We start from the raw sequence: 72089 nt of genomic DNA on the forward strand, positions 1-72089 counted from the left end.
AAGTCAACGCCCGAACCATAAAATGCAAAAAAAATACAACAGTGTTACCATCATATAACAGGAATAATTGCAACCAGATTGAAAGTGATGGCCCATTCTACGTTCCGGGCAACCTAGGCTTCACTCTATTGCGTTGCTCCACCAGATCGAATAGTTAGGGCCTTAGAAGTCAACGCCAGAAGCATAAAATACAATATAAATACAACAGTTTTTCCATCGTATAAAACGAATAATTGCAACCAGTATGAGACTTATGGTCATTTCTACATTCCGAGCAACCTAGGCTTCACCCTAGGGCGTTGATCCAACAGATTGAATATTTAGGGCCTTAGAAGTCAACGCCCGAAGCATAAAATACAATATAAATTCAACAGTTTTTCCATCGTATAAAACGAATAATTGCAACCAGTATGAAAGTTATGGTCATTTCTACTTTCCGGGCAACCTAGGCTTCACCCTAGGGCGTTGCTCCAACAGATCGAATAGTTATGGCTTTAGAAGTCAACGGCCGAAGCATAAAATACAAAATAAATAGAACTGTTTTTCCATCGTATAAAACGAATAATTGCTACCGGTGTGAAAGTTATGGTCATTTCTACGTTCCGGGCAACCTAGGCTTCACCATAGTGCGTTGTTCCCCCAGATGGAATAGCTAGGGCATAAGAAGTCAACGCCAGAAGCATAAAATACGATTTAAGTAATACAGTTTTTCCATCGTATAAAACGAGTAATTGCAAACATTGCGAATGTAATGGTCATTTCTACGTTCCGGGCTACCTAGACGTCACTCTAGTGCGTTGCTGCACCACATCTAATAGCTACGGCCTTAGACATCAACGACAGAAGCATTAAATACAATAAAGATACAATAGCTTTTCCATCGTATAAAACGAATAATTGCAACCAGTGTGAAAGTTATTGTCATTTCTACTTTCCGGGAAACCTAGGCTTCACTCTAGGGCGTTGCTCCACAAGATCGAATATTTAGTGCCTAAGAAGTCAACGCCAGAAGCATAAAATACAAGATAACTACAACAGTTTTTACATCGTATAAAACGAATAATTGCTACCAGTATGGAAGTGATGGTCATTTCTACGTTCCGGGCAACCTAGGCCTCACCCTATGACGTTGTTCCACCAGATTGAATAGTTAGGCCCTAAGAAATCAACGCCAGAAGCATAAAATACAATATAAATATAACAGTGTTTCCATCGTGTAAAACGAATAATTTCAACCAGTGTGAACGTTATGGTCATTTCTACATTCCGAGCAACCTAGGCTTCACCCCAGGGCGTTGTTCCACCCGGTCGAATAGTTAGGGCCTAAGAAGTGAACGCCAGGAGCATAAAATACAATATAAATACAACAGTTCTTCCATCATATAAAACGATTAATTGCAACCAGTATGAAAGTTATGGTCAGTTCTACGTTCCGGGCAGCCTACGCTTCACTCTGTGGCGTTCTTCCACCACATCGAATAGCTACGGCCTCAGAAGTCAACGCCTGAAGCATAAAACACAATAAAAATACAACAGTCTTTCCATCCTATAACAGGAATAATTGCAACCCGTGTGAAAGTGATGGTCATTTATACGTTCCAGGCAACCTAGGCTCCATTCTAGGGCGTTGTTAAACCAGATCGAATTGTTAGGGCCTAAGAAGTCAACGCCAGAAGCGTAGGATACATAATAAATATAACAGTTTTTCCATCGTATAGAACGGATAATAGCATCCAGTGTGAAAGTTATGGTCATTTCTACGTTCCGGGCATCCTAGGTTTCACTCTAGGGCGTTGCTCCACCAGATCAAACAGTTATGGCCTTAGAAGTCAACGCCCGAAGCATAAAATACAAAATAAACAGAACAGTTTTTCCATTGTATAAAACGAATAATTGCTACCAGTTTAAAAGTTATGGTCATTTCTACGTTCCGGGCAACCTAGGCTTCACCCTAGGGCGTTGCTCCACCAAATCGATGAGTTAGGGTCTAAGAAGTCAACACCGGAAGCTTAAAATACAATATAAAAACAACAGCTTTTCATTCGTAGAAAACGAATAATTGCAACCTGTGTGAAGCTTATGGTCATATCTACGTTCCGGGCAACCTAGGCTTCACCCTAGGCCGTTGCTCCAACAGACGGAATAGTTAGGGCCTTAGAAGTCAACGCCCGAAGCATAAAATGCAATGAAAATACAACAGTGTGTCCATCATATAACAGGAATAATTGCAACCAGTTTGAAAGTGATGGCCAATTCTACGTTCCGCGCAACCTAGGCTTCACTCCAGGCCGTTGCTCCACCAGATAGAATAGTTACGGCCTAAGAAGTCAACGCCAGAAGCATAAAATACGATATAAATGCAACAGCTTTTTCATCGTATTAAACGAATAATTGCAACCAGTGTGAAAGTAATGGTCATTTCTACGTTCCGAGCACCATAGGCGTCACTCTAGGGCGTTGATCCACCACATCTAATAGCTACGGCCTTAGAAGCCAACGCTAGAGGCATAAAATACAATATAAATGCAACAACCGTTACACCGTATAAAACGAATGATTGCAACCTGTGTGAAGGTTATGGTCATATCTACGTTCCGGGCAACCTAGGCTTCACTGTAGGGCGTTGCTCCACCAGATCGAAGTGTTAGGGCCTAAGAAGTCAACGCCCGAAGCATAAAATACGATATAAATACAACAGTTTTTCCATCGTATAAAACGAATAATTGCAACCAGTATTTGACTTATGGTCATTTCTACATTCCGAGCAACCTAGGCTTCACCCTAGGGCGTTGATCCAACAGATTGAATATTTAGGGCCTTAGAAGTCAACGCCCGAAGCATAAAATACAATATAAATTCAACAGTTTTTCCATCGTATAAAACGAATAATTGCAACCAGTATGAAAGTTATGGTCATTTCTACTTTCCGGGCAACCTAGGCTTCACCCTAGGGCGTTGCTCCAACAGATCGAATAGTTATGGCTTTAGAAGTCAACGGCCGAAGCATAAAATACAAAATAAATAGAACTGTTTTTCCATCGTATAAAACGAATAATTGCTACCGGTGTGAAAGTTATGGTCATTTCTACGTTCCGGGCAACCTAGGCTTCACCATAGTGCGTTGTTCCACCAGATGGAATAGCTAGGGCATAAGAAGTCAACGCCAGAAGCATAAAATACGATTTAAGTAATACAGTTTTTCCATCGTATAAAACGAGTAATTGCAAACATTGCGAATGTAATGGTCATTTCTACGTTCCGGGCTACCTAGACGTCACTCTAGTGCGTTGCTCCACCACATCTAATAGCTACGGCCTTAGACATCAACGACAGAAGCATTAAATACAATAAAGATACAATAGCTTTTCCATCGTATAAAACGAATAATTGCAACCAGTGTGAAAGTTATTGTCATTTCTACTTTCCGGGAAACCTAGGCTTCACTCTAGGGCGTTGCTCCACAAGATCGAATATTTAGTGCCTAAGAAGTCAACGCCAGAAGCATAAAATACAAGATAACTACAACAGTTTTTACATCGTATAAAACGAATAATTGCTACCAGTATGGAAGTGATGGTCATTTCTACGTTCCGGGCAACCTAGGCCTCACCCTATGACGTTGTTCCACCAGATTGAATAGTTAGGCCCTAAGAAATCAACGCCAGAAGCATAAAATACAATATAAATATAACAGTGTTTCCATCGTGTAAAACGAATAATTTCAACCAGTGTGAACGTTATGGTCATTTCTACATTCCGAGCAACCTAGGCTTCACCCCAGGGCGTTGTTCCACCCGGTCGAATAGTTAGGGCCTAAGAAGTGAACGCCAGGAGCATAAAATACAATATAAATACAACAGTTCTTCCATCATATAAAACGAATAATTGCAACCAGTATGAAAGTTATGGTCAGTTCTACGTTCCGGGCAGCCTACGCTTCACTCTGTGGCGTTCTTCCACCACATCGAATAGCTACGGCCTCAGAAGTCAATGCCTGAAGCATAAAACACAATAAAAATACAACAGTCTTTCCATCCTATAACAGGAATAATTGCAACCCGTGTGAAAGTGATGGTCATTTATACGTTCCAGGCAACCTAGGCTCCATTCTAGGGCGTTGTTAAACCAGATCGAATTGTTAGGGCCTAAGAAGTCAACGCCAGAAGCGTAAGATACATAATAAATATAACAGTTTTTCCATCGTATAGAACGGATAATAGCATCCAGTGTGAAAGTTATGGTCATTTCTACGTTCCGGGCATCCTAGGTTTCACTCTAGGGCGTTGCTCCACCAGATCAAACAGTTATGGCCTTAGAAGTCAACGCCCGAAGCATAAAATACAAAATAAACAGAACAGTTTTTCCATTGTATAAAACGAATAATTGCTACCAGTTTAAAAGTTATGGTCATTTCTACGTTCCGGGCAACCTAGGCTTCACCCTAGGGCGTTGCTCCACCAAATCGATGAGTTAGGGTCTAAGAAGTCAACACCGGAAGCTTAAAATACAATATAAAAACAACAGCTTTTCATTCGTAGAAAACGAATAATTGCAACCTGTGTGAAGCTTATGGTCATATCTACGTTCCGGGCAACCTAGGCTTCACCCAAGGCCGTTGCTCCAACAGACGGAATAGTTAGGGCCTTAGAAGTCAACGCCCGAAGCATAAAATGCAATGAAAATACAACAGTGTGTCCATCATATAACAGGAATAATTGCAACCAGTTTGAAAGTGATGGCCAATTCTACGTTCCGCGCAACCTAGGCTTCACTCCAGGCCGTTGCTCCACCAGATAGAATAGTTACGGCCTAAGAAGTCAACGCCAGAAGCATAAAATACGATATAAATGCAACAGCTTTTTCATCGTATTAAACGAATAATTGCAACCAGTGTGAAAGTAATGGTCATTTCTACGTTCCGAGCACCCTAGGCGTCACTCTAGGGCGTTGATCCACCACATCTAATAGCTACGGCCTTAGAAGCCAACGCTAGAGGCATAAAATACAATATAAATGCAACAACCGTTACACCGTATAAAACGAATGATTGCAACCTGTGTGAAGGTTATGGTCATATCTACGTTCCGGGCAACCTAGGCTTCACTGTAGGGCGTTGCTCCACCAGATCGAAGTGTTAGGGCCTAAGAAGTCAACGCCCGAAGCATAAAATACGATATAAATACAACAGCTTTTCCATCGTATTAAATGAATAATTGCAAACAGTGTGAAAGTAGTGGTCATTTCTACGTTCCGAGCATCCTAGGCTTCACTCTAGGGCGGTGTTCCACCATATCGAATAGCTACGGCCTTAGAAGCCTACGCGTGAAGAATAAAATACAATACAGATACAACAGCCTTTTCATCGTATAACAGGAATAATTTCAACAAGCGTGAAAGTAATGATCATTTCGGCGTTTCGGGCATCCTAGACTTAACTCTGAGGCATTGCTCCACCAGATCGAATAGTTAGTTCCTTAGAAGTCAACGCCCGAAGCATTAAATACAAAATAAATAGAACAGTTTTTCCATTGTATAAAACGAATAATTGCTACCAGTGTAAAGTTATGGTTTTTTCTACGTTCCGGGCAACCTGGGTTTCACCCTAGGCCGTTGCTCCAACAGGTTCAATAGTTAGGGCCGTAGAAGTCAACGCCCGAACCATAAAATGCAAAAAAAATACAACAGTGTTACCATCATATAACAGGAATAATTGCAACCAGATTGAAAGTGATGGCCCATTCTACGTTCCGGGCAACCTAGGCTTCACTCTATTGCGTTGCTCCACCAGATCGAATAGTTAGGGCCTTAGAAGTCAACGCCAGAAGCATAAAATACAATATAAATACAACAGTTTTTCCATCGTATAAAACGAATAATTGCAACCAGTATGAGACTTATGGTCATTTCTACATTCCGAGCAACCTAGGCTTCACCCTAGGGCGTTGATCCAACAGATTGAATATTTAGGGCCTTAGAAGTCAACGCCCGGAGCATAAAATACAATATAAATTCAACAGTTTTTCCATTGTATAAAACGAATAATTGCAACAAGTATGAAAGTTGTGGTTATTTCTACTTTCCGGGCAACCTAGGCTTCACCCTAGGGCGTTGCTCCAGCAGATTGAATAGTTAGGGCCTTAGAAGTCAACGCCCGAAGCATAAAATACAAAATAAATAGAACAGTTTTTCCATCGTATAAAACGAATAATTGCTACCGCTGTGAAAGTTATGGTCATTTCTACGTTCCGGGCAACCTAGGTTTCACTCCAGGGCGTTGCTCCAGCTGTTCGAATAGTTAGGTCATAAGAAGTCAACGCCAGAAGCATAAAATACGATATAAATACAACAGCTTTTGCATCGTATAAAACGAATAATTGCAACCAGTGTGAAAGTAATGGTCATTTCTACGTTCCGAGCAAGCTAGGCGTCACTCTAGGGCGTTGCTCCACCAGATCGAATAGCTACGGACTTAGAATTCATCGCTAAAAGCATAAAATACAATTAAAATACAACAGTTTTTCCATCGTATAACAGGAATAATTGCAACCAGTGTGAAGGTAATGGTATGTTCTACGTTCCGGGCAGCCTATGCTCCACTCTAGGGCGGTGCTCTACCAGATTAAATAGTTAGGGCGTAAGAAGTCAACGCCAGAAGCATAAAAGACAATATAAATACAACAGCTTTTCCATCGTATATAATGTATATTTGCAAACAGTGTGAAAGTAATGGTCATTTCTACGTTCCGGCTAACCTAGGCTTCACTCTAGGGCGTTGCTGCACCAGACGGAATAGTTACGGCCTTAGAAGTCAGCGCCAGAAGCATAAAATACAATAAAGATGCAACAGTTTTTCCATCGTTTAACAGGAATAACTGCAACCAGTGTGAATGTACTGGTCATTTCTACGTTCCGGATAACCTAGGTTTCACTCTAGGGCGTTGCTCTACCAGATCGAATAGCTAGGGACTTAGAATTCAAAGCCAGAAGGATAAAATACAATATAAGTACAACAGTTATTCCATCGTATAAAATGAATAATCGCAAGCAGTATGAAAGTTATGGTCATTTCTACTTTCCGAGCAACCTAGGCTTCACCCTAGGGAGTTGCACCACCAGATTGAATAGTTAGGGCCTTAAAAGTCAATGCCCAAAGCATAAAATGCAATATTAATACAACAGTTTTTCCATCGTATAACAGGAATAATTGCAACCAGGGTGAAAGTTAAGGTCATTGCTACGTTCAGCGCAACCTACCCTCCACCCTAGGGCGTTGCTCCACCAGATCGAATAGTTACGGCCTTAGAAGTCAGCGCCAGGAGCATAAAATACAATAAAGATGCAACAGTTTTTCCATCGTTCAACAGGAATAACTACAACCAGTGTGAATGTACTGGTCATTTCTACGTTCCGGATAACCTAGGTTTCACTCCAGGGCGTTGCTCCACCAGATCAAATAGCTAGCGACTTCGAATTAAACGCCAGAAGCATAGAATACAATAAAAATTCAACAGTTTTTCCATCGTATAACAGGAATAATTGCAACCAGTGTGAATGTAATGGTCATTTCTACGTTCCGGGCAACCTAGGATCCACCCTAGGGCGTTGCTCCACCACATCGAATAGCTACTGCCTTAGAAGTCAACGCTAGAAGCATAAAATACAATAAAAATGCAACAGTTTTTCCAACGTATAGCATGAATAATTGCAACCGGTGTGAATGTCATGGTCATTTCTACGTTCCGGGCAACCTACGCTTGACTGAAGGGTGCTGCTCCACCAGATCGAATAGGTAGGGCTATAGAAGTCAACGCCCGAAGCATAAAATACGATACAAAATACAACAGCTTTTCCATCGTATAAAACGAATAATTGGGACCAGTGTGAAAGTTAAAGTCATCTCTACATTCCGAGCAACCTAGGTTTCACTCTAGGGCGTTGCTCCACCAGATCGAATAGCTAGGGACTTGGAATTCAACGCCAGAAGAATAAAACACAATACAAGTACAACCGCTTTTCCATTGTATAAAATGAATAATTGCAAACATTGTGAAATTAATGGTCATTTCTACGTTCCGGGCAACCTAGGCGTCACTGTAGCGTGTTGCTCCACCACAGCTAATATCTACGGCCTTAGAAGTCAACGCCCGAAGCATAAAATACAATAAAAATACAACAGTCTTTCCATCCTATAACAGGAATAATTGCAACGCGTGTGAAAGTGATGGTCATTTGTACGTTCCGGACAACCTAGGCTTCACTCTAGGGCGTCGATCCACCAGGTCGAATAGTTAGGGCCTAAGAAGTCAACGCCAGAAGCATAAAACATAATATAAATATAACAGTTTTTCCATCGTATAAAACGAATAATTGCAACAAGTATGAAAGTTGTGGTTATTTCTACTTTCCGGGCAACCTAGGGTTCACCCTAGGGCGTTGCTCCACCAGATCGAATAGTTAGTGCCTTAGAAGTCAACGCCAGAAGCATAAAATACAATATAAATACAACAGCTTTCCATCGTATAAAACGAATAATTGCAATCAGTATGAAACTTATGGACAATTCTACTTTCCGAGCAACCTAGGCTACACCCTAGGGCGTTGCTCCAACAGATTGAATAGTTAGGGCCTTAGAAGTCAACGCCAGAACCATAGAACGCAAAAAACATACAACAGTGTATCCATCATATAACAGGAATAACTGCAACCAGATTTAAAGTGATGGCCAATTCTACGTTCCGGGCAACCTAGGTTTCACTCCAGGGCGTTGCTCCAACAGACCGAATAGTTGCGGCCCAAGAAGTCAACGCCAGAAGCATAAAATGCGATATAAATACAACAGCTTTTCCATCGTATAAAACGAATAATTGCAACCAGTATGAAACTTATGGTCATTTCTACTTTCCGAGCAAAATAGGCTTCACCCTAGGGCGTTCCTCCAACGGATTGAATAGTTAGGGCCTTAGAAGTCAACGCCCGAAGCATAAAATGCAATAAAAATACAACAGTGTTTCCATAATATAACAGGAATAATTGCATCCAGTTTGAAAGTGATGGCCAATTCTACGTCCCGGGCAACCTAGGCTTCACTCTAGGGCGTTGCTCCACCAGATCGAATAGTTAGTGCCTCAGAAGTCAACGCCAGAAGCATAAAATACTTTATAAATACAACAGTTTTTCCATCGTATAAAACGAATAATTGCAACCAGTATGAAACTGATGGTCATTTCTACCTTCCGAGCAACCTAGGCTTCACCCTAGGGCGTTGCTCCAACAGATTGAATAGTTAGGGCCTTAGAAGTCAACGCCCGAAGCATAAAATGGAATAAAAATACAACAGTTTTTCCATCGTATAGAACGAATAATTGCAACCAGTATGAAACTGATGGTCATTTCTACTTTCCGAGCAACCTAGGCTCCAACCTAGGGCGTTGCTACAACAGATTGAATAGTTAGGGCCTTAGAAGTCTACGCCCGAACCATAAAATGCAAAAAAAATACAACAGTGTTTCCATCATATAACAGGAATAATTGCGACCAGTTTGAAAGTGATGGCCAATTCTACGTTCCTGGCAACCTAGGCTTCACTCTAGGGCGTTGCTCCACCAGATCGAATAGTTAGTGCCTTAGAAGTCAACGCCAGAAGCATAAAATACAATATAAATACAACAGTTTTTCATCGTATGAAACAAATAATTGCAACCAGTATGAAACTTATGGTCACTTCTACTTTCCGAGCAACCTAGGCTTCACCCTAGGGCGTTGCTCCAACAGATTGAATAGTTAGGGCCTTAGAAGTCTACGCCCGAACCATAAAATGCAAAAAAAATACAACAGTGTTTCCATCATATAACAGGAATAATTTCGACCAGTTTGAAAGTGGTGGCCAATTCTACGTTCCGGGCAACCTAGGCTTCACTCTAGGGCGTTGCTCCACCAGATCGAATAGTTAGTGCCTTAGAAGTCAACGCCAGAAGCATAAAATACAATATAAATACAACAGTTTTTCCATCGTATGAAACAAATGATTGCAACCAGTATGAAGCATATGGTTATTTCTACTTTCCGAGCAACCTAGGCTTCACCCTAGGGCGTTGCTCCAACGGATTGAATAGTTAGGGCCTTAGAAGTCAACGCCCGAACCATAAAATGCAAGGAAAATACAGCAGAGATTCCATCATATAACAGGAATAATTGCAACCAGTTTCAAAGTGATGGCCAATTCTACGATCCGGGCAACCTAGGCTTCACTGTAGGGCGTTGCTCCACCAGGTCGAATAGTTAGCGCCTTAGAAGTCAGCGCCGGAAGCATAAAATATAATATAAATACAACAGTTTTTCCATCGTATAAAACGAATAATTGCAACCAGTATGAAAGTGATGGCCAATTCTACCTTCCGGGCAACCTAGGCTTCACTCTAGGGCGTTGCTCCACCAGATCGAATAGTTAGTGCCTTAGAAGTCAACGCCAGAAGCATAAAATACAATATAGATACAACAGTTTTTCCATCGTATAAATCGAATAATTGCAACCAGTATGAAACTTATGGTCATTTCTATTTTCCGAGCAACATAGGCTTCACCCTAGGGCGTTCCTCCAACGGATTGAATAGTTAGGGCCTTAGAAGTCAACGCCCGAAGCATAAAATGCAATAAAAATACAACAGTGTTTCCATAATATAACAGGAATAATTGCATCCAGTTTGAAAGTGATGGCCAATTCTACGTCCCGGGCAACCTAGGCTTCACTCTAGGGCGTTGCTCCACCAGATCGAATAGTTAGTGTCTCAGAAGTCAACGCCAGAAGCATAAAACACTATATAAATACAACAGCTTTTCATCGTATAAAACGAATAATTGCAACCAGTATGAAACTTATGGTCATTTCTACTTTCCGAGCAACCTAGGCTTCACCCTAGGGCGTTGCTCCAACAGATTGAATAGTTAGGGCCTTAGAAGTCTACGCTCGAACCATAAAATGCAAAAAAAATACAACAGTGTTTCAATCTTATAACAGGAATAATTGCGACCAGTTTGAAAGTGATGGCCAATTCTACGTTCCTGGCAACCTAGGCTTCACTCTAGGGCGTTGCTCCACCAGATCGAATAGTTAGTGCCTTAGAAGTCAACGCCAGAAGCATAAAATACAATATAAATACAACAGTTTTTCAACGTATGAAACAAATAATTGCAACCAGTATGAAACTTATGGTCACTTCTACTTTCCGAGCAACCTAGGCTTCACCCTAGGGCGTTGCTCCAACGGATTGAATAGTTAGGGCCTTAAGATGTCAACGCCCGAACCATAAAATGCAAAAAAAATACAACAGCGTTTCCATCGTATAAAACGAATAATTGCAACCAGTGTGAAAGTTATGGTCATTTCTACATTCCGAGCAACCTAGGACTCACTCTAGGGCGCTCCTCCACCAGATCGAATAGTTAGGTCCTTAGAAGCGAACGCCCGAAACATAAAATGCAAAAAAAATACAACTGTGTTACCATCATATATCAGGAATAATTGCAACCAGTTTGAAAGTGATGGCCAATTCTACGTTCCGGGCAACCTAGGTTTCACTCCAGGGCGTTGCTCCACCAGACCGAATAGTTACGGCCTAAGAAGTCAACGCCAGAAGCATAAAATACGATATAAATACAACAACTTTTCCATCGTATAAAAGGAATAATTGCAAACAGTGTGAAAGTAATTGTCATTTCTACGTTCCGGGCAAGCTAGGCTTCACCCTAGGCCGTTGTTCCACCAGATCGAATAGCTGGGGCCTTAGAAGTCAACGCCAGAAGCATAAAATACAATATAAATACAACAGTTTTTCCATCGTATAAAACGAATAATTGCAACCAGTATGAAACTGATGGTCATTTCTACTTTCCGAGCAACCTAGGCTTCACCCTAGGGCGTTGCTCCAACAGATTGAATAGTTAGGGCCTTAGAAGTCAACGCCCGAAGCATAAAATGCAATAAAAATACAACAGCTTTTCCATCGTATAAAACGAATAATTGCAACCAGTTTGAAAGTGATGGCCAATTCTACGTTCCGGGCAACCTAGGTTTCACTCCAGGGCGTTGCTCCACCAGAACGAATAGTTACGGCCTAAGAAGTCAACGCCAGAAGCATAAAATACGATATAAATACAACAGCTTTCCCATCGTATAAAACGAATAATTGCAACCAGTGTGAAAGTAATGGTCATTTCTACGTTCCGAGCAACCTAGGACTCACTCTAGGGCGCTCCTCCTCCAGATCGAATAGTTAGGTCCTTAGAAGTGAACGCCCGAAACATAAAATGCAAAAAAAATACAACTGTGTTACCATCATATATCAGGAATAATAGCAACCAGTTTGAAAGTGATGGCCAATTCTACGTTCCGGGCAACCTATGTTTCACTCCAGGGCGTTGCTCCACCAGACCGAATAGTTAGGGCCTAAGAAGTCAACGCCAGAAGCATAAAATACGATATAAATACAACAGCTTTTCCATCGTATAAAAGGAATAATTGCAAACATTGCGAAAGTAATGGTCATTCCACGTTCCGGGCAACCTAGGCGTCACTCTAGTGCGTTGCTCCACCACATCTAATAGCTATGGCCTTAGACGTCGAAGACAGAAGCATAAAATACAATAAAGATGCAACATCTTTTCCATCGTATAAAACGAATAATTGCACCCAGTGTGATAGTTATTGTCAGTTCTACGCTCCGGGCAACCTAGGCCTCACTCTAGGTCGTTTTTCCACCAGATCCAATTGTTAGGGCCTAAGAAGTCAACGCCAGAAGCATAAGATACAATATACATATAACAGTTTTTCCATCGTATAGAACGAATAATAGCAACCAGTGTGAAAGTTAACGTCATTTCTACTTTCCGGGCAACCTAGGCTTCACGCTAGGGCGTTGCACCAACAGATTGAATAGTTAGGACCTTAGAAGTCAATGCCCGAAGCATAAAATGCAATAAAAATACAACAGTTTTTCCATCATATAACAGGAATAATTGCAACCAGTTTGAAAGTGATGGTCATTTCTACTTTCCGGGCAACCTAGGCTTCACCGTCGGGCGTTGCACCAACAGATTGAATAGTTAGGGCCTTAGAAGCCAACGCCCGATGCATAAAATACAAAATAAATAGAACAGTTTTTCCATCGTGTAAAACGAATAATTGCTACCGGTGTGAAAGCTATGGTCATTTCAACTTCACGGGCAACCTAGACTACACCATAGGGCGTTGCTCCACCAGATCGAATAGTTAGTGCCTTAGAAGTCAACGCCAGAAGCATAAAATACAATAAAAATACAACAGTTTTTCCATCCTATAAAACGAATAATTGCAACCAGTATGAAAGCTATTGTCATTTCTACTTTACGGGCAACCTAGGCTACACCCTAGGGCGTTGCTCCACCAGATCGAATAGTTAGTGCCTTAGAAGTCAACGCCAGAAACATAAAATACAATAAAAATACAACAGTTTTTCCATCGTATAAATCGAATAATTGCAACCAGTACGAAACTTATGGTCATTTCTACTTTCCGAGCAACCTAGGCTTCAACCCTAGGGCGTTGCTCCAACAGATTGAAAAGTTACGTCCTTAGAAGTCAACGCCCGAAGCATAAAATGCAATAAAAATACAACAGTGTTTCCATCATATAACAGGAATAATTGCAACCAGTTTGAAAGTGATGGCCAATTCTACGTTCCGGGCTACCTAGGCTTCACTCTATTGCGTTGCTCCACCAGATCGAATAGTTAGTGCCTTAGAAGTCGATGCCAGAAGCTTAAAATACAATATAAATACAACAGTTTTTCCATCGTATAAAACGAATAATTGCAACCAGCATGAAGCTTATGGTCATTTCTACTTTCCGAGCAACCTAGGCTTCACCCTAGGGCGTTGCTCCAACAGATTGAATAGTTAGGGCCGTAGATGTCAACGCCCGAACCATAAAATTCAAAAAAAATACAACAGTGTTACCATCATATAACAGGAATAATTATAACCAGTTTGAAAGTGATGGCCAATTCTACGTTCCGGGCAACGTAGGCTTCACTCTATTGCGTTGTTCCACCAGATCGAATAGTTAGGGGCTAAGAAGTCAACGCCAGAAGCATTAAATAAAATATAAATATAACAGTTATTATAACAGTTATCGTATAAAACGAATAATAGCAGCCAGTGTGAAAGTTATGGTCATTTCTAAGTTCCGGGCAACCTAGGATTCACTCCAGGGCGTTGCTCCACCAGATCAAACAGTTAGGGCCTTAGAAGCCAACGCCCGAAGCATTAAATACAAAATAAATAGAACAGTTTTTCCATTGTATAAAACGAATAATTGCTGCCAGTGTAAAGTTATGGTCATTTCTACGTTCCGGGCAACCTAGGCTTCACCCTAGGCCGTTGCTCCAACAGACGGAATAGTTAGGACCTTAGAAGTCAACGCCCGAAGCATAAAATGCAATGAAAATACAACAGTGTGTCCATCATATAACAGGAATAATTGCAACCAGTTTGAAAGTGATGGCCAATTCTACGTTCCGCGCAACCTAGGCTTCACTCCAGGCCGTTGCTCCACCAGATAGAATAGTTACGGCCTAAGAAGTCAACGCCAGAAGCATAAAATACGATATAAATGCAACAGCTTTTTCATCGTATTAAACGAATAATTGCAACCAGTGTGAAAGTAATGGTCATTTCTACGTTCCGAGCACCCTAGGCGTCACTCTAGGGCGTTGCTCCACCACATCTAATAGCTACGGCCTTAGAAGCCAACGCTAGAGGCATAAAATACAATATAAATGCAACAACCGTTACACCGTATAAAACGAATAATTGCAACCTGTGTGAAGGTTATGGTCATATCTACGTTCCGGGCAACCTAGGCTTCACTGTAGGGCGTTGCTCCACCAGATCGAAGTGTTAGGGCCTAAGAAGTCAACGCCCGAAGCATAAAATACGATATAAATACAACAGCTTTTCCATCGTATTAAATGAATAATTGCAAACAGTGTGAAAGTAGTGGTCATTTCTACGTTCCGAGCATCCTAGGCTTCACTCTAGGGCGGCGTTCCACCATATCGAATATCTACGGTCTTAGAAGCCTACGCGTGAAGAATAAAATACAATACAGATACAACAGCCTTTTCATCGTATAACAGGAATAATTTCAACAAGCGTGAAGGTAATGATCATTTCGGCGTTTCGGGCATCCTAGACTTAACTCTGAGGCATTGCTCCACCAGATCGAATAGTTAGTTCCTTAGAAGTCAGCGCCAGAAGCATAAAATACAATATAAATACAACAGTTTTTCCATCGTATATAACGAATAATTGCAACCAGTATGAAACTTATGGTCATTTCTACTTTCCCAGCAACCTAGGCTTCACCCTAGGGCGTTGCTCCGACAGGTTCAATAGTTAGGGCCGTAGAAGTCAACGCCCGAACCATAAAATGCAAAAAAAATACAACAGTGTTACCATCATATAACAGGAATAATTGCAACCAGATTGAAAGTGATGGCCCATTCTACGTTCCTGGCAACCTAGGCTTCACTCTATTGCGTTCCTCCACCAGATCGAATAGTTAGGGCCTTAGAAGTCAACGCCAGAAGCATAAAATACAATATAAATACAACAGTTTTTCCATCGTATAAAACGAATAATTGCAACCAGTATGAGACTTATGGTCATTTCTACATTCCGAGCAACCTAGGCTTCGGCCTAGGGCGTTGATCCAACAGATTGAATATTTAGGGCCTTAGAAGTCAACGCCCGAAGCATAAAATACAATATAAATTCAACAGTTTTTCCATCGTATAAAACGAATAATTGCAACCAGTATGAAAGTTATGGTCATTTCTACTTTCCGGGCAACCTAGGCTTCACTCTAGGGCGTTGCTCCAACAGATCGAATAGTATGGCTTTAGAAGTCAACGGCCGAAGCATAAAATACAAAATAAATAGAACTGTTTTTCCATCGTATAAAACGAATAATTGCAACCAGTTTGAAAGTGATGGCCAATTCTACGTTCCGCGCAACCTAGGCTTCACTCCAGGGCGTTGCCCCACCAGATCGAATAGTTACGGCCTAAGAAGTCAACGCCAGAAGCATAAAATACGATATAAATGCAACAGCTTTTTCATCGTATAAAACGAATAATTGCAACCAGTGTGAAAGTAATGGTCATTTCTACGTTCCGAGCACCCTAGGCGTCACTCTAGGGCGTTGCTCCACCACATCTAATAGCTACGGCCTTAGAAGCCAACGCCAGAGGCATAAAATACAATATAAATGCAACAACCGTTACACCGTATAAAACGAATAATTGCAACCTGTGTGAAGGTTATGGTCATATCTACGTTCCGGGCAACCTAGGCTTCACTGTAGGGCGTTGCTCCACCAGATCGAAGTGTTAGGGCCTAAGAAGTCAACGCCCGAAGCATAAAATACGATATAAATACAACAGCTTTTCCATCGTATTAAATGAATAATTGCAAACAGTGTGAAAGTAGTGGTCATTTCTACGTTCCGAGCATCCTAGGCTTCACTCTAGGGCGGTGCTCCACCATATCGAATAGCTACGGCCTTAGAAGCCTACGCCTGAAGCATAAAATACAATACAAATACAACAGCCTTTTCATCGTATAACAGGAATAATTTCAACAAGCGTGAAAGTAATGATCATTTCGGCGTTTCGGGCATCCTAGGCTTAACTCTGAGGCATTGCTCCACCAGATCGAATAGTTAGGGCCTAAGAAGTCAACGCCAGAAGCATAAAATACAATATAAATTCAACAGTTTTTCCATCGTATAAAACGAATAATTGCAACCAGTATGAAAGTTATGGTCATTTCTACTTTCCGGGCAACCTAGGCTTCGCCCTAGGGCGTTGATCCAACAGATTGAATATTTAGGGCCTTAGAAGTCAACGCCCGAAGCATAAAATACAATATAAATTCAACAGTTTTTCCATCGTATAAAACGAATAATTGCAACCAGTATGAAAGTTATGGTCATTTCTACTTTCCGGGCAACCTAGGCTTCACTCTAGGGCGTTGCTCCAACAGATCGAATAGTATGGCTTTAGAAGTCAACGGCCGAAGCATAAAATACAAAATAAATAGAACTGTTTTTCCATCGTATAAAACGAATAATTGCAACCAGTTTGAAAGTGATGGCCAATTCTACGTTCCGCGCAACCTAGGCTTCACTCCAGGGCGTTGCTCCACCAGATCGAATAGTTACGGCCTAAGAAGTCAACGCCAGAAGCATAAAATACGATATAAATGCAACAGCTTTTTCATCGTATAAAACGAATAATTGCAACCAGTGTGAAAGTAATGGTCATTTCTACGTTCCGAGCACCCTAGGCGTCACTCTAGGGCGTTGCTCCACCACATCTAATAGCTACGGCCTTAGAAGCCAACGCCAGAGGCATAAAATACAATATAAATGCAACAACCGTTACACCGTATAAAACGAATAATTGCAACCTGTGTGAAGGTTATGGTCATATCTACGTTCCGGGCAACCTAGGCTTCACTGTAGGGCGTTGCTCCACCAGATCGAAGTGTTAGGGCCTAAGAAGTCAACGCCCGAAGCATAAAATACGATATAAATACAACAGCTTTTCCATCGTATTAAATGAATAATTGCAAACAGTGTGAAAGTAGTGGTCATTTCTACGTTCCGAGCATCCTAGGCTTCACTCTAGGGCGGTGCTCCACCATATCGAATAGCTACGGCCTTAGAAGCCTACGCCTGAAGCATAAAATACAATACAAACACAACAGCCTTTTCATCGTATAACAGGAATAATTTCAACAAGCGTGAAAGTAATGATCATTTCGGCGTTTCGGGCATCCTAGACTTATCTCTGAGGCATTGCTCCACCAGATCGAATAGTTAGTTCCTTAGAAGTCAACGCCAGAAGCATAAAATACAATATAAATACAACAGTTTTTCCATCGTATATAACGAATAATTGCAACCAGTATGAAACTTATGGTCATTTCTACTTTCCGAGCAACCTAGGCTTCGCCCTAGGGCGTTGCTCCAACAGGTTGAATAGTTAGGGCCGTCGAAGTCAACGCCCGAACCATAAAATGCAAAAAAAATACAACAGTGTTACCATCATATGACAGGAATAATTGCAACCAGTTTGACAGTGATGGCCAATTCTACGTTCCGGGCAACCTAGGCTTCACTCTATTGCGTTGTTCCACCAGATCGAATAGTTAGGGGCTAAGAAGTCAACGCCAGAAGCATTAAATACAATATAAATATAACAGTTTTTCCATCGTATAAAACGAATAATAGCAGCCAGTGTGAAAGTTATGGTCATTTCTAAGTTCCGGGCAACCTAGGCTTCACTCCAGGGCGTTGCTCCACCAGATCAAACAGTTAGGGCCTTAGAAGCCAACGCCCGAAGCATTAAATACAAAATAAATAGAACAGTTTTTCCATTGTATAAAACGAATAATTGCTACCAGTGTAAAGTTATGGTTTTTTCTACGTTCCGGGCAACCTGTGCTTCACCCTAGGCCGTTGCTCCAACAGACGGAATAGTTAGGGTCTTAGAAGTCAACGCCCGAAGCATAAAATACAATAAAAATACAACAGTGTTTCCATCATATAACAGGAATAATTGCAACCAGTTTGAAAGTGATGGCCAATTCTACGTTCCGCGCAACCTAGGCTTCACTCCAGGGCGTTGCTCCACCAGATCGAATAGTTACGGCCTAAGAAGTCAACGCCAGAAGCATAAAATACGATATAAATGCAACAGCTTTTTCATCGTATAAAACGAATAATTGCAACCAGTGTGAAAGTAATGGTCATTTCTACGTTCCGAGCACCCTAGGCGTCACTCTAGGGCGTTGCTCCACCACATCTAATAGCTACGGCCTTAGAAGCCAACGCCAGAGGCATAAAATACAATATAAATGCAACAACCGTTACACCGTATAAAACGAATAATTGCAACCTGTGTGAAGGTTATGGTCATATCTACGTTCCGGGCAACCTAGGCTTCACTGTAGGGCGTTGCTCCACCAGATCGAAGTGTTAGGGCCTAAGAAGTCAACGCCCGAAGCATAAAATACGATATAAATACAACAGCTTTTCCATCGTATGAAATGAATAATTGCAAACTGTGTGAAAGTAGTGGTCATTTCTACGTTCCGAGCATCCTAGGCTTCACTCTAGGGCGGTGCTCCACCATATCGAATAGCTACGGCCTTAGAAGCCTACGCCTGAAGCATAAAATACAATACAAATACAACAGCCTTTTCATCGTATAACAGGAATAATTTCAACAAGCGTGAAAGTAATGATCATTTCGGCGTTTCGGGCATCCTAGGCTTAACTCTGAGGCATTGCTCCACCAGATCGAATAGTTAGGGCCTAAGAAGTCAACGCCAGAAGCATAAAATACAATATAAATACAACAGTGTTTCCATCGTATAAAACAAATAATTGCAACCAGTATGAAACTTATGGTCATTTCTACTTTCCCAGCAACCTAGGCTTCACCCTAGGGCGTTGCTCCGACAGGTTCAATAGTTAGGGCCGTAGAAGTCAACGCCCGAACCATAAAATGCAAAAAAAATACAACAGTGTTACCATCATATAACAGGAATAATTGCAACCAGATTGAAAGTGATGGCCCATTCTACGTTCCTGGCAACCTAGGCTTCACTCTATTGCGTTCCTCCACCAGATCGAATAGTTAGGGCCTTAGAAGTCAACGCCAGAAGCATAAAATACAATATAAATACAACAGTTTTTCCATCGTATAAAACGAATAATTGCAACCAGTATGAGACTTATGGTCATTTCTACATTCCGAGCAACCTAGGCTTCGGCCTAGGGCGTTGATCCAACAGATTGAATATTTAGGGCCTTAGAAGTCAACGCCCGAAGCATAAAATACAATATAAATTCAACAGTTTTTCCATCGTATAAAACGAATAATTGCAACCAGTATGAAAGTTATGGTCATTTCTACTTTCCGGGCAACCTAGGCTTCACTCTAGGGCGTTGCTCCAACAGATCGAATAGTATGGCTTTAGAAGTCAACGGCCGAAGCATAAAATACAAAATAAATAGAACTGTTTTTCCATCGTATAAAACGAATAATTGCAACCAGTTTGAAAGTGATGGCCAATTCTACGTTCCGCGCAACCTAGGCTTCACTCCAGGGCGTTGCCCCACCAGATCGAATAGTTACGGCCTAAGAAGTCAACGCCAGAAGCATAAAATACGATATAAATGCAACAGCTTTTTCATCGTATAAAACGAATAATTGCAACCAGTGTGAAAGTAATGGTCATTTCTACGTTCCGAGCACCCTAGGCGTCACTCTAGGGCGTTGCTCCACCACATCTAATAGCTACGGCCTTAGAAGCCAACGCCAGAGGCATAAAATACAATATAAATGCAACAACCGTTACACCGTATAAAACGAATAATTGCAACCTGTGTGAAGGTTATGGTCATATCTACGTTCCGGGCAACCTAGGCTTCACTGTAGGGCGTTGCTCCACCAGATCGAAGTGTTAGGGCCTAAGAAGTCAACGCCCGAAGCATAAAATACGATATAAATACAACAGCTTTTCCATCGTATTAAATGAATAATTGCAAACAGTGTGAAAGTAGTGGTCATTTCTACGTTCCGAGCATCCTAGGCTTCACTCTAGGGCGGTGCTCCACCATATCGAATAGCTACGGCCTTAGAAGCCTACGCCTGAAGCATAAAATACAATACAAATACAACAGCCTTTTCATCGTATAACAGGAATAATTTCAACAAGCGTGAAAGTAATGATCATTTCGGCGTTTCGGGCATCCTAGGCTTAACTCTGAGGCATTGCTCCACCAGATCGAATAGTTAGGGCCTAAGAAGTCAACGCCAGAAGCATAAAATACAATATAAATTCAACAGTTTTTCCATCGTATAAAACGAATAATTGCAACCAGTATGAAAGTTATGGTCATTTCTACTTTCCGGGCAACCTAGGCTTCGCCCTAGGGCGTTGATCCAACAGATTGAATATTTAGGGCCTTAGAAGTCAACGCCCGAAGCATAAAATACAATATAAATTCAACAGTTTTTCCATCGTATAAAACGAATAATTGCAACCAGTATGAAAGTTATGGTCATTTCTACTTTCCGGGCAACCTAGGCTTCACTCTAGGGCGTTGCTCCAACAGATCGAATAGTATGGCTTTAGAAGTCAACGGCCGAAGCATAAAATACAAAATAAATAGAACTGTTTTTCTATCGTATAAAACGAATAATTGCAACCAGTTTGAAAGTGATGGCCAATTCTACGTTCCGCGCAACCTAGGCTTCACTCCAGGGCGTTGCTCCACCAGATCGAATAGTTACGGCCTAAGAAGTCAACGCCAGAAGCATAAAATACGATATAAATGCAACAGCTTTTTCATCGTATAAAACGAATAATTGCAACCAGTGTGAAAGTAATGGTCATTTCTACGTTCCGAGCACCCTAGGCGTCACTCTAGGGCGTTGCTCCACCACATCTAATAGCTACGGCCTTAGAAGCCAACGCCAGAGGCATAAAATACAATATAAATGCAACAACCGTTACACCGTATAAAACGAATAATTGCAACCTGTGTGAAGGTTATGGTCATATCTACGTTCCGGGCAACCTAGGCTTCACTGTAGGGCGTTGCTCCACCAGATCGAAGTGTTAGGGCCTAAGAAGTCAACGCCCGAAGCATAAAATACGATATAAATACAACAGCTTTTCCATCGTATTAAATGAATAATTGCAAACAGTGTGAAAGTAGTGGTCATTTCTACGTTCCGAGCATCCTAGGCTTCACTCTAGGGCGGTGCTCCACCATATCGAATAGCTACGGCCTTAGAAGCCTACGCCTGAAGCATAAAATACAATACAAATACTACAGCCTTTTCATCGTATAACAGGAATAATTTCAACAAGCGTGAAAGTAATGATCATTTCGGCGTTTCGGGCATCCTAGGCTTAACTCTGAGGCATTGCTCCACCAGATCGAATAGTTAGGGCCTAAGAAGTCAACGCCAGAAGCATAAAATACAATATAAATACAACAGTGTTTCCATCGTATAAAACAAATAATTGCAACCAGTATGAAACTTATGGTCATTTCTACTTTCCCAGCAACCTAGGCTTCACCCTAGGGCGTTGCTCCGACAGGTTCAATAGTTAGGGCCGTAGAAGTCAACGCCCGAACCATAAAATGCAAAAAAAATACAACAGTGTTACCATCATATAACAGGAATAATTGCAACCAGATTGAAAGTGATGGCCCATTCTACGTTCCGGGCAACCTAGGCTTCACTCTATTGCGTTGTTCCACCAGATCGAATAGTTAGGGGCTAAGAAGTCAACGCCAGAAGCATTAAATACAATATAAATATAACAGTTTTTCCATCGTATAAAACGAATAATTGCAACCAGTGTGAAAGTAATGGTCATTTCTACGTTCCGAGCACCCTAGGCGTCACTCTAGGGCGTTGCTCCACCACATCTAATAGCTACGGCCTTAGAAGCCAACGCCAGAGGCATAAAATACAATATAAATGCAACAACCGTTACACCGTATAAAACGAATAATTGCAACCTGTGTGAAGGTTATGGTCATATCTACGTTCCGGGCAACCTAGGCTTCACTGTAGGGCGTTGCTCCACCAGATCGAAGTGTTAGGGCCTAAGAAGTCAACGCCCGAAGCATAAAATACGATATAAATACAACAGCTTTTCCATCGTATTAAATGAATAATTGCAAACAGTGTGAAAGTAGTGGTCATTTCTACGTTCCGAGCATCCTAGGCTTCACTCTAGGGCGTTGCTCCACCAGATCGAATAGCTACGGCCTAAGAAGTCAACGCCAGAAGCATAAAATACGATATAAATGCAACAGCTTTTTCATCGTATAAAACGAATAATTGCAACCAGTGTGAAAGTAATGGTCATTTCTACGTTCCGAGCACCCTAGGCGTCACTCTAGGGCGTTGCTCCACCACATCTAATAGCTACGGCCTTAGAAGCCAACGCCAGAGGCATAAAATACAATATAAATGCAACAACCGTTACACCGTATAAAACGAATAATTGCAACCTGTGTGAAGGTTATGGTCATATCTACGTTCCGGGCAACCTAGGCTTCACTGTGGGGCGTTGCTCCACCAGATCGAAGTGTTAGGGCCTAAGAAGTCAACGCCCGAAGCATAAAATACAAAATAAATAGAACAGTTTTTCCATCGTATAAAACGAATAATTGCTACCGGTGTGAAAATTATGGTCATTTCTACGTTCCGGGCAACCCAGGCTTCACCCTAGGGCGTTGTTGCACCAGATGGAGTAGTTAGGGCATAAGAAGTCAACGCCAGAAGCATAAAATACGGTATAAATACAACAGCTTTTCCATTGTATAAAACGAATAATTGCAACCAGTGTGAAAGTTATAGCCATTTCTACTTTCCGGGCAACCTAGGCTTCACTCTAGGGCGTTGCTGCACCAGATCGAATAGTTAGGGCCTTAGAAGTCAACGCCAGAAGCATAAAATACAATAAAGATGCAACAGTTTTTCCATCGTATATCAGGAATTATTGCAACCAGTGTGAAAGTAATGGCATATCATTGTTCCGGGCAACCTAGGCTTCACTCTAGGGCGTTGCTCCACCAGATGGATTAGTTAGGGCCTTAGAAGTCAACGCCCGAAGCATAAAATACAATAAAGATGCAACAGTTTTTCCATCGTATAAAACGAATAATTGAAACCAGTGTAAAAGTAATGGTCATTTCTACGTTCCGGGCAACCTAGGCTTCACCCTAGGGCGCTGCTCCACCAGATCGAATAGTTAGTGCACTATAAGTCAGCGCCAGAAGCATAAAGTTCACTATAAATGCAACAGTTTTTCCATCGTATAAAACGAATAATTGCTACCGGTGTGAAAGTTATGGTCATTTCTACGTTCCGGGCAAGCCAGGCTTCACCCTAGGGCGTTGTTGCACCAGATGGAATAGTTAGGGCATAAGAAGTCAACGCCAGAAGCATAAAATACGGTATAAATACAACAGCTTTTCCATCGTATAAAACGAATAATTGCAACCAGTATGAAAGTTATGGTCATTTCTACTTTCCGGGCAACCTAGGATCCAACCTAGGGCGTTGCTGCAACCGATTGAATAGTTAGGGCCTTAGAAGTCAACGCCCGAAGCATAAAATACAAAAGAAATAGAACAGTTTTTCCATCGTATAAAACGAATAATTGAAACCAGTGTAAAAGTTATGGTCATTTCTACTTGCCGGGCAACCTGGGCTTCACCCTAGGGCGTAGTTCCAGCAGACTGAATAGTTAGGGCCTTAGAAGTCAACGCCCGAAGAATGTGATACAAAATAAATAGAACAGTTGTTCCATCCTATAAAACGAATAATTCCTACGTGTGTGAAAGTTATGGTAATTTCTACGTTCCGGGCAACCTAGGTGTCACTCTAGGGCGTTGCTCCACCAGATGGCATAGCTAGGTACTTAGAATTCAACGCCATAAGAATAAAATACAATATAAGAACAACAGTTTTCCCATCGTATAAAATGAATAATTGGAAAGATTGTGAAAGTAATGGTCATTTCTACGCTCCAGGCAACCTGGGTGTCACTCTAGGGCGTTACTCCACCACATCCAATTGCTACGGCCTTAGAAGTCAACGCTAGAAGCATAAAATACAATATAAATACAACACCTTTTCCATCGTATAAAAAGAATAATTGCACACAGTGTGAAAGTAATGGTCAATTCTACGTTCCGGACAACCTAGGCTTCACTCTAGGGCGTTGCACCACCACATCGAATAGCTACTGCCTTAGAAGTCAACGCCCGAAGCATAAAATACAAAATAAATAGAACAGTTTTTCCATCGTATAAAACGAATAATAGCAACCAGTGCCAAAGTTATGGTCATTTCTACGTTCCGGGCAACCTAGGCTTCACCCCAGGGCGTTGTTCCACCAGATCGAATAGTTAGGGCCTAAGAAGTGAACGCCAGCAGCATAAATTACAATATAAATACAACAGTTCTTCCATCATATAAAACGAATAATTGCAACCAGTATGAAAGTTATGGTCATTTCTACGTTCCGGGCAACCTAGGCTTCACTCTATGGCGTTCTTCCACCGCATCGAATAGCTGCGGCCTCAGAAGTCAACGCCTGAAGCATAAAATACAATAAAAATACAACAGTCTTTCCATCCTATAACAGGAATAATTGCAACGCGTGTGAAAGTGATGGTCATTTGTACGTTCCGGGCAACCTAGGTTTCACTCTAGGGCGTTGCTCCACCAGATGGAATAGCTAGGGACTTGGAATTCAACGCCAGAAGCATAAAATGCGATATAAATACAACAGCATTTCCATCGTATAAAACGAATAATTGCAACCAGTGTGAAAGTAATGGTCATTTCTACGTTCCGAGCACCCTAGGCGTCACTCCAGTTCGTTCCTCCACCACATCTAATAGCTACGGCATTAGAAGCCAACGCCAGGGGCATAAAATACAATATAAATACAACAGCCTTTACACCGTATAAAACGAATAATTGCAACCTGTGTGAAGGTTATGGTCATATCTACGTTCCGGGCAACCTAGGCTTCACTGTAGGGCGTTGCTCCACCAGATGGAAGTGTTAGGGCCTAAGAAGTCAACGCCCGAAGCATAAAATACGATATAAATACAACAGCTTTTCCATCGTATTAAATGAATAATTGCAAACAGTGTGAAAGTAGTGGTCATTTCTACGTTCCGAGCATCCTAGGCTTCACTCTAGGGCGGTGCTCCACCAGATCGAATAGCTACGGCCTTAGAAGCCTACGCCTGAAGCATAAAATACAATAAAAATACAACAGCCTTTTCATCGTATAACAGGAATAATTGCAACAAGCGTGAAAGTAATGATCATTTCGGCGTTTTGGGCAACCTAGGCTTCACTCTATTGCGTTGCTCCACCAGATCGAAAAGTTAGTGCCTTAGAAGTCAACGCCAGAAGCATAAAATACAATATAAATACAACAGTTTTTCCATCGTATAAAACGAATAATTGCTACCGGTGTGACAGTTATGGTCATTTCTACGTTCCGGGCAACCTAGGCGTCACTCTAGTGCGTTGCTCCACCACATCTAATAGCTGCGGCCTCAGAAGTCAACGCCTGAAGCATAAAATACAATAAAAATACAACAGTCTTTCCATCCTATAACAGGAATAATTGCAACCTGTGTTAAGGTTATGGTCATTTCTACTTTCCGGGCAGCCTAGGATCCACCCTAGGGCGTTGCTGCAACCGATTGCATAGTTACGGGCTTAGAAGTCAACGCCCGAAGCGTAAAATACAAAAGAAATAGAACAGTTTTTCCATCGTATAAAACGAATAATTGAAACCAGTGTAAAAGTAATGGTCATTTCTACGTTCCGCGCAACCTTGGCTCCACTGTAGGGAGTTGCTCCACCAGATCGAATAGGTAGGGCCATAGAAGTCTACGTCCGAAGCATAAAATACAATAAATATACAAGAGTTTTTCCATCGTATATCAGGAATAATTGCAACCAGTGTGAAAGTGATGGTCATTTCTGCGTTCCGGGCAACGTAGGCTTCACTCTAGGGCGTTGTCCCACCAGATCGAACACTTAGGGCCTAAGAAGGCACCGCCAGAATCATAAAATACAGTATAAATATAACAGTTTTTCCATCGTATAAAACGAATAATTGCTACCGTTGTGAAAGTTATTTCCATTTCTACGTTCCGGGCAACCTAGTCTTCACTCTATTGCGCTGTTCCACCAGATCGAATAGTTAGGGGCTAAGAAGTCGACGCCAGGAGCATAAGATACAATATAAATATAACAGTTTTTCCATCGTATAGAACGAATAATAGCATCCAGTGTGAAAGTTATGGTCATTTCTACGTTCCGGGCAACCTAGGCTTCACTCTAGGGCGTCGTTCCACCAGATCGAATAGTTAGGTCCTAAGAAGTCAACGCCAGAAGCATAAAATATAATATAAATATAACAGTTTTTCTATCGTATAAAACGAATAATTGCAACAGGTATGAAAGTTGTGGTTATTTCTACTTTCCGGGCAACCTAGGCTTCACCCTAGGGCGTTGCTCCAGCAGATTGAATAGTTAGGGCCTTAGAAGTAAACGCCCGAAGCATAAAATACAAAATAAATAGAACAGTTTTTCCATCGTATAAAACGAATAATTGCTACCGGTGTGAAAGTTATGGTCATTTCTACGATCCCGGCAACCCAGGCTTCACCCTAGGGCGTTGTTGCACCGGATGGAATAGTTAGGGCATAAGAAGTCAACGCCAGAAGCATAAAATACGGTATAAATACAACAGCTTTTCCATCGTATAAAACTAATAATTGCAACCAGTGTGAAAGTTATAGTCATTTCTACTTTCCGGGCAACCTAGGCTTCACTCTAGGGCGTTGCTCCACCAGATCGAATAGTTAGGGCCTTAGAAGTCAACGCCAGAAGCATAAAATACAATAAAGATGCAACAGTTTTTCCATCGCATATCAGGAATTATTGCAACCAGTGTGAAAGTAATGGCATATCATTGTTCCGGGCAACCTAGGCTTCACTCTAGGGCGTTGCTCCACCAGATGGATTAGTTAGGGCCTTAGAAGTCAACGCCCGAAGCATAAAATACAATAAAGATGCAACAGTTTTTCCATCGTATAAAACGAATAATTGAAACCAGTGTAAAAGTAATGGTCATTTCTACGTTCCGGGCAACCTAGGCTTCACCCTAGGGCGCTGCTCCACCAGATCGAATAGTTAGTGCACTAGAAGTCAGCGCCAGAAGCATAAAATTCACTATAAATACAACAGTTTTTCCATCGTATAAAACGAATAATTGCTACCGGTGTGAAAGTTATGGTCATTTCTACATTCCGGGCAACCCAGGCTTCACCCTAGGGCGTTGTTGCACCAGATGGAATAGTTAGGGCATAAGAAGTCAACGCCAGAAGCATAAAATACGGTATAAATACAACAGCTTTTCCATCGTATAAAACGAATAATTCCTACGAGTGTGAAAGTTATGGTAATTTCTACGTTCCGGGCAACCTAGGTGTCACTCTAGGGCCTTGCTCCACCAGATGGCATAGCTAGGGACTTAGAATTCAACGCCATAAGAATAAAATACAATATAAGAACAACAGTTTTTCCATCGTATAAAATGAATAATTGGAAACATTGTGAAAGTAATGGTCATTTCTACGCTCCAGGCAACCTAGGCTTCACTCTATGGCGTTCTTCCACCACATCGAATAGCTGCGGCCTCAGAAGTCAACGCCTGAAGCATAAAATACAATAAAAATACAACAGTCTTTCCATCCTATAACAGGAATAATTGCAATGCGTGTGAAAGTGATGGTCATTTGTACGTTCCGGGCAACCTAGGTTTCACTCTAGGGCGTTGCTCCACCAGATCGAATAGCTAGGGACTTGGTATTCAACGCCAGAAGAATAAAACACAATATAAGTACAACCGTTTTTCCATTGTATAAAATGAATAATTGCAAACATTGTGAAATTAATGGTCATTTCTACGTTCCGGGCAACCTAGGCGTCACTGTAGGGCGTTGCTCCACCACAGCTAATAGCTACGGCCTTAGAAGTCAACGCCAGAAGCATAAAATACAATATCAATACAACAGCTTTTCCGTCGTATAAAATGAATAATTGCAAACAGTGTGAAAGTACTGGTCATTTCTACGTTCCGGGTAACCTAGGCTTCACTCTAGGGCGTTGTTGCACCAGATCGAACAGTTAGTTCCTAAGAAGTCAACGCCCGAAGCATAAAATACAAAATAAATAGAACAGTTTTTCCATTGTATAAAACGAATAATTGCTACCAGTGTGAAAGTTATGTTCATTTCTACGTTTCTGATAACCTAGCCTTCACTGTAGGGTGTTGCTCCACCAAATCGAATAGGTAGGGCCATAGAAGTCAACGCCCGAAGCATAAAATACAAAATAAATAGAACAGTTTTTCCATTGTATAAAACGAATAATTGCACACAGTGTGAAAGTAATGGTCATTTCTACGTTCCGGACAACCTAGGCTTCACTCTAGGGCGTTGCACCACCACATCGAATAGCTACTGCCTTAGAAGTCAACGCCCGAAGCATAAAATACAAAATAAATAGAACAGTTTTTCCATCGTATAAAACGAATAATAGCAACCAGTGCCAAAGTTATGGTCATTTCTACGTTCCGGGCAACCTAGGCTTCACCCCAGGGCGTTGTTCCACCAGATCGAATAGTTAGGGCCCAAGAAGTGAACGCCAGCAGCATAAATTACAATATAAATACAACAGTTCTTCCATCATATAAAACGAATAATTGCAACCAGTATGAAAGTTATGGTCATTTCTACGTTCCGGGCAACCTAGGCTTCACTCTATGGCGTTCTTCCACCACATCGAATAGCTGCGGCCTCAGAAGTCAACGCCTGAAGCATAAAATACAATAAAAATACAACAGTCTTTCCATCCTATAACAGGAATAATTGCAACGCGTGTGAAAGTGATGGTCATTTGTACGTTCCGGGCAACCTAGGTTTCACTCTAGGGCGTTCCTCCACCAGATGGAATAGCTAGGGACTTGGAATTCAACGCCAGAAGCATAAAATACGATATAAATACAACAGCATTTCCATCGTATAAAACGAATAATTGCAACCAGTGTGAAAGTAATGGTCATTTCTACGTTCCGAGCACCCTAGGCGACACACCAGTTCGTTCCTCCACCACATCAAATAGCTACGGCATTAGAAGCCAACGCCAGGGGCATAAAATACAATATCTATACAACAGCCTTTACACCGTATAAAACGAATAATTGCAACCTGTGTGAAGGTTATGGTCATATCTACGTTCCGGGCAACCTAGGCTTCACTGTAGGGCGTTGCTCCACCAGATCGAAGTGTTAGGGCCTAAGAAGTCAACGCCCGAAGCATAAAATACGATATAAATACAACAGCTTTTCCATCGTATTAATTGAATAATTGCAAACAGTGTGAAAGTAGTGGTCATTTCTACGTTCCGAGCATCCTAGGCTTCACTCTAGGGCGGTGCTCCACCAGATCGAATAGCTACGGCCTTAGAAGCCTACGCCTGAAGCATAAAATACAATAAAAATACAACAGCCTTTTCATCGTATAACAGGAATAGTTGCAACAAGCGTGAAAGTAATGATCACTTCGGCGTTTTGGGCAACCTAGGCTTCACTCTATTGCGATGCTCCACCAGATCGAAAAGTTAGTGCCTTAGAAGTCAACGCCAGAAGCATAAAATACAATATAAATACAACAGTTTTTCCATCGTATAAAACGAATAATTGCTACCGGTGTGACAGTTATGGTCATTTCTACGTTCCGGGCAACCTAGGCGTCACTCTAGTGCGTTGCTCCACCACATCTAATAGCTACGGTCTTAGACGTCAACGACAGAAGCATAAAATTCAATAAAGATGCAACAGCTTTTCCTACGTATAAGAGGAATAATTGCAACCAGAGTGAAAGTTATTGTCATTTCTACTTTCCGGGCAACCTAGGCTTCACCCTAGGGCGTTGCTCCAACAGATTGAATAGTTAGGACCTTAGAAGTCAATGCCCGAAGCATAAAATGCAATAAAAATACAACAGTTTTTCCATTGTACAGCATGACTAATTGCAACCAGTGCGAAAGTAACGATCATTTCGACGTTTCGGGCATCCTAGACTTAACTCTGAGGCGTTGCTCCACCAGGTCGAAGAGTTAGGGCCTAAGAAGGCACCGCCAGAAGCATAAAATACAATATAAGTATAACAGTTTTTCCATCGTATAGAACGAATAATAGCATCCAGTGTGAAAGTTATGGTCATTTCTACGTTCCGGGCAACCTAGGCTTCACTCTAGGGCGTCGTTCCACCAGATCGAATAGTTAGGTCCTAAGAAGTCAACGCCCGAAGCATAAAATACAAAATAAATAGAACAGTTTTTCCATCGTATAAAACGAATAATTGCTACCGGTGTGAAAGTTATGGTCATTTCTACGTTCCGGGCAACCCAGGCCTCACCCTAGGGCGTTGTTGCACCAGATGGAATAGTTAGGGCATAAGAAGTCAACGCCAGAAGCATAAAATACGGTATAAATACAACAGCTTTTCCATCGTATAAAACGAATAATTCCTACGAGTGTGAAAGTTATGGTAATTTCTACGTTCCGGGCAACCTAGGTGTCACTCTAGGGCGTTGCTCCACCAGATGGCATAGCTAGGGACTTAGAATTCAACGCCATAAGAATAAAATACAATATAAGAACAACAGTTTTTCCATCGTATAAAATGAATAATTGGAAACATTGTAAAAGTAATGGTCTTTTCTACGCTCCAGGCAAACTAGGCTTCACTCTATGGCGTTCTTCCACCACATCGAATAGCTGCGGCCTCAGAAGTCAACGCCTGAAGCATAAAATACAATAAAAATACAACAGTCTTTCCATCCTATAACAGGAATAATTGCAATGCGTGTGAAAGTGATGGTCATTTGTACGTTCCGGGCAACCTACGTTTCACTCTAGGGCGTTGCTCCACCAGATCGAATAGCTAGGGACTTGGTATTCAACGCCAGAAGAATAAAACACAATATAAGTACAACCGTTTTTCCATTGTATAAAATGAATAATTGCAAACATTGTGAAATTAATGGTCATTTCTACGTTCCGGGCAACCTAGGCGTCACTGTAGGGCGTTGCTCCACCACAGCTAATAGCTACGGCCTTAGAAGTCAACGCCAGAAGCATAAAATACAATATCAATACAACAGCTTTTCCGTCGTATAAAATGAATAATTGCAAACAGTGTGAAAGTACTGGTCATTTCTACGTTCCGGGTAACCTAGGCTTCACTCTAGGGCGTTGTTGCACAAGATCGAACAGTTAGTTCCTAAGAAGTCAACGCCCGAAGCATAAAATACAAAATAAATAGAACAGTTTTTCCATTGTATAAAACGAATAATTGCTACCAGTGTGAAAGTTATGTTCATTTCTACGTTTCTGATAACCTAGCCTTCACTGTAGGGTGTTGCTCCACCAAATCGAATAGGTAGGGCCATAGAAGTCAACGCCAGAAGCATAAAATACAATATAAATATTACAGTTTTTCCATCGTATAAAACGAATAATAGCAACCAGTGTGAAAGTTCTGGTCATTTCTACGTTCCGGGCAACCTAGTCTTCACTCTAGGGCGTTGCTCCACCAGATCGAATAGTTAGGGCCTTAGAAGTCAACGCCCGAAGCATAAAATACAAAATAAATAGAACAGTTTTTCCATTGTATAAAACGAATAATTGCCCACAGTGTGAAAGTAATGGTCATTTCTACGTTCCGGACAACCTAGGCTTCACTCTAGGGCGTTGCACCACCACATCGAATAGCTACTGCCTTAGAAGTCAACGCCCGAAGCATAAAATACAAAATAAATAGAACAGTTTTTCCATCGTATAAAACGAATAATAGCAACCAGTGCCAAAGTTATGGTCATTTCTACGTTCCGGGCAACCTAGGCTTCACCCCAGGGCGTTGTTCCACCAGATCGAATAGTTAGGGCCTAAGAAGTGAACGCCAGCAGCATAAATTACAATATAAATACAACAGTTCTTCCATCATATAAAACGCATAATTGCAACCAGTATGAAAGTTATGGTCATTTCTACGTTCCGGGCAACCTAGGCTTCACTCTATGGCGTTCTTCCACCACATCGAATAGCTGCGGCCTCAGAAGTCAACGCCTGAAGCATAAAATACAATAAAAATACAACAGTCTTTCCATCCTATAACAGGAATAATTGCAACGCGTGTGAAAGTGATGGTCATTTGTACGTTCCGGGCAACCTAGGTTTCACTATAGGGCGTTGCTCCACCAGATGGAATAGCTAGGGACTTGGAATTCAACGCCAGAAGCATAAAATACGATATAAATACAACAGCATTTCCATCGTATAAAACGAATAATTGCAACCAGTGTGAAAGTAATGGTCATTTCTACGTTCCGAGCACCCTAGGCGACACACCAGTTCGTTCCTCCACCACATCTAATAGCTACGGCATTAGAAGTCAACGCCAGGGGCATAAAATACAATATCTATACAACAGCCTTTACACCGTATAAAACGAATAATTGCAACCTGTGTGAAGGTTATGGTCATATCTACGTTCCGGGCAACCTAGGCTTCACTGTAGGGCGTTGCTCCACCAGATCGAAGTGTTAGGGCCTAAGAAGTCAACGCCCGAAGCATAAAATACGATATAAATACAACAGCTTTTCCATCGTATTAAATGAATAATTGCAAACAGTGTGAAAGTAGTGGTCATTTCTACGTTCCGAGCATCCTAGGCTTCACTCTAGGGCGGTGCTCCACCAGATCGAATAGCTACGGCCTTAGAAGCCTACGCCTGAAGCATAAAATACAATAAAAATACAACAGCCTTTTCATCGTATAACAGGAATAATTGCAACAAGCGTGAAAGTAATGATCACTTCGGCGTTTTGGGCAACCTAGGCTTCACTCTATTGCGATGCTCCACCAGATCGAAAAGTTAGTGCCTTAGAAGTCAACGCCAGAAGAATAAAACACAATATAAGTACAACCGGTTTTCCATTGTATAAAATGAATAATTGCAAACATTGTGAAATTAATGGTCATTTCTACGTTCCGGGCAACCTTGGCGTCACTGTAGGGCGTTGCTCCAACACAGCTAATAGCTACGGCCTTAGAAGTCAACGCCAGAAGCATAAAATACAATATCAATACAACAGCTTTTCCGTCGTGTAAAATGAATAATTGCAAACAGTGTGAAATTAATGGTCATTTCTACGTTCCGGGCAACCTAGGCGTCACTGTAGGGCGTTGCTCCACCACAGCTAATAGCTACGGCCTTAGAAGTCAACGCCAGAAGCATAAAATACAATATCAATACAACAGCTTTTCCGTCGTATAAAATGAATAATTGCAAACAGTGTGAAAGTACTGGTCATTTCTACGTTCCGGGTATCCTAGGCTTCACTCTAGGGCGTTGTTGCACCAGATCGAACAGTTAGTTCCTAAGAAGTCAACGCCCGAAGCATAAAATATAAAATAAATAGAACAGTTTTTCCATTGTATAAAACGAATAATTGCTACCAGTGTGAAAGTTATGTTCATTTCTACGTTTCTGACAACCTAGGCTTCACTGTAGGGTGTTGCTCCACCAAATCGAATAGGTAGGGCCATAGAAGTCAACGCCAGAAGCATAAAATACAATATAAATATAACAGTTTTTCCATCGTATAAAACGAATAATAGCAACCAGTGTGAAAGTTCTGGTCATTTCTACGTTCCGGGCAACCTAGGCTTCACTCTAGGGCGTTGCTCCACCAGATCGAATAGTTAGGGCCTTAGAAGTCAACGCCCGAAGCATAAAATACAAAATAAATAGAACAGTTTTTCCATTGTATAAAACGAATAATTGCTACCAGTGTGAAAGTTATGTTCATTACTACGTTTCTGACAACCTAGGCTTCACTGTAGGGTGTTGCTCCACCAAATCGAATAGGTAGGGCCATGGAAGTCTACGCCCGAAGCATAAAATACAATAAATATACAAGAGTTTTTCCATCGTATAACAGGAGTAATTGCAACCAGTGTGAAAGTGATGGTCATTTCTACGTTCTGGGCAACCTAGGCTTCACTCTAGGGCGTCGTTCCACCAGATCGAATAGTTAGGGCCTAAGAAGTCAACGCCAGATGCATAAAATATAATATAAATATGACAGTTTTTCCATCGTATAAAACGAATAATTGCAACAAGTATGAAAGTTGTGGTTTTTTCTACTTTCCGGGCAACCTAGGCTTCACCCTAGGGCGTTGCTCCAGCAGATTGAATAGTTAGGGCCTTAGAAGTCAACGCCCGAAGCATAAAATACAAAATAAATAGAACAGTTTTTCCATCGTATAAAACGAATAATTGCTACCGCTGTGAAAGTTATGGTCATTTCTACGTTCCGGGCAACCCAGGCTTCACCCTAGGGCGTTGCTCCACCAGATGGCATAGCTAGGGACTTAGAAATCAACGCCATAAGAATAAAATACAATATAAGAACAACAGTTTTTCCATCGTATAAAATGAATAATTGGAAACATTGTGAAAGTAATGGTCATTTCTACGCTCCAGGCAACCTAGGTGTCACTCTAGGGCGTTACTCCACCACATCCAATAGCTACGGCCTTAGAAGTCAACGCTAGAAGCATAAAATACAATATAAATACAACACCTTTTCCATCGTATAAAAAGAATAATTGCACACAGTGTGAAAGTAATGGTCATTTCTACGTTCCGGACAACCTAGGCTTCACTCTAGGGCGTTGCTCCACCACATCGAATAGCTACTGCCTTAGAAGTCAACGCCCGAAGCATAAAATACAAAATAAATACAACAGTCTTTCCATCCTATAACAGGAATAATTGCAACGCGTGTGAAAGTGATGGTCATTTGTACGTTCCGGGCAACCTAGGTTTCACTCTAGGGCGTTGTTCCACCAGATCGAATAGCTAGGGACTTGGAATTCAACGCCAGAAGAATAAAACACAATATAAGTACAACCGTTTTTCCATTGTATAAAATGAATAATTGCAAAAATTGTGAAATTAATGGTCATTTCTACGTTCCGGGCAACCTTGGCGTCACTGTAGGGCGTTGCTCCACCACAGCTAATAGCTACGGCCTTAGAAGTCAACGCCAGAAGCATAAAATACAATATCAATGCAACAGCTTTTCCGTCGTATAAAATGAATAATTGCAAACAGTGTGAAAGTACTGGTCATTTCTACGTTCCGTGTAACCTAGGCTTCACTCTAGGGCGTTGTTGCACCAGATCGAACAGTTAGTTCCTAAGAAGTCAACGCCCGAAGCATAAAATACAAAATAAATAGAACAGTTTTTCCATTGTATAAAACGAATAATTGCTACCAGTGTGAAAGTTATGTTCATTTCTACGTTTCTGACAACCTAGGCTTCACTGTAGGGTGTTGCTCCACCAAATCGAATAGGTAGGGCCATGGAAGTCAACGCCCGAAGCATAAAATACAATAAATATACAAGAGTTTTTCCATCGTATAACACTAATAATTGCAACCAGTGTGAAAGTGATGGTCATTTCTACGTTCTGGGCAACCTAGGCTTCACTCTAAGGCGTCGTTCCACCAGATCGAATAGTTAGGGCCTTAGAAGTCAACGCCAGAAGCATAAAATACAATATCAATACAACAGCTTTTCCGTCGTATAAAATGAATAATTGCAAACAGTGTGAAATTAATGGTCATTTCTACGTTCCGGGCAACCTAGGCGTCACTGTAGGGCGTTGCTCCACCACAGCTAATAGCTACGGCCTTAGAAGTCAACGTCAGAAGCATAAAATACAATAAAGATGCAACAGTTTTTCCATCGTATATCAGGAATTATTGCAACCAGTGTGAATGTAATGGCATATCATTGTTCCGGGCAACCTAGGCTTCACTATAGGGCGTTGCTCCACCAGATGGATTAGTTAGGGCCTTAGAAGTCAACGCCCGAAGCATAAAATACAATAAAGATGCAACAGTTTTTCCATCGTATAAAACGAATAATTGAAACCAGTGTAAAAGTAATGGTCATTTCTACGTTCCGGGCAACCTAGGCTTCACCCTAGGGCGCTGCTCCACCAGATCGAATAGTTAGTGCACTAGAAGTCAGCGCCAGAAGCATAAAATTCACTATAAATACAACAGTTTTTCCATCGTATAAAACGAATAATTGCTACCGGTGTGAAAGTTATGGTCATTTCTACGTTCCGGGCAACCCAGGCTTCACCCTAGGGCGTTGTTGCACCAGATGGAATAGTTAGGGCATAAGAAGTCAACGCCAGAAGCATAAAATACGGTATAAATACAACAGCTTTTCCATCGTATAAAACGAATAATTCCTACGAGTGTGAAAGTTATGGTAATTTCTACGTTCCGGGCAACCTAGGTGTCACTCTAGGGCGTTGCTCCACCAGATGGCATAGCTAGGGACTTAGAATTCAACGCCATAAGAATAAAATACAATATAAGAACAACAGTTTTTCCATCGTATAAAATGAATAATTGGAAACATTGTGAAAGTAATGGTCATTTCTACGCTCCAGGCAACCTAGGTGTCACACTAGGGCGTTACTCCACCACATCCGATAGCTACGGCCTTAGAAGTCAACGCTAGAAGCATAAAATACAATATAAATACAACACCTTTTCCATCGTATAAAAAGAATAATTGCACACAGTGTGAAAGTAATGGTCATTTCTACGTTCCGGACAACCTAGGCTTCACTCTAGGGCGTTGCTCCACCACATCGAATAGCTACTGCCTTAGAAGTCAACGCCCGAAGCATAAAATACAAAATAAATAGAACAGTTTTTCCATCGTATAAAACGAATAATAGCAACCAGTGTCAAAGCTATGGTCATTTCTACGTTCCGGGCAACCCAGGCTTCACCCCAGGGCGTTGTTCCACCAGATCGAATAGTTAGGGCCTAAGAAGTGAACGCCAGCAGCATAAATTACAATATAAATACAACAGTTCTTCCATCATATAAAACGAATAATTGCAACCAGTATGAAAGTTATGGTCATTTCTACGTTCCGGGCAACCTAGGCTTCACTCTATGGCGTTCTTCCACCACATCGAATAGCTGCGGCCTCAGAAGTCAACGCCTGAAGCATAAAATACAATAAAAATGCAACAGTCTTTCCATCCTATAACAGGAATAATTGCAACGCGTGTGAAAGTGATGGTCATTTGTACGTTCCGGGCAACCTAGGTTTCACTCTAGGGCGTTGCTCCACCGGATCGAATAGATAGGGACTTGGAATTCAACGCCAGAAGAATAAAACACAATATAAGTACAACCGTTTTTCCATTGTATAAAATGAATAATTGCAAACATTGTGAAATTAATGGTCATTTCTACGTTCCGGGCAACCTGGGCGTCACTGTAGGGCGTTGCTCCACCACAGCTAATAGCTACGGCCTTAGAAGTCAACGCCAGAAGCATAAAATACAATATCAATACAACAGCTTTTCCGTCGTATAAAATGAATAATTGCAAACAGTGTGAAAGTACTGGTCATTTCTACGTTCCGGGTAACCTAGGCTTCACTCAAGGGCGTTGTTGCACCAGATCGAACAGTTAGTTCCTAAGAAGTCAACGCCCGAAGCATAAAATACAAAATAAATAGAACAGTTTTTCCATTGTATAAAACGAATAATTGCTACCAGTGTGAAAGTTATGGTAATTTCTACGTTCCGGGCAACCTAGGTGTCACTCTAGGGCGTTGCTCCACCAGATGGCATAGCTAGGGACTTAGAATTCAACGCCATAAGAATAAAATACAATATAAGAACAACAGTTTTTCCATCGTATAAAATGAATAATTGGAAACATTGTGAAAGTAATGGTCATTTCTACGCTCCAGGCAACCTAGGTGTCACACTAGGGCGTTACTCCACCACATCCGATAGCTACGGCCTTAGAAGTCAACGCTAGAAGCATAAAATACAATATAAATACAACACCTTTTCCATCGTATAAAAAGAATAATTGCACACAGTGTGAAAGTAATGGTCATTTCTACGTTCCGGACAACCTAGGCTTCACTCTAGGGCGTTGCTCCACCACATCGAATAGCTACTGCCTTAGAAGTCAACGCCCGAAGCATAAAATACAAAATAAATAGGACAGTTTTTCCATCGTATAAAACGAATAATAGCAACCAGTGTCAAAGTTATGGTCATTTCTACGTTCCGGGCAACCCAGGCTTCACCCCAGGGCGTTGTTCCACCAGATCGAATAGTTAGGGCCTAAGAAGTGAACGCCAGCAGCATAAATTACAATATAAATACAACAGTTCTTCCATCATATAAAACGAATAATTGCAACCAGTATGAAAGTTATGGTCATTTCTACGTTCCGGGCAACCTAGGCTTCACTCTATGGCGTTCTTCCACCACATCGAATAGCTGCGGCCTCAGAAGTCAACGCCTGAAGCATAAAATACAATAAAAATGCAACAGTCTTTCCATCCTATAACAGGAATAATTGCAACGCGTGTGAAAGTGATGGTCATTTGTACGTTCCGGGCAACCTAGGTTTCACTCTAGGGCGTTGCTCCACCGGATCGAATAGATAGGGACTTGGAATTCAACGCCAGAAGAATAAAACACAATATAAGTACAACCGTTTTTCCATTGTATAAAATGAATAATTGCAAACATTGTGAAATTAATGGTCATTTCTACGTTCCGGGCAACCTGGGCGTCACTGTAGGGCGTTGCTCCACCACAGCTAATAGCTACGGCCTTAGAAGTCAACGCCAGAAGCATAAAATACAATATCAATACAACAGCTTTTCCGTCGTATAAAATGAATAATTGCAAACAGTGTGAAAGTACTGGTCATTTCTACGTTCCGGGTAACCTAGGCTTCACTCAAGGGCGTTGTTGCACCAGATCGAACAGTTAGTTCCTAAGAAGTCAACGCCCGAAGCATAAAATACAAAATAAATAGAACAGTTTTTCCATTGTATAAAACGAATAATTGCTACCAGTGTGAAAGTTATGTTCATTTCTACGTTTCTGACAACCTAGGCTTCACTGTAGGGTGTTGCTCCACCAAATCGAATAGGTAGGGCCATAGAAGTCAACGCCAGAAGCATAAAATACAATATAAATATAACAGTTTTTCCATCGTATAAAACGAATAATAGCAACCAGTGTGAAAGTTCTGGTCATTTCTACGTTCCGGGCAACCTAGGCTTCACTCTAGGGCGTTGCTCCACCAGATCGAATAGTTAGGGCCTTAGAAGTCAACGCCCGAAGCATAAAATACAAAATAAATAGAACAGTTTTTCCATTGTATAAAACGAATAATTGCTACCAGTGTGAAAGTTATGTTCATTTCTACGTTTCTGACAACCTAGGCTTCACTGTAGGGTGTTGCTCCACCAAATCGAATAGGTAGGGCCATGGATGTCTACGCCAGAAGCATAAAATATAATATAAATATAACAGTTTTTCCATCGTATAAAACGAATAATTGCAACAAGTATGAAAGTTGTGGTTATTTCTACTTTCCGGGCAACCTAGGCTTCACGCTAGGGCGTTGCTCCAGCAGATGGAATAGTTAGGGCCTTAGAAGTCAACGCCCGAAGCATAAAATACAACATAAATACAACAGATTTTCCATCGTATATAATATATATTTGCAAACATTTTGAAAGTAATGGTCACCCCTACGTACCGGGTAACCTAGGCTTCACTCAAGGGCGTTGCTCCACCAGACCGAATAGCTAGGGCCTTAGAAGTCAACGCCAGAAGCATAAAATACAATAAAGATGCAACAGTTTTTCCATCGTATAACAGGAATAATTGCAACCAGTGTGAAAGTAATGGTCATTCCTACGTTCCGGGCAACCTAGGTTTCACTCCAGGGCGTTGCTCCACCAGATCGAATAGTTAGGTCAGAAGAAGTCAACGCCAGAAGCATAAAATACAAAATAAATACAACAGTCTTTCCATCCTATAACAGGAATAATTGCAACGCGTGTGAAAGTGATGGTCATTTGTACGTTCCGGGCAACCTAGGTTTCACTCTAGGGCGTTGTTCCACCAGATCGAATAGCTAGGGACTTGGAATTCAACGCCAGAAGAATAAAACACAATATAAGTACAACCGTTTTTCCATTGTATAAAATGAATAATTGCAAAAATTGTGAAATTAATGGTCATTTCTACGTTCCGGGCAACCTAGGCGTCACTGTAGGGCGTTGCTCCACCACAGCTAATAGCTACGGCCTTAGAAGTCAACGCCAGAAGCATAAAATACAATATCAATGCAACAGCTTTTCCGTCGTATAAAATGAATAATTGCAAACAGTGTGAAAGTACTGGTCATTTCTACGTTCCGTGTAACCTAGGCTTCACTCTAGGGCGTTGTTGCACCAGATCGAACAGTTAGTTCCTAAGAAGTCAACGCCCGAAGCATAAAATACAAAATAAATAGAACAGTTTTTCCATTGTATAAAACGAATAATTGCTACCAGTGTGAAAGTTATGTTCATTTCTACGTTTCTGACAACCTAGGCTTCACTGTAGGGTGTTGCTCCACCAAATCGAATAGGTAGGGCCATGGAAGTCAACGCCCGAAGCATAAAATACAATAAATATACAAGAGTTTTTCCATCGTATAACACTAATAATTGCAACCAGTGTGAAAGTGATGGTCATTTCTACGTTCTGGGCAACCTAGGCTTCACTCTAAGGCGTCGTTCCACCAGATCGAATAGTTAGGGCCTTAGAAGTCAACGCCAGAAGCATAAAATACAATATCAATACAACAGCTTTTCCGTCGTATAAAATGAATAATTGCAAACAGTGTGAAATTAATGGTCATTTCTACGTTCCGGGCAACCTAGGCGTCACTGTAGGGCGTTGCTCCACCACAGCTAATAGCTACGGCCTTAGAAGTCAACGTCAGAAGCATAAAATACAATAAAGATGCAACAGTTTTTCCATCGTATATCAGGAATTATTGCAACCAGTGTGAATGTAATGGCATATCATTGTTCCGGGCAACCTAGGCTTCACTATAGGGCGTTGCTCCACCAGATGGATTAGTTAGGGCCTTAGAAGTCAACGCCCGAAGCATAAAATACAATAAAGATGCAACAGTTTTTCCATCGTATAAAACGAATAATTGAAACCAGTGTAAAAGTAATGGTCATTTCTACGTTCCGGGCAACCTAGGCTTCACCCTAGGGCGCTGCTCCACCAGATCGAATAGTTAGTGCACTAGAAGTCAGCGCCAGAAGCATAAAATTCACTATAAATACAACAGTTTTTCCATCGTATAAAACGAATAATTGCTACCGGTGTGAAAGTTATGGTCATTTCTACGTTCCGGGCAACCCAGGCTTCACCCTAGGGCGTTGTTGCACCAGATGGAATAGTTAGGGCATAAGAAGTCAACGCCAGAAGCATAAAATACGGTATAAATACAACAGCTTTTCCATCGTATAAAACGAATAATTCCTACGAGTGTGAAAGTTATGGTAATTTCTACGTTCCGGGCAACCTAGGTGTCACTCTAGGGCGTTGCTCCACCAGATGGCATAGCTAGGGACTTAGAATTCAACGCCATAAGAATAAAATACAATATAAGAACAACAGTTTTTCCATCGTATAAAATGAATAATTGGAAACATTGTGAAAGTAATGGTCATTTCTACGCTCCAGGCAACCTAGGTGTCACACTAGGGCGTTACTCCACCACATCCGATAGCTACGGCCTTAGAAGTCAACGCTAGAAGCATAAAATACAATATAAATACAACACCTTTTCCATCGTATAAAAAGAATAATTGCACACAGTGTGAAAGTAATGGTCATTTCTACGTTCCGGACAACCTAGGCTTCACTCTAGGGCGTTGCTCCACCACATCGAATAGCTACTGCCTTAGAAGTCAACGCCCGAAGCATAAAATACAAAATAAATAGAACAGTTTTTCCATCGTATAAAACGAATAATAGCAACCAGTGTCAAAGCTATGGTCATTTCTACGTTCCGGGCAACCCAGGCTTCACCCCAGGGCGTTGTTCCACCAGATCGAATAGTTAGGGCCTAAGAAGTGAACGCCAGCAGCATAAATTACAATATAAATACAACAGTTCTTCCATCATATAAAACGAATAATTGCAACCAGTATGAAAGTTATGGTCATTTCTACGTTCCGGGCAACCTAGGCTTCACTCTATGGCGTTCTTCCACCACATCGAATAGCTGCGGCCTCAGAAGTCAACGCCTGAAGCATAAAATACAATAAAAATGCAACAGTCTTTCCATCCTATAACAGGAATAATTGCAACGCGTGTGAAAGTGATGGTCATTTGTACGTTCCGGGCAACCTAGGTTTCACTCTAGGGCGTTGCTCCACCGGATCGAATAGATAGGGACTTGGAATTCAACGCCAGAAGAATAAAACACAATATAAGTACAACCGTTTTTCCATTGTATAAAATGAATAATTGCAAACATTGTGAAATTAATGGTCATTTCTACGTTCCGGGCAACCTGGGCGTCACTGTAGGGCGTTGCTCCACCACAGCTAATAGCTACGGCCTTAGAAGTCAACGCCAGAAGCATAAAATACAATATCAATACAACAGCTTTTCCGTCGTATAAAATGAATAATTGCAAACAGTGTGAAAGTACTGGTCATTTCTACGTTCCGGGTAACCTAGGCTTCACTCAAGGGCGTTGTTGCACCAGATCGAACAGTTAGTTCCTAAGAAGTCAACGCCCGAAGCATAAAATACAAAATAAATAGAACAGTTTTTCCATTGTATAAAACGAATAATTGCTACCAGTGTGAAAGTTATGTTCATTTCTACGTTTCTGACAACCTAGGCTTCACTGTAGGGTGTTGCTCCACCAAATCGAATAGGTAGGGCCATCGAAGTCAACGCCAGAAGCATAAAATACAATATAAATATAACAGTTTTTCCATCGTATAAAACGAATAATAGCAACCAGTGTGAAAGTTCTGGTCATTTCTACGTTCCGGGCAACCTAGGCTTCACTCTAGGGCGTTGCTCCACCAGATCGAATAGTTAGGGCCTTAGAAGTCAACGCCCGAAGCATAAAATACAAAATAAATAGAACAGTTTTTCCATTGTATAAAACGAATAATTGCTACCAGTGTGAAAGTTATGTTCATTTCTACGTTTCTGACAACCTAGGCTTCACTGTAGGGTGTTGCTCCACCAAATCGAATAGGTAGGGCCATGGATGTCTACGCCAGAAGCATAAAATATAATATAAATATAACAGTTTTTCCATCGTATAAAACGAATAATTGCAACAAGTATGAAAGTTGTGGTTATTTCTACTTTCCGGGCAACCTAGGCTTCACGCTAGGGCGTTGCTCCAGCAGATGGAATAGTTAGGGCCTTAGAAGTCAACGCCCGAAGCATAAAATACAACATAAATACAACAGATTTTCCATCGTATATAATATATATTTGCAAACATTTTGAAAGTAATGGTCACCCCTACGTACCGGGTAACCTAGGCTTCACTCAAGGGCGTTGCTCCACCAGACCGAATAGCTAGGGCCTTAGAAGTCAACGCCAGAAGCATAAAATACAATAAAGATGCAACAGTTTTTCCATCGTATAACAGGAATAATTGCAACCAGTGTGAAAGTAATGGTCATTCCTACGTTCCGGGCAACCTAGGTTTCACTCCAGGGCGTTGCTCCACCAGATCGAATAGTTAGGTCAGAAGAAGTCAACGCCAGAAGCATAAAATACAAAATAAATACAACAGTCTTTCCATCCTATAACAGGAATAATTGCAACGCGTGTGAAAGTGATGGTCATTTGTACGTTCCGGGCAACCTAGGTTTCACTCTAGGGCGTTGTTCCACCAGATCGAATAGCTAGGGACTTGGAATTCAACGCCAGAAGAATAAAACACAATATAAGTACAACCGTTTTTCCATTGTATAAAATGAATAATTGCAAAAATTGTGAAATTAATGGTCATTTCTACGTTCCGGGCAACCTAGGCGTCACTGTAGGGCGTTGCTCCACCACAGCTAATAGCTACGGCCTTAGAAGTCAACGCCAGAAGCATAAAATACAATATCAATGCAACAGCTTTTCCGTCGTATAAAATGAATAATTGCAAACAGTGTGAAAGTACTGGTCATTTCTACGTTCCGTGTAACCTAGGCTTCACTCTAGGGCGTTGTTGCACCAGATCGAACAGTTAGTTCCTAAGAAGTCAACGCCCGAAGCATAAAATACAAAATAAATAGAACAGTTTTTCCATTGTATAAAACGAATAATTGCTACCAGTGTGAAAGTTATGTTCATTTCTACGTTTCTGACAACCTAGGCTTCACTGTAGGGTGTTGCTCCACCAAATCGAATAGGTAGGGCCATGGAAGTCAACGCCCGAAGCATAAAATACAATAAATATACAAGAGTTTTTCCATCGTATAACACTAATAATTGCAACCAGTGTGAAAGTGATGGTCATTTCTACGTTCTGGGCAACCTAGGCTTCACTCTAAGGCGTCGTTCCACCAGATCGAATAGTTAGGGCCTTAGAAGTCAACGCCAGAAGCATAAAATACAATATCAATACAACAGCTTTTCCGTCGTATAAAATGAATAATTGCAAACAGTGTGAAATTAATGGTCATTTCTACGTTCCGGGCAACCTAGGCGTCACTGTAGGGCGTTGCTCCACCACAGCTAATAGCTACGGCCTTAGAAGTCAACGTCAGAAGCATAAAATACAATAAAGATGCAACAGTTTTTCCATCGTATATCAGGAATTATTGCAACCAGTGTGAATGTAATGGCATATCATTGTTCCGGGCAACCTAGGCTTCACTATAGGGCGTTGCTCCACCAGATGGATTAGTTAGGGCCTTAGAAGTCAACGCCCGAAGCATAAAATACAATAAAGATGCAACAGCTTTTCCATCGTATAAAACGAATAATTGAAACCAGTGTAAAAGTAATGGTCATTTCTACGTTCCGGGCAACCTAGGCTTCACCCTAGGGCGCTGCTCCACCAGATCGAATAGTTAGTGCACTAGAAGTCAGCGCCAGAAGCATAAAATTCACTATAAATACAACAGTTTTTCCATCGTATAAAACGAATAATTGCTACCGGTGTGAAAGTTATGGTCATTTCTACGTTCCGGGCAACCCAGGCTTCACCCTAGGGCGTTGTTGCACCAGATGGAATAGTTAGGGCATAAGAAGTCAACGCCAGAAGCATAAAATACGGTATAAATACAACAGCTTTTCCATCGTATAAAACGAATAATTCCTACGCGTGTGAAAGTTATGGTAATTTCTACGTTCCGGGCAACCTAGGTGTCACTCTAGGGCGTTGCTCCACCAGATGGCATAGCTAGGGACTTAGAATTCAACGCCATAAGAATAAAATACAATATAAGAACAACAGTTTTTCCATCGTATAAAATGAATAATTGGAAACATTGTGAAAGTAATGGTCATTTCTACGCTCCAGGCAACCTAGGTGTCACACTAGGGCGTTACTCCACCACATCCGATAGCTACGGCCTTAGAAGTCAACGCTAGAAGCATAAAATACAATATAAATACAACACCTTTTCCATCGTATAAAAAGAATAATTGCACACAGTGTGAAAGTAATGGTCATTTCTACGTTCCGGACAACCTAGGCTTCACTCTAGGGCGTTGCTCCACCACATCGAATAGCTACTGCCTTAGAAGTCAACGCCCGAAGCATAAAATACAAAATAAATAGAACAGTTTTTCCATCGTATAAAACGAATAATAGCAACCAGTGTCAAAGCTATGGTCATTTCTACGTTCCGGGCAACCCAGGCTTCACCCCAGGGCGTTGTTCCACCAGATCGAATAGTTAGGGCCTAAGAAGTGAACGCCAGCAGCATAAATTACAATATAAATACAACAGTTCTTCCATCATATAAAACGAATAATTGCAACCAGTATGAAAGTTATGGTCATTTCTACGTTCCGGGCAACCTAGGCTTCACTCTATGGCGTTCTTCCACCACATCGAATAGCTGCGGCCTCAGAAGTCAACGCCTGAAGCATAAAATACAATAAAAATGCAACAGTCTTTCCATCCTATAACAGGAATAATTGCAACGCGTGTGAAAGTGATGGTCATTTGTACGTTCCGGGCAACCTAGGTTTCACTCTAGGGCGTTGCTCCACCGGATCGAATAGATAGGGACTTGGAATTCAACGCCAGAAGAATAAAACACAATATAAGTACAACCGTTTTTCCATTGTATAAAATGAATAATTGCAAACATTGTGAAATTAATGGTCATTTCTACGTTCCGGGCAACCTGGGCGTCACTGTAGGGCGTTGCTCCACCACAGCTAATAGCTACGGCCTTAGAAGTCAACGCCAGAAGCATAAAATACAATATCAATACAACAGCTTTTCCGTCGTATAAAATGAATAATTGCAAACAGTGTGAAAGTACTGGTCATTTCTACGTTCCGGGTAACCTAGGCTTCACTCAAGGGCGTTGTTGCACCAGATCGAACAGTTAGTTCCTAAGAAGTCAACGCCCGAAGCATAAAATACAAAATAAATAGAACAGTTTTTCCATTGTATAAAACGAATAATTGCTACCAGTGTGAAAGTTATGGTAATTTCTACGTTCCGGGCAACCTAGGTGTCACTCTAGGGCGTTGCTCCACCAGATGGCATAGCTAGGGACTTAGAATTCAACGCCATAAGAATAAAATACAATATAAGAACAACAGTTTTTCCATCGTATAAAATGAATAATTGGAAACATTGTGAAAGTAATGGTCATTTCTACGCTCCAGGCAACCTAGGTGTCACACTAGGGCGTTACTCCACCACATCCGATAGCTACGGCCTTAGAAGTCAACGCTAGAAGCATAAAATACAATATAAATACAACACCTTTTCCATCGTATAAAAAGAATAATTGCACACAGTGTGAAAGTAATGGTCATTTCTACGTTCCGGACAACCTAGGCTTCACTCTAGGGCGTTGCTCCACCACATCGAATAGCTACTGCCTTAGAAGTCAACGCCCGAAGCATAAAATACAAAATAAATAGGACAGTTTTTCCATCGTATAAAACGAATAATAGCAACCAGTGTCAAAGTTATGGTCATTTCTACTTTCCGGGCAACCCAGGCTTCACCCCAGGGCGTTGTTCCACCAGATCGAATAGTTAGGGCCTAAGAAGTGAACGCCAGCAGCATAAATTACAATATAAATACAACAGTTCTTCCATCATATAAAACGAATAATTGCAACCAGTATGAAAGTTATGGTCATTTCTACGTTCCGGGCAACCTAGGCTTCACTCTATGGCGTTCTTCCACCACATCGAATAGCTGCGGCCTCAGAAGTCAACGCCTGAAGCATAAAATACAATAAAAATGCAACAGTCTTTCCATCCTATAACAGGAATAATTGCAACGCGTGTGAAAGTGATGGTCATTTGTACGTTCCGGGCAACCTAGGTTTCACTCTAGGGCGTTGCTCCACCGGATCGAATAGATAGGGACTTGGAATTCAACGCCAGAAGAATAAAACACAATATAAGTACAACCGTTTTTCCATTGTATAAAATGAATAATTGCAAACATTGTGAAATTAATGGTCATTTCTACGTTCCGGGCAACCTGGGCGTCACTGTAGGGCGTTGCTCCACCACAGCTAATAGCTACGGCCTTAGAAGTCAACGCCAGAAGCATAAAATACAATATCAATACAACAGCTTTTCCGTCGTATAAAATGAATAATTGCAAACAGTGTGAAAGTACTGGTCATTTCTACGTTCCGGGTAACCTAGGCTTCACTCAAGGGCGTTGTTGCACCAGATCGAACAGTTAGTTCCTAAGAAGTCAACGCCCGAAGCATAAAATACAAAATAAATAGAACAGTTTTTCCATTGTATAAAACGAATAATTGCTACCAGTGTGAAAGTTATGGTAATTTCTACGTTCCGGGCAACCTAGGTGTCACTCTAGGGCGTTGCTCCACCAGATGGCATAGCTAGGGACTTAGAATTCAACGCCATAAGAATAAAATACAATATAAGAACAACAGTTTTTCCATCGTATAAAATGAATAATTGGAAACATTGTGAAAGTAATGGTCATTTCTACGCTCCAGGCAACCTAGGTGTCACACTAGGGCGTTACTCCACCACATCCGATAGCTACGGCCTTAGAAGTCAACGCTAGAAGCATAAAATACAATATAAATACAACACCTTTTCCATCGTATAAAAAGAATAATTGCACACAGTGTGAAAGTAATGGTCATTTCTACGTTCCGGACAACCTAGGCTTCACTCTAGGGCGTTGCTCCACCACATCGAATAGCTACTGCCTTAGAAGTCAACGCCCGAAGCATAAAATACAAAATAAATAGGACAGTTTTTCCATCGTATAAAACGAATAATAGCAACCAGTGTCAAAGTTATGGTCATTTCTACGTTCCGGGCAACCCAGGCTTCACCCCAGGGCGTTGTTCCACCAGATCGAATAGTTAGTGCCTTAGAAGTCAACGCCAGAAGCATAAAATACAATAAAAATACAACAGTCTTTCCGTCGTATAACAGGAATAATTGCAACCCGTGTGAAAGTGATGGTCATTTGTACGTTCCAGGCAACCTAGGCTTCACTCTAGGGCGTTGTTCCACCAGATCGAATTGTTAGGGCCAAAGAAGTCAACGCCAGAAGCATAAGATACAATATAAATATAACAGTTTTTCCATCGTATAGAACGAATAATAGCAACCAGTCTGAAAGTTATGGTCACTTCTACGTTCCGGGCAACCTACGCTACACCCTAGGGCGTTGCTCCAACAGATTGAATAGTTAGGGCCTTAGAAGTCAATGCCCGAAGCATAAAATGCCATAAAGATACTACAGTTTTTCCATCATATAAACGGAATAATTGCAACCAGTTTGAAAGTGATGGTCATTTCTACGTTCCGGGCAACATCGGCTTCACTCTAGGGCGTTGCTCCACCAGATCGAATGGTTAGTGACTTAGAAGTCAACGCCAGAAGCATAAAATACAATATAAATACAACAGTTTTTCCATCGTATAAAACGAATAATCGCAACCAGTATGAAAGTTAACGTCATTTCTACTTTCCGGGCAACACAGGCTTCACCCTAGGGCGTTGCTCCTACAGATGGAATAGTTAGGGCCTTAGAAGTCAATGCCCGAAGCATAAAATGCAATAAAAATACAACAGCTTTTCCATCATATAACAGGAATATTTGCAACCAGTTTGAAACTGATGGTAATTGCTACGTTCCGGGCAACTGAGGCTTCACTCTAGGGCGTTGCTCCACCAGATCGAATAGTTAGTGCCTTAGAAGTCAACGCCAGAAGCAGAAGATACAATATAAATACAACAGTTTTTCCATCGTATAAAAGGATTAATTGCAACCAGTTTGATAGTGATGGTCATTTCTACGTTCCGGGCAACCTAGGCTTCACTCTAGGGCGTTGCTCCGCCAGCTCGAATAGTTAGTGCCTTAGAAGTCAACGCCAGAAGCATAAAATACAATATAAACACAACAGTTTTTCCATCGTATAAGACAAATAATTGCTACCAGTATGGAAGTGATGGTCATTTCTACGTTCCGGGCAACCTAGGCCTCACTCTAGGGCGTTGTTCCACCAGATTGAATAGTTAGGGCCTAAGAAATCAACGCCAGAAACATAAAATACAATATAAATATAACAGTTTTTCCATCGTATAAAACGAATAATTTCAACCAGTGTGATTGTTATGGTCATTTCTACATTCCGAGCAACCTAGGCTTCACTCTAGGGCGTTGATCCACCAGATAGAATAGTTAGGGCCTTAGAAGTCAACGCCAGAAGCATAAAATTCAATAAAGGTGCAACAGTTTTTCCATCGTATAGCAGGAATAACTGCAAACAGTGTGAAATTACTGGTCATTTCTACGTTCCGGGTAACCTAGGCTTCACTCTAGGGCGTTGTTCCATCAGAGCGAGTAGTTAGGGCCTAAGAAGGCAACGGCAGAAGCATAAAATACAATATAAATACAACAGTTTTTCCATCTTATAATACGAATAATTGCAACCAGTATGAAAGTTAACGTCATTTCTACTTTCCGGGTAACCTAGGCTTCACCCTAGGGCGTTGCTCCAGCAGATTGAATAGCTAGGGCCTTAGAAGTCGACGCCCGAAGCATAAAATACAATATAAATACAACAGTTTTTCCATCATATAACAGGAATAATTGCAACCAGTTTGAAAGTGATGGTCATTTCTACGTTCCGGGCAACCTTAGCTTCACTCTATTGCGTTGTTCCACCAGATCGAATAGTTAGGGGCTAAGAAGTCAACGCCAGAAGCATAAAATTCAATAAAGGTGCAACAGTTTTTCCATCGTATAGCAGGAATAACTGCAAACAGTGTGAAAGGACTGGTCATTTCTACGTTCCGGGTAACCTAGGCTTCACTCTAGGGCGTTGCTCCACCAGATCAAACAGTTAGTGCCTTAGAAGTCAACGCCGGAAGCATAAAATGCAATAAAAATACAACAGTTTTTCCATCGTATAAAAGGATTAATTGCAACCAGTTTGAAAGTGATGGGCATTTCTACGTTCCGGGCAACCTCGGCTTCACTCTAGGGCGATGCTCCACCAGATCGAATAGTTAGGGCCTTAGAAGTCAACGCCAGAAGCATAAAATACGATATAAGTGCAACAGCTTTTCCATCGTACAAAACGAATAATTGCAAACATTGCGAAAGTAATGGTCATTCCACGTTCCGGGCAACCTAGGCGTCACTCTAGTGCGTTGCTCCACCACATCTAATAGCTACGGCCTTAGACGTCAACGACAGAAGCATAAAATACAATAAAGATGCAACAGCTTTTCCATCGTATAAAACAAATAATTGCACCCAGTGTGAAAGTTACGGTCATTTCTACTTTCCGCGCAACCTAGGCATCACCCTAGGTCGTTGCTCCAACAGATTGAATTGTTAGGACCTTAGAAGTCAATGCACGATGCATAAAATGCAATAAAAAGACAACAGTTTTTCCATCATATAACAGGAATAATTGCAACCAGTTTGAAAGTGATGGCCAATTCTACGTTCCGGGCAACCTTAGCTTCACTCTATTGCGTTGTTCCAACAGATCGAATAGTTAGGGGCTAAGAAGTCAACGCCAGAAGCATAAAATTCAATAAAGGTGCAACAGTTTTTCCATCGTATAGCAGGAATAACTGCAAACAGTGTGAAAGGACTGGTCATTTCTACGTTCCGGGTAACCTAGGCTTCACTCTAGGGCGTTGCTCCACCAGATCAAACAGTTAGTGCCTTAGAAGTCAACGCCGGAAGCATAAAATGCAATAAAAATACAACAGTTTTTCCATCGTATAAAAGGATTAATTGCAACCAGTTTGAAAGTGATGGGCATTTCTACGTTCCGGGCAACCTAGGCTTCACTCTAGGGCGATGCTCCACCAGATCGAATAGTTAGGGCCTTAGAAGTCAACGCCAGAAGCATAAAATACGATATAAGTGCAACAGCTTTTCCATCGTACAAAACGAATAATTGCAAACATTGCGAAAGTAATGGTCATTCCACGTTCCGGGCAACCTAGGCGTCACTCTAGTGCGTTGCTCCACCACATCTAATAGCTACGGCCTTAGACGTCAACGACAGAAGCATAAAATACAATAAAGATGCAACAGCTTTTCCATCGTATAAAACAAATAATTGCACCCAGTGTGAAAGTTACGGTCATTTCTACTTTCCGCGCAACCTAGGCATCACCCTAGGTCGTTGCTCCAACAGATTGAATTGTTAGGACCTTAGAAGTCAATGCACGATGCATAAAATGCAATAAAAAGACAACAGTTTTTCCATCATATAACAGGAATAATTGCAACCAGTTTGAAAGTGGTGGTCACTTCTACGTTCCGGGCAGCCTAGGCTTCACCCTAGGGCGTTGTTCCACCAGATGGAATAGTTAGGGCATAAGAAGTCAACGCCAGAAGCATAAAATACAATATAAGTACAACAGATTTTACATCGTATAAAACGAATAATTGCTACCGGTGTGAAAGTTATGGTCATTTCTACGTTCCGGGCAACATAGGCGTCACTCTAGTGCGTTGCTCCACCACATCTAATAGCTACGGTCTTAGACGTCAACGACAGAAGCATAAAATTCAATAAAGATGCAACAGCTTTTCCTACGTATAAGACGAAGAATTGCAACCAGTGTGAAAGTTATTGTCACTTCTACTTTCCGGGCAACCTAGGCTTCACCCTAGGGCGTTGCTCCAACAGATTGAATAGTTAGTGCCTTAGAAGTCAACGCCCGAAGCATAAAATACAAAAGAAATAGAACAGTTTTTCCATCGTATAAAACGATTAATTGAAACCAGTTATAAGTTATTGTCATTTCTACTTTCCGGGCAACCTAGGCTTCACCCTAGGGCGTTGTTCCAGCAGATTGAGTATTAGGGCCTTAGAAGTCAACGCCCGAAGCATGAAATACAAAATAAATAGAACAGTTGTTCCATCGTATAAAACGAATAATTCCTACGAGTGTGAAAGTTATGGTAATTTCTACGTTCCGGGCAACCTAGGTGTCACTCTAGGGCGTTGCTCCACCAGATCGCATAGCTAGGGACTTAGAATTCAACGCCATAAGAATAAAATACAGTATAAGGACAACAGTTTTTCCATCGTATAAAATGTATAATTGGAAACATTGTGAAAGTAATGGTCATTTCTACGCTCCAGGCAACCTAGGCGTCACTCTAGGGCGTTACTCCACCACATCTAATAGCTACGGCCTTAGAAGTCAACGCTAGAAGCATAAAATACAATATAAATACAACACCTTTTCCATCGTATAAAAAGAATAATTGCAAACAGTGTGAAAGTAATGGTCATTTCTACGTTCCGGACAACCTAGGCTTCACTCTAGGGCGTTGCTCCACCACATCGAATAGCTACTGCCTTAGAAGTCAACGCTAGAACCATAAAATACAATAAAAATGCAACAGTTTTTCCAACGTATAGCATGAATAATTGCAACCGGTGTGAATGTCATGGTCATTTCTACGTTCCGGGCAACCTAGGCGTCACTGTAGGGCGTTGCTCCACCACAGCTAATACCTACGGCCTTAGAAGTCAACGCCAGAAGCATAAAATACAATATCAATGCAACAGCTTTTCCGTCGTATAAAATGAATAATTGCAAACAGTGTGAAAGTACTGGTCATTTCTACGTTCCGGGTAACCTAGGCTTCACTCTAGGGCGTTGTTGCACCAGATCGAACAGTTAGTTCCTAGGAAGTCAACGCCCGAAGCATAAAATACAAAATAAATAGAACAGTTTTTCCATTGTATAAAACGAATAATTGCTACCAGTGTGAAAGTTATGTTCATTTCTACGTTTCTGACAACCTAGGCTTCACTGTAGGGTGTTGCTCCACCAAATCGAGTAGGTAGGGCCATAGAAGTCAACGCCAGAAACATAAAATACAATATAGATATAACAGTTTTTCCATCGTATAAAACGAATAATAGCAACCAGTGTGAAAGTTCTGGTCATTTCTACGTTCCGGGCAACCTAGGCTTCACTCTAGGGCGTTGCTCCACCAGATCGAATAGTTAGGGCCTTAGAAGTCAACGCCCGAAGCATAAAATACAAAATAAATAGAACAGTTTTTCCATTGTATAAAACAGATAATTGCTACCAGTGTGAAAGTTATGTTCATTTCTACGTTTCTGACAACCTAGGCTTCACTTTAGGGTGTTGCTCCACCAAATCGAATAGGTAGGGCCATGGAAGTCAACGCTCGAAGCATAAAATACAATAAATATACAAGAGTTTTTCCATCGTATAACAGGAATAATTGCAACCAGTGTGAAAGTGATGGTCATTTCTACGTTCCGGGCAACCTAGGCTTCACTCTAGGGCGTTGCTCCACCAGGTCGAATAGTTAGGGCCTTAGAAGTCAACGCCAGAAGCATAAAATACAATAAAGATGCAACAGTTTTTCCATCGTATATCAGGAATTATTGCAACCAGTGTGAAAGTAATGGCATATCATTGTTCCGGGCAACCTAGGCTTCACTCTAGGGCGTTGCTCCACCAGATGGATTAGTTAGGGCCTTAGAAGTCAACGCCCGAAGCATAAAATACAATAAAGATGCAACAGTTTTTCCATCGTATAAAACGAATAATTGAAACCAGTGTAAAAGTAATGGTCATTTCTACGTTCCGGGCAACCTAGGCTTCACCCCAGGGCGTTGTTCCACCAGATCGAATAGTTAGGGCCTAAGAAGTGAACGCCAGCAGCATAAATTACAATATAAATACAACAGTTCTTCCATCATATAAAACGAATAATTGCAACCAGTACGAAAGTTATGGTCATTTCTACGTTCCGGGCAACCTAGGTTTCACTCGAGGGCGTGGCTCCACCAGATCGAATAGCTAGGGACTTGGAATTCAACGCCAGAAGAATAAAACACAATATAAGTACAACCGTTTTTCCATTGTATAAAATGAATAATTGCAAACATTGTGAAATTAATGGTCATTTCTACGTTCCGGGCAACCTAGGCGTCACTGTAGGGCGTTGCTCCACCACAGCTAATAGCTACGGCCTTAGAAGTCAACGCCAGAAGCATAAAATACAATATCAATACAACAGCTTTTCCATCGTATAAAACGAATAATAGCAGCCAGTGTGAAAGTTGTGGTCATTTCTACGTTCCGGGCAACCTAGGCTTCACTCTAGGGCGTTGCTCCACCAGATCGAATAGTTAGGGCCTTAGAAGTCAACGCCCGAAGCATAAAATGCAATAAAAGTACAACAGTGTTTCAATAATATAACAGAAATAAAAGCAACCAGTTTGAAAGTGATGGCCAATTCTACGTTCCGGGCAACCTAGGCTTCACTCTAGGGCGTTGCTCCACCAGATCGAATAGTTAGTGCCTTAGAAGTCAACGCCAGAAGCATAAAATACAATATAAATACAACAGCTTTTCCATCGTATAAAACGAATAATTGCAACCAGTATGAAACTTATGGTCATTTCTACTTTCCGAGCAACCTAGGATTCACCCTAGGGCGTTGCTCCAACAGATTGAATATTTAGGGCCTTAGAAGTTTACGCCCGAACCATAAAATGCAAAAAAAATACAACAGTGTTTCCATCATATAACAGGAATAATTGCGACCAGTTTGAAAGTGATGGCCAATTCTACGTTCCGGGCAACCTAGCCTTCACTCCAGGGCGTTGCTCCACCAGATCGAATAGTTAGTGCCCTAGAATTCAACGCCAGAAGCATAAAATACAATATAAATACAACAGTTTTTCCATCGTATAAAACGAGTAATTGCAGCCAGTATGAAACTTATGGTCATTTCTACTTTCCGAGCAACCTAGGCTTCACCCTAGAGCGTTGCTCCAACAGATTGAATAGTTAGGGCCTTAGAAGTCAACGCCCGAAGCATAAAATGCAATAAAAATACAACAGTGTTTCCATAATATAACAGGAATAATTGCAACCAGGTTGAAAGTGATGGCCAATTCTACGTCCCGGGCAACCTAGGCTTCACTCTAGGGCGTTGCTTCACCAGATCTAATAGTTAGTGCCTCAGAAGGCAACGCCAGAAGCATAAAATACAATATCAATACAACAGTTTTTCCATCGTATAAAACGAATAATTGTAACCAGTATGAAAGTTATGGTCATTTCTACTTTCCGGGCAACCTAGGATCCATCCTAGGGCGTTGCTGCAACCGATTGAATAATTAGGGCCTTAGATGTCAACGCCCGAATCATAAAATACAAAATAAATAGAACAGTTTTTCCATCGTATAAAACGAATAATTGCTACCGATGTGAAAGTTATGGTCATTTCTACGTTCCGGGCAACCTAGGCTTCACCCTAGGGCGTTGTTCCACCAGATGGAATAGTTAGGGCCTTAGAAGTCAACGCTCGAAGCATAAAATACAACAAAGATGCAACAGCTTTTCCATCGTATAAAACGAATAATAGCAACCAGTGTGAAAGTTCTGGACATTTCTACGTTCCGGGCAACCTAGGCTTCACACTAGGGCGTTGCTCCACCAGATCGAACAGTTAGGACCTTAGAAGTCAACGCCCGAAGCATAAAATACAAAATAAATAGTACAGTTTTTCAACCGTATAAAACGAATAATTTCTACCAGTGTGGAAGTTATGGGCATTTCTACTTTCCGGGCAACCTAGGCTTCACCCTAGGGAGTTGTTCCACCAGATGGAATAGTTAGGTCCTAAGAAGTCAACGCCAGAAGCATAAAACACGATATAAATACAACAGTTTTTCCATCGTATAAAACGAATAATCGCAACCAGTATGAAAGTTATGGTCATTTCTACTTTCCGAGCAACCTAGGCTTCACCCTAGGGAGTTGCACCACCAGATCGAATAATTAGGGCCTTAGAAGTCAACGCCCGAAGCATAAAATACAAAATATATAGAACAGTTTTTCCATCGTATAAAACGAATAATTGCTACCAGTGTGAAAGTTATGGTCATTTCTACTTTCCAGGTAACCTAGGCGTCACCCTAGGGCGTTGTTCCACCAGATGGAATAGTTGGGGCCTAAGAAGTCAACGCCAGAAGCATAAAATACAATATAAATACAACAGCTTTTCAATCGTATAAAACGAATAATTGCAACCATTGTGAAAGTTATGGACATTTCTCCATTCCGGCCAACCTAGGCTTCACCCTAGGGAGTTGCTCCACCAGATCGAATAGTTAGTGCCTTAGAAGTCAACGCCAGACGCACAAAGTACAATATAAGTACAACAGTTTTTCCATCGTATAAAACGAATGATTGCAACCAGTATGACACTTATGGTCATTTCTACTTTCCGAGCAACCTAGGCTTCACCCTAGGGCGTTGCTCCAACAGATTGAATAGTTAGGGCCTTAGAAGTCAACGCCCGAACCATAAAATGCAAAAAAAATACAACAGTGTTTCCACCATATAACAGGAATAATTGCAACCAGTTTGAAAGTGATGGCCAACTCTACGTTCCGGGCAACCTAGGTTTCACTCCAGGGCGTTGCTCCACCAGACCGAATAGTTACGGCATAAGAAGTCAACGCCAGAAGCATAAAATACTATATAAATACAACAGCTTTTCCACCGCATAAAACGAATAATTACAACCAGTATGAAACTTATGGTCATTTCTACTTTCCGAGCAAGCTAGGCTTCACCCTACGGCGTTGCTCCAACAGATTGAATAGTTAGGGCCTTAGAAGTCAACGCCCGAAGCATAAAATGCGATAAAAATGCAACAGTGTATCCATCATATAACAGGAATAATTGCAACCAGTTTGAAAGTGATGGCCAATTCTACGTTCCGGGTAACCTAGGCTTCACTCTAGGGCGTTGCTCCACCAGATCGAATAGTTAGTGCCTTAGAAGTCAACGCCAGAAGCATAAAATACAATATAATTACAACAGCTTTTCCATAGTGTAAAACGAATAATTGCAACCAGTATGAAACTTATGGTCATTCCTACTTTCCGAGCAACCCAGGCTTCACACTAGGGCGTTGCTCCAACAGATTGAATAGTTAGGGCCTTAGAAGTCAACGCCCGAAGCATAAAATGCAATAAAAATACAATAGTGTATCCATCATATAACAGGAATAATTGCAACCAGTTTGAAAGTGATGGCCAATTCTACGTTCCGGGCAACCTAGGCTTCACTCTAGGGCGTTGCTCCGCCAGATCGAACAGTTAGTGCGTTAGAAGCCAACGCCAGAAGCATACAATACAATATAAAAACAACAGTTCTTCCATCGTATAAAACGAATAATTGCAACCAGTATGAAGCTTATGGTCATTTCTACTTTCCGAGCAACCTAGGCTTCGCCCCAGGTCGTTGCTCCAACAGATTGAATAGTTAGGGCCTTAGAAGTCATCGCCCGAACCATAAATTGCAAAAAAAATACAACAGTGTTTCCATCATATATCAGGAACAATTGCAACCAGTTTGAAAGTGATGGCCAATTCTACGTTTCAGGCAACCTAGGCTTCACTCTAGAGCGTTGCTCCACCAGATCGAGTAGTTAGTGCCTTAGAAGTCAACGCCAGAAGCAAAAAATACAATATAAATACAACAGTTTTTCCATCGTATAAAACGAATAATTGCACCCAGTATGAAACTTATGGTCATTTCTACTTTCCGAGCAACCTAGGCTTCACCCTAGGGCGTTGCTCCAACAGATTGAATAGTTAGGACCTTACAAGTCAACGCCCGAACCATAAAATGCAAAAAAAATACAACAGTGTTTCCATCATATATCATTAATAATTGCAACCAGTTTGAAAGTGATGGCCAATTCTACGTTCCGGGCAACCTAGGTTTCACTCCAGGGCGTTGCTCCACCAGACCGAATAGTTACGGCCTAAGAAGTCAACGCCAGAAGCATAAAATACGATATAAATACAACAGCTTTTCCATCGTATAAAACGAATAATTGCAACCAGTATGAAACTTGTGGTCATTTCTACTTTCCGAGCAACCTAGGCTTCACCTTTGGGCGTTGCTCCAACGGATTGAATAGTTAGGGCCTTAGAAGTCAACGCCCGAACCATAAAATGCAATAAAAATACAACAGTGTTTCCATAATATAACAGGAATAATTGCAACCAGTTTGAAAGTGATGGCCAATTCTACGTTCCGGGCAACCTAGGTTTCACTCCAGGGCGTTGCTCCACCAGACCGAATAGTTACGGCCTAAGAAGTCAACGCCAGAAGCATAAAATACGATATAAATACAACAGCTTTTCCATCGTATAAAACGAATAATTGCAACCAGAATGAAACTTATGGTCATTTCTACTTTCCGAGCAACCTAGGCTTCACCCTAGAGCGTTGCTCCAACAGATCGAATAGTTAGGGCCTTAGAAGTCTACGCCCGAACCATAAAATGCAAAAAAAAATACAACAGTGTTTCAATCATATAACAGGAATAATTGCGACCAGTTTGAAAGTGATGGCCAATTCTACGTTCCGGGCAACCTAGGCTTCACTCTAAGGCGTTGCTCCACCAGATCGAATAGTTAGTGCCCTAGCATTCAACGCCAGAAGCATAAAATACAATATAAATACAACAGTTTTTCCATCGTATGAAACAAATAATTGCAACCTGTATGAAACTTATGGTCATTTCTACTTTCCGAGCAACCTAGGCTTCACCCTAGGGCGTTGCTCCAACGGCTTGAATAGTTAGGGCCTTAGAAGTCAACGCCCGAACCATAAAATGCAAAGAAAATACAACAGTGTTTCCATCATATAACAGGAATAATTGCAACCAGTTTGAAAGTGATGGCCAATTCTACGTTCCGGGCAACCTAGGTTTCACTCCAGGGCGTTGCTCCACCAGACCGAACAGTTACGGCCTAAGAAGTCAACGCCAGAAGCATAAAATACGATATAAATACAACAGCTTTTCCATCGTATAAAACGAATAATTGCAACCAGTTTGAACGTGATGGTCATTTCTCCTTTCCGGGCAACCTAGGCTTCACTCTAGGGCGTTGCTCCACTAGATCGAACAGCTAGGGCCTTAGAAGTCAACGCCAGAAGCATAAAATACAATATAAATACAACAGTTCTTCCATCGTATAGAACGAATAATTGCAACCAGTATGAAACCTATGGTCATTTCTACTTTCCGAGCAACCTAGGCCTCACTCTAGGGCGTTGCTCCACTAGATCGAACAGCTAGGGCCTTAGAAGTCAACGCCAGAAGCATAAAATACAATATAAATACAACAGTTTTTCTATCGTATAAAACGGGTAATTGCAACCAGTATGAAACTTATGGTTATTTCTACTTTCCGAGCAACCTAGGCTTCACCCTAGGGCGTTGCTCCAACAGATTGAATAGTTAGGGCCTTAGAAGTCAACGCCAGAAGCATAAAATACAATATAAATACAACAGCTTTTCCGTCGCATAAAACGAATAATTGCAACCAGTATGAAACTTATGGTCATTTCTACTTTCCGAGCCACCTAGGCTTCACCCTAGGGCGTTGCTCCAACAGATTGAATAGTTAGGGCCTTAGAAGTCTACGCCCGAAACATAAAATGCAAAAAAAATACAACAGTGTTTCAATCATATAACAGGAATAATTGCGACCAGTTTGAAAGTGATGGCCAATTCTACGTTCCGGGCAACCTAGGCTTCACTCTAGGGCGTTGCTCCACCAGATCGAATAGCTAGTGCCTTAGAAGTCAACGCCAGAAGCATAAAATACAATATAAATACAACAGTTTTCAATCGTATAAAACGAATAATTGCAACCAGTATGAAACTTATGGTCATTTCTACTTTCCGAGCAACCTAGGCTTCACCCTAGGGCGTTGCTCCAACAGATTGAATAGTTAGAGCCTTAGAAGTCAACGCCCGAACCATAAAATGCAAAGAAAATACAACAGTGTTTCCATCATATAACAGGAATAATTGCAACCAGTTTGAAAGTGATGGCTAATTCTACGTTCCGGGCAACCTAGGTTTCATTCCAGGGCGTTGCTCCACCAGACCGAATAGTTACGGCCTAAGAAGTCAACGCCAGAAGCATAAAATACGATATAAATACAACAGCTTTTCCATCGTATAAAACGAATAATTGTAACCAGTATGAAACTTATGGTCATTTCTACTTTCCGTGCAACCTAGGCTTCACCCTAGGGCGTTGCTCCAACAGATTGAATAGTTAGGTCCTTAGAAGTCTACGCCCGAACCATAAAATGCAAAAAAAATACAACAGTGTTTCCATCATATAACAGGAATAATTTCGACCAGTTTGAAAGTGATGGCCAATTCTACGTTCCGAGCAACCTAGGCTTCACTCTAGGGCGTTGCTCCACCAGATCGAATAGTTAGGTCCTTAGAAGTAAACGCCAGAAGCATAAAATACGATATAAATGCAACAGCTTTTCCATCGTATAAAAGGATTAATTGCAACCAGTATGAAACTTATGGTCATTTCTACTTTCCGAGCAACCTAGGCTTCACCCTAGGGCAGTGCTCCAACAGATTGAATAGTTAGGGCCTTAGAAGTCAACGCCCGAAGCATAAAATGCAATAAAAGTACAACAGTGTTTCAATAATATAACAGAAATAAAAGCAACCAGTTTGAAAGTGATGGCCAATTCTACGTTCCGGGCAACCTAGGCTTCACTCTAGGGCGTTGCTCCACCAGATCGAATAGTTAGTGCCTTAGAAGTCAACGCCAGAAGCATAAAATACAATATAAATACAACAGCTTTTCCATCGTATAAAACGAATAATTGCAACCAGTATGAAACTTATGGTCATTTCTACTTTCCGAGCAACCTAGGCTTCACCCTAGGGCGTTGCTCCAGCAGATTGAATATTTAGGGCCTTAGAAGTTTACGCCCGAACCATAAAATGCAAAAAAAATACAACAGTGTTTCCATCATATAACAGGAATAATTGCAACCAGTTTGAAAGTGATGGCCAATTCTACGTTCCGGGCAACCTAGCCTTCACTCCAGGGCGTTGCTCCACCAGATCGAATAGTTAGTGCCCTAGAATTCAACGCCAGAAGCATAAAATACAATATAAATACAACAGTTTTTCCATCGTATAAAACGAGTAATTGCAGCCAGTATGAAACTTATGGGCATTTCTACTTTACGGCCAACCTAGGCTTCACCCTAGGGCGTTGTTCCAACAGATTGAAAGGTTAGGGCCTTAGAAGTCAACGCCCGAAGCATGAAATACATAATAAATAGAACAGCTGTTCCATCGTAAAAAACGAATAATTGCTACCAGTTTGAAAGCTATGGTAATTTCTACGTTCCGGGCAACCTTGGTTTCACTCTATGGCGTTGCTCCACCAGATCGCATAGCTAGGGACTTAGAATTCAACGCCATAAGAATAAAATACAATATAAGTACAGCAGTTTTTCCATCGTATAAAATGAATAATTGGAAACATTGTGAAAGTAATGGTCATTTCTACGTTCCAGGCAACCTAGGAGTCACTCTAGGACGTTGCTCCACCACATCGAATAGCTACGGCCTCAGAACTCAGCGCCAGAAGCATAAAATGCAACATAAATACAACAGCTTTTCAATCGTATAAAAGGATTAATTGCAACCAATTTGAAAGTGATGATCATTTCTACGTTCCGGGCAACCTAGGCTTCACCCTAGGGCGTTGTTCCACCAGATGGAATAGTTAGGGCCTAAGAAGGCACCGCCAGAAGCATAAAATACAATATAAATATAACAGTTTTTCCATCGTATAAGACGAATAATAGCAACCTGTATGAAAGTTGTGGTCATTTCTACTTTCCGGGCAACCTAGGCTACACCCTAGGGCGTTGCTACAACAGATTTCATAGTTAGTGCCTTAGAAGTCAATGCCCGAAGCATAAAATGCAATAAAAATACAACAGTCTTTCCATCATATAACCGGAATAATTGCAACCAGTTTGAAAGTGATGGTCATTTCTACGTTCCGGGCAACCTCGGCATCACTCTAGGGCGTTGCTCCACCAGATCTAATAGTTAGTGCCTCAGAAGGCAACGCCAGAAGCATAAAATACAATATCAATACAGCAGTTTTTCCATCGTATAAAACGAATAATTGCTACCGATGTGAAAGTTATGGTCATTTCTACGTTCCGGGCAACCTAGGCTTCACCCTAGGGCGTTGTTCCACCAGATGGAAAAGTTAGGGCCTTAGAAGTCAACGCTCGAAGCATAAAATACAACAAAGATGCAACAGCTTTTCCATCGTATAAAACGAATAATAGCAACCAGTGTGAAAGTTCGGGACATTTCTACGTTCCGGGCAACCTAGGCTTCACTCTTGGACGTTGCTCCACCTGATCGAATAGCTAGGACCTTAGAAGACGAAGCCAGAAACAGGAAATACAACAAGAATGCAACATTTTTTCCATCGTATAGCATGAATAATTGCTACCAGTGTGAAAGTAATGATCATTTCGGCGTTTCGGCATCCTAGACTTAACTCTGAGGCATTACTCCACCAGATCGAGTAGTTAGGTCCTAAGAAGTCAACGCCAGAAGCATAAAATGCAATATTAATACAACAGCTTTTCCATCGTATAAAACGAATAATTGCAACCGGTGTGAATGTTATGGTCATTTCTACGTTCCGGGCAACCTAGGCTTCACCCTAGGGCGCTGCTCCACCAGATCGAATAGATAGTGCCCTAGAAGTTAGCGCCACAAGCATAAAATACAATATAAATACAACAGTTTTTCCATCGTATAAAACGAATAATTGCAACCAGTGTGAAGGTAATGGTATGTCCTACGTTCCGAGACAGCTTGGCTACACCCTAGGGTGTTGCTAAACCAGGTCGAATAGTTAGGGCCTTAGAAGTCAATGCCCGAAGCATAAAATACAAAATAAATAGAACAGTTTTTCCATTGTATAAAACGAATAATAGTAACCAGTGTGAAAATTATGAGCATTTCTACGTTCCGGGCAACCTAGGCCTCACTCTAGGGCGTTGCACCACCAGATCGAATAGTTAGGGCCTTAGGAGTCAACGCCCGAAGCATAAACTACAAAATAAATAGAACAGTTTTTCCATTGTATAAAACGAATAATTGCTACCATTGTGAAAGCTATGGTCATTTCTACGTGCCGGTAAACCTAGGCTTCACTCTAGGGCGTTGCTCCACCAGATCGAATAGTTAGGGCCTTAGAAGTCAACGCCGGAGGCATAAAATACAATAAAGATGCAACAGTTGTTCCATCATATAAAACGAATAATTGAAACCAGTGTAAAAGTAATGGTCATTTCTACGTTCCGGGCAACCTTGGTTTCACTCTATGGCGTTGCTCCACCAGATCGCATAGCTAGGGACTTAGAATTCAACGCCATAAGAATAAAATACAATATAAGTACAACAGTTTTTCCATCGTATAAACTGAATAGTTGGAAACATTGTGAAAGTAATGGTCATTTCTACGTTCCAGGCAACCTAGGCGTCACTCTGGGGCGTTACTCCACCACATCTAACAGCTACGGCCTTAGAAGTCAACGCTAGAAGCATAAAATACAAAATAAATAGAACAGCTTTTCCATTGTATAAAACGAATAATTGCTAACAGTGTGAAAGTTATGTTCATTTCTACGTTCCGGGCAACTTAGGCTTCACTCTAGGGCGTTGCTCCACCACATCGAATAGCTACGGCCTTAGAAGTCAACGCCAGAAGCAGAAAATACAATATAGATACAACAGTTTTTCCATTGTATAAAAAGGGTAATTGGATCCAGTGTGAAAGTTATGGACATTTCTACGTTCCGCGCAACATAGGCTTCACTCTTGGACGTTGCCCCACCATATCGAATACCTAGGACCTTAGAAGTCGAAAACAGAAACAGAAAATATAACAAGAATGCAACATTTCTTCCATCGTATAGCATGAATAATTGCTACCAGTGTGAAAGTAAAGATCATTTCGGCGTTTCGGGCATCCTAGACTGAACTGTGAGGCATTACTCCACCAGATCGAGTAGTTAGGGCCTAAGAAGTCAACGCCAGAAGCATAAAATGCAATATTAATACAATAGCTTTTCCATCGTATAAAACGAATAATTGCAACCGGTGTGAATGTTATGGTCATTTCTACTTTCCGGGCAACCTAGGATCCATCCTAGGGCGTTGCTGCAACCGATTGAATAGTTAGGGCCTTAGAAGTCAACGCCCGAAGCAGAAAATGCAAAATAAATAGAACAGTTTTTCCATCGTATAAAACGAATAATTGCTACCGATGTGAAAGTTATGGTCATTTCTACGTTCCGGGCAACCTAGGCTTCACCCTAGGGAGTTGTTCCACCAGATGGAATAGTTAGGGCCTTAGAAGTCAACGCTCGAAGCATAAAATACAATATAAATACAACAGCTTTTCCATCCTATAAAACGAATAATTGCGACCAGTACGAAAGTTATGGTCATTTCTACTTTCCGGGCAACCTAGGCTTCTCGCTAGGGCGTTGGCCCAACAGGTTGAATAGTTAGGGCCTTAGAAGTCAACGCCCGAAGCATATAATGCAATAAAAATACAACAGCTTTTCCATCGTATAAAACGTATAATTGCAGCCAGTGTGAAAGTTATGGACATTTCTACATTCCGGGCAACCTAGGCTTCACTCTAGTGCGTTGCTCCACCAGATCGAATAGTTAGGGACTTAGAAGTCAACGCCAGAAGCATAAAATACAATAAAGATGCAACAGTTTTTCCATCGTATAACAGGAATAATTGCAACCAGTGTGAAGGTAATGGTATGTCCTACGTTCCGAGCCAGCTTGGCTACACCCTAGGGTGTTGCTAAACCAGATCGAATAGTTAGGGCCTTAGAAGTCAATGCCCGAAGTATAAAATACAAAATAAATAGAACAGTTTTTCCATTGTATAAAACGAATAATAGTAACCAGTGTGAAAATTATGGTCATTTCTACGTTCCGGGCAACCTAGGCCTCACTCTAGGGCGTTGTTCCACCAGATGGAATAGTTAGGGCCTTAGAAGTCAACGCTCGAAGCATAAAATACAACAAAGATGCAACAGCTTTTCCATCGTATAAAACGAATAATAGCAACCAGTGTGAAAGTTCTGGACATTTCTACGTTCCAGGCAACCTAGGTGTCACTCTAGGGCGTTAATCCACCACATCGAATAGCTACGGCCTCAGAACTCAGCGCCAGAAGCATAAAATGCAACATAAATACAACAGTTTTTCCATCGTATAAAAGGATTAATTGCAACCAATTTGAAAGTGATGATCATTTCTACGTTCCGGGCAATCTAGGCTTCACCCTAGGGCGTTGTTCCACCAGATCGAATGGTTAGGGCCTAAGAAGGCACCGCCAGAAGCATAAAATACAATATCAATACAACAGTTTTTCCATCGTATAAAACGAATAATTGCTACCGATGTGAAAGTTATGGTCATTTCTACGTTCCGGGCAACCTAGGCTTCACCCTAGGGCGTTGTTCCACCAGATGGAGTAGTTAGGGCCTTAGAAGTCAACGCTCGAAGCATAAAATACAACAAAGATGCAACAGTTTTTCCATCGTATAAAACGAATAATAGCAACCAGTGTGAAAGTTCTGGACATTTCTACGTTCCGGGAAACCTAGGCTTCACCCTAGGGCGTTGCTCCATCAGATTAAATAGTTAGGGCCTTAGAAGTCAACGCCCGAAGCATAAAATACAAAATAAATAGGACAGTTTTTCCATCGTATAAAACGAATAATTGCTACCGGCGTGAAAGTTATGGTCATTTCTACGTTCCGGGAAAGCCAGGCTTCACCCTAGGGTGTTGCTACAACAGATTGAATAGTTAGGGCCTTATAAGTCAATGCCAGAAGCATAAAATGCAATAAAAATACAACAGCTTTTCCATCATATAACAGCAATAATTGCAACCAGTTTGAAAGTGATGGTCATTTCTACGTTCCGGGAAACCTAGGCTTCACCCTAGGGCGTTGCTCCAACAGATTGAATAGTTAGGGCCTTAGAAGTTTACGCCCGAACCATAAAATGCAAAAAAAATACAACAGTGTTTCCATCATATAACAGGAATAATTGCGACCAGTTTGAAAGTGATGGCCAATTCTACGTTCCGGGCAACCTAGCCTTCACTCCAGGGCGTTGCTCCACCAGATCGAATAGTTAGTGCCCTAGAATTCAACGCCAGAAGCATAAAATACAATATAAATACAACAGTTTTTCCATCGTATAAAACGAGTAATTGCAGCCAGTATGAAACTTATGGGCATTTCTACTTTACGGCCAACCTAGGCTTCACCCTAGGGCGTTGTTCCAACAGATTGAAAGGTTAGGGCCTTAGAAGTCAACGCCCGAAGCATGAAATACATAATAAATAGAACAGCTGTTCCATCGTAAAAAACGAATAATTGCTACCAGTTTGAAAGCTATGGTAATTTCTACGTTCCGGGCAACCTTGGTTTCACTCTATGGCGTTGCTCCACCAGATCGCATAGCTAGGGACTTAGAATTCAACGCCATAAGAATAAAATACAATATAAGTACAGCAGTTTTTCCATCGTATAAAATGAATAATTGGAAACATTGTGAAAGTAATGGTCATTTCTACGTTCCAGGCAACCTAGGAGTCACTCTAGGGCGTTACTCCACCACATCTAATAGCTACGGGCTTAGAAGTCAACGCTAGAAGCATAAAATACAATAAAAATGCAACAGTTTTTCCATCGTATAGCATGAATAATTGCAACGGGTGTGAATGTTATGGTCATTTCTACGTTCCGGGCAACCTAGGCTTGACTGTGGGGTGTTGCTGCACCAGATCGAATAGGTATGGCCAAAGAAGTCAACGCCCGAAGCATAAAATACAAAATAAATAGAACAGTTTTTCCATTGTATTAAACGAATAATTGCTACCAGTGTGAAAGTGATGGTCATTTCTACGTTCCGGGCGACCTAGGCTTCACTCTAGGGCGTTGTTCCACCAGATCGAAAAGTTAGGGCCTAAGAAGTATAGCCTAAGAAGTAAACGCCAGAAGCATAAAATACAATATAAATATAACAGTTTTTCCATCGTATAAAACGAATAATAGCAACAAGTGTGGAACTTCTGGTCATTTCTACGTTCCGGGCAACCTAGGCTTCACTTTAGGGCGCTCCTCAACCAGACCGCATAGTTAGGGCCTTAGAAGTCAACGCCCGAAGCATAAAATACAAAATAAATAGAACAGCTTTTCCATCGTATAAATCGAATAATTGCAACAAGTATGAAAGTTGTGGTTATTTCTACTTTCCGGGTAACCTAGGCTTCACCCTAGGGCGTTGCTCCAACAGATTGAATAGTTAGGGCCTTAGGAGTCAACGCCCGAAGCATAAAATACAAAATAAATAGAACAGTTTTTCCACCGTATAAAACTAATAATTGCAGACAGTGTGAAAGTAATGGGCATTTGTACGTTCCGGGCAACCTAGGCTTCACTCTAGGACGTTGCTCCACCACATCGAATAGCTACGGCCTCAGAACTCAGCGCCAGAAGCATAAAATGCAACATAAATACAACAGCTTTTCAATCGTATAAAAGGATTAATTGCAACCAATTTGAAAGTGATGATCATTTCTACGTTCCGGGCAACCTAGGCTTCACCCTAGGGCGTTGTTCCACCAGATGGAATAGTTAGGGCCTAAGAAGGCACCGCCAGAAGCATAAAATACAATATAAATATAACAGTTTTTCCATCGTAAAAGACGAATAATAGCAACCTGTATGAAAGTTGTGGTCATTTCTACTTTCCGGGCAACCTAGGCTACACCCTAGGGCGTTGCTACAACAGATTTCATAGTTAGTGCCTTAGAAGTCAATGCCCGAAGCATAAAATGCAATAAAAATACAACAGTCTTTCCATCATATAACCGGAATAATTGCAACCAGTTTGAAAGTGATGGTCATTTCTACGTTCCGGGCAACCTCGGCATCACTCTAGGGCGTTGCTCCACCAGATCTAATAGTTAGTGCCTCAGAAGGCAACGCCAGAAGCATAAAATACAATATCAATACAGCAGTTTTTCCATCGTATAAAACGAATAATTGCTACCGATGTGAAAGTTATGGTCATTTCTACGTTCCGGGCAACCTAGGCTTCACCCTAGGGCGTTGTTCCACCAGATGGAAAAGTTAGGGCCTTAGAAGTCAACGCTCGAAGCATAAAATACAACAAAGATGCAACAGCTTTTCCATCGTATAAAACGAATAATAGCAACCAGTGTGAAAGTTCGGGACATTTCTACGTTCCGGGCAACCTAGGCTTCACTCTTGGACGTTGCTCCACCTGATCGAATAGCTAGGACCTTAGAAGACGAAGCCAGAAACAGGAAATACAACAAGAATGCAACATTTTTTCCATCGTATAGCATGAATAATTGCTACCAGTGTGAAAGTAATGATCATTTCGGCGTTTCGGCATCCTAGACTTAACTCTGAGGCATTACTCCACCAGATCGAGTAGTTAGGTCCTAAGAAGTCAACGCCAGAAGCATAAAATGCAATATTAATACAACAGCTTTTCCATCGTATAAAACGAATAATTGCAACCGGTGTGAATGTTATGGTCATTTCTACGTTCCGGGCAACCTAGGCTTCACCCTAGGGCGCTGCTCCACCAGATCGAATAGATAGTGCCCTAGAAGTTAGCGCCACAAGCATAAAATACAATATAAATACAACAGTTTTTCCATCGTATAAAACGAATAATTGCAACCAGTGTGAAGGTAATGGTATGTCCTACGTTCCGAGACAGCTTGGCTACACCCTAGGGTGTTGCTAAACCAGGTCGAATAGTTAGGGCCTTAGAAGTCAATGCCCGAAGCATAAAATACAAAATAAATAGAACAGTTTTTCCATTGTATAAAACGAATAATAGTAACCAGTGTGAAAATTATGAGCATTTCTACGTTCCGGGCAACCTAGGCCTCACTCTAGGGCGTTGCACCACCAGATCGAATAGTTAGGGCCTTAGGAGTCAACGCCCGAAGCATAAACTACAAAATAAATAGAACAGTTTTTCCATTGTATAAAACGAATAATTGCTACCATTGTGAAAGCTATGGTCATTTCTACGTGCCGGTAAACCTAGGCTTCACTCTAGGGCGTTGCTCCACCAGATCGAATAGTTAGGGCCTTAGAAGTCAACGCCAGAGGCATAAAATACAATAAAGATGCAACAGTTGTTCCATCATATAAAACGAATAATTGAAACCAGTGTAAAAGTAATGGTCATTTCTACGTTCCGGGCAACCTTGGTTTCACTCTATGGCGTTGCTCCACCAGATCGCATAGCTAGGGACTTAGAATTCAACGCCATAAGAATAAAATACAATATAAGTACAACAGTTTTTCCATCGTATAAACTGAATAGTTGGAAACATTGTGAAAGTAATGGTCATTTCTACGTTCCAGGCAACCTAGGCGTCACTCTGGGGCGTTACTCCACCACATCTAACAGCTACGGCCTTAGAAGTCAACGCTAGAAGCATAAAATACAAAATAAATAGAACAGCTTTTCCATTGTATAAAACGAATAATTGCTAACAGTGTGAAAGTTATGTTCATTTCTACGTTCCGGGCAACTTAGGCTTCACTCTAGGGCGTTGCTCCACCACATCGAATAGCTACGGCCTTAGAAGTCAACGCCAGAAGCAGAAAATACAATATAGATACAACAGTTTTTCCATTGTATAAAAAGGGTAATTGGATCCAGTGTGAAAGTTATGGACATTTCTACGTTCCGCGCAACATAGGCTTCACTCTTGGACGTTGCCCCACCATATCGAATACCTAGGACCTTAGAAGTCGAAAACAGAAACAGAAAATATAACAAGAATGCAACATTTCTTCCATCGTATAGCATGAATAATTGCTACCAGTGTGAAAGTAAAGATCATTTCGGCGTTTCGGGCATCCTAGACTGAACTGTGAGGCATTACTCCACCAGATCGAGTAGTTAGGGCCTAAGAAGTCAACGCCAGAAGCATAAAATGCAATATTAATACAACAGCTTTTCCATCGTATAAAACGAATAATTGCAACCGGTGTGAATGTTATGGTCATTTCTACTTTCCGGGCAACCTAGGATCCATCCTAGGGCGTTGCTGCAACCGATTGAATAGTTAGGGCCTTAGAAGTCAACGCCCGAAGCAGAAAATGCAAAATAAATAGAACAGTTTTTCCATCGTATAAAACGAATAATTGCTACCGATGTGAAAGTTATGGTCATTTCTACGTTCCGGGCAACCTAGGCTTCACCCTAGGGAGTTGTTCCACCAGATGGAATAGTTAGGGCCTTAGAAGTCAACGCTCGAAGCATAAAATACAATATAAATACAACAGCTTTTCCATCCTATAAAACGAATAATTGCGACCAGTACGAAAGTTATGGTCATTTCTACTTTCCGGGCAACCTAGGCTTCTCGCTAGGGCGTTGGCCCAACAGGTTGAATAGTTAGGGCCTTAGAAGTCAACGCCCGAAGCATATAATGCAATAAAAATACAACAGCTTTTCCATCGTATAAAACGTATAATTGCAGCCAGTGTGAAAGTTATGGACATTTCTACATTCCGGGCAACCTAGGCTTCACTCTAGTGCGTTGCTCCACCAGATCGAATAGTTAGGGACTTAGAAGTCAACGCCAGAAGCATAAAATACAATAAAGATGCAACAGTTT

This window comes from Calliopsis andreniformis, unplaced genomic scaffold (assembly GCF_051401765.1).
Source record: "Calliopsis andreniformis isolate RMS-2024a unplaced genomic scaffold, iyCalAndr_principal scaffold0015, whole genome shotgun sequence".
Taxonomy (NCBI): Eukaryota; Metazoa; Arthropoda; class Insecta; order Hymenoptera; family Andrenidae; genus Calliopsis; species Calliopsis andreniformis.